This window comes from Falco biarmicus, chromosome 4, assembly GCF_023638135.1.
Source record: "Falco biarmicus isolate bFalBia1 chromosome 4, bFalBia1.pri, whole genome shotgun sequence".
In the NCBI taxonomy this organism is placed as follows: Eukaryota; Metazoa; Chordata; class Aves; order Falconiformes; family Falconidae; genus Falco; species Falco biarmicus.
In genome coordinates, this window is record NC_079291.1 from 53,593,879 (window position 1) to 53,665,588 (window position 71,710).

Here is a 71,710-nt window from a genome sequence, read left to right on the forward strand (position 1 = left end):
GTACTGCCCTCATAAGGCATCCACAATTTTCATTTATTACTCTGGTGATAGCAAATACTTAACACATATATACACCAGCGCCTGTCATCTTCCTTACCTGTGGTCAGTCCCTGAGAAGTAAGCCTTTCTCTGGACTCTGATGGACTTGGTCTCTGCAGGTTGCTTACAAACCACAATAAAAAATTATTTGTATTTCTGTTTTTTTTTTTTAAAAATGTTTAACAATATGAAAATATATTATGCTTCTGGGAGTACACAGTATCCTGCAGTTCTGTGAATCATCTAGAATAGCAGGTCTATAGGAAAATAAGAAACTGTGTGGGAAGACTAGGTAGCTCTAACTTAATACATGAGCTTTGGCAATCAAAGCTGCCAATGCAAACTATCAGGACTCTGCCAGGGAGACAGATGGCACGATGACAGCAAATGGATGGGTCTCTAAAACTCAATTACCATTTCAGTTCAGACCCTTTTTCCATATGCCAAGTTGTGGAAGAGATTTGTTTATCTTGAGCTTTATGCATTTTGGCAGATGATTTGCCCAGGTGTGAAGCTATAGGGAAGGCTGTGATAGTGTCAGGCTGAACACAAGTTTTTCTGTTGTGTGTTGTTTTCCAGGTTGCCTTTCTTCTTCCTTGCAGGTGGTAGGTTTTTGAACCTTTATTTACATAAATACATCCATAGTCTAGTACTGTTGTTTCAGAACTCCAGAGGCAAAAAGTTTTAAGATCCGTTTACCACAATAAGAACAGAAATTGCTCTAAAACACTTTCCCGGACCAGCAGTTCTTCAACTCTTTTTCTTACACCTCCCTCTATCCCCATTCCACTCCCTTTGGCTCCTTGGCAGTGTGTTCCCATGCCCATGTTTTCCTTGGTTGGAGTACCTTATTCCCAATCCTCCATTAACTTTAGCATTCCAGGCTGGTTTTGTTATTGCCACTGATTGGCAATATGTGCAAAAATGTCAATATTATGTATTGACAACAAAATACATGCATCATCAAGGGATGTCTTTTCTCAGTGGTGAGGCACTGGCCCAGGCTGCCCAGAGCAGCTGTGGGTGCCCCATCCCTGGCAGTGCCCAAGGCCAGGCTGGACGGGGCTGGGAGCAACCTGGGCTGGCGGGAGGGGACCCTGCCTGTGGCGGGGGGGTGGGAACCAAACGATCTTTGAGGTCCCTTCCAACCCAGACCATTCTGTGATTCTGTGATTGATTCTGTGATTCTGTGGTTCTTCCACTCCAACAGCCTAATTTCTTTACAGGCCTTTGGTTGCTGCTTTCCTCCCTGGGGATTTCTGACCAGCCACAGCCACACCTCCACCTGCCAGAGGAAGCACAGGCACAGGGGTACAGCTTTCTCAGCTTGAGTGTCGCTGATGAGTGTCTCGGATTCACAGTCACAGGCTGTTTCCTTCCAGCTGTGGAACATTTTCCTCCCCCTGATTATTCGGCATACCTATATGTTTCCCTGCCCCTGCCTGCCCACGTCATCCAGATCAGCAAAACTGCTGTTAATTTAAGTAAGGCCAAATCCCCAGTATTTACAAGCTGTGCAACATGGCAGGTCATTAGAGAAAATGGGAACGCTGCGGAAGTTTACTTATTTATGTTTCATATCTTTGTTGCTATTGAAGCGAGTGAGAGGCTCATCCAAATGAGAGGAATTATTTACAAGTTAGAAAAAGTCAAATGGTAGGATATGACCACATATTTTCTTTCTGCAACTAAAATGATTCTGCTCCCGTGCCTGTGCAAGAAGAGTGTTTGCAGGCATCTCTTGTAGGCTGACAAAAATCTTCCCTCTTGATCACAGGCAAGACAGCAAACTTTTCCAGCTATTTGAAAGAGACGGCTGCTTTTAAAGGACCCCAAACATAATTTCTCTCATAGAATTTGGCAGTATCATTTACAAATGTTTTATTTTGGTTTCTTCTACCACAGCAGTGTCTTCTTGCTACTGCTGTAAAATTCTCTGAACTCATGGGATGAAAGTGATTGTATAAATGTGTCTAAATGTCTCTCTCTTTCTCACAAGGGTTATTATTAGTGGCATCATTATTTTTGACAACCAATATTCACTACTTTGACAGCAAAATGTTGCCAGACTCTTCTTAATTGTCTAGCAACGCATTTTATTGTAAAATAGCTTAGTTTTCTTCTGCCTGCTGGTCTGTGAGTCAAAGTGGGTAGACTGTACCTCCGAGGTGGTGGCCTGGTGGTTTGTGAGCTCACGCTCAGCTCCCGCAACGTGTGACAGTGGGAGAATGCTCAAGCGAGAGCTGGAGATGGGGAAAACCGACCCAGCAAGAGCAGCTGAGACCCGCATCTCTGAATTACCCCGGGGTACCACTGTGTGCCCACCCTTGCCTTGTCCCGAAGTGAAGCCACCAGGCTTAGAGGGAGCTGCTGGCACCTGCAACTAGCGCATTTTTCCTTTCTTCTCAGAGCCTCCCCTTCCACCGCTCTTCAGGTGCCTCCAGGTAGATGCAACGTATCGTGTAGTTCTTGTCCCTGCAGAGATTTTAGTAAGTGATCTGAAAGGCAAGGGACCTGGCTGGCCTTTTAAGCTGGTGGCTTCTGTAAGTTCATTTTCTGTAGCTCCTTTTTCTGCCTCTTCTGTGGTTGGTTGCCTTCTACTTTCAAGTTTCAACTGTATCACAGTGGATTCAAACTCAGCTGCTAAAGGAACAAAAAAGGTGACTTCCCAATCAGAATTTCAGTGTAAATTTAGCAAAACCCTCCCATTTTGATACCATTGAATTATTCAGGGTCTCGTATGAGCATACTTCATGGGCTGTCTTCGTTAAAGAAGGTATTATCCATCTGCATAGAAGATGGCTCATGTATTACTTTAAAAGCTGAATATTATTTGGGAAACAAAGAAATCACTATGTTTTTTAAAAGGACTACTCATCTGACTTGATACATCTTCAAAGCTTTCTGGGCAGACTGTCAGTGTCCTTCTTCCTCCACACATTTCACCATCTTTACTATATGTTAATGCGTCTCCTTTCTTCTGTGCTTTATTGAGCACTGGAGGAGTTAACATGGTCAGCTTTTACAACATCACCACTAGCAACTGACTTGACAGTTGAGTTATAAAAGTGGTTTTGTAACTGTGACCAGTAATTAAATAGAAAAATGAGAAACAACCACTTAATGTTTTCATGTTTTAAAGCCTTTCATCCAACATGCACGCATATGACATCTCCTGTCTTTTAGCTTTTACTTCTAGCACTATTCTCTGTTTTGCAGAGCTGCCCACACACGTGTGCTCCCCATCCCTCCTGTTTTGGTTACACTCCAGCCAGTCTGGCTGCTGGTGCTCTGTCCTTCTCCTGCCATCTCCCCTTCTGCAGCACGGCCACACCTCCCTGGGATCTGCCAGTGGAGCCCAGGGCTTGCTGCCTCGTGAGGAAGACGCACAAAGACACATGGTCCCTGCCACAGTGCATGTTCTCTATTCCAAGGAGGTTTTCTTGCCGCTTTTCTGTTTTTATGACAGCTGTGACTGCAAGGAACCATATATCCCAGTGTCTTTGCCCCAGATAATCCCTCCTGCCCAGTGAGAGGCATGCCCCATTAAACACTGCGTTACAGCCTCACATTAATGACAAGGGTTACGAAAGAGCACCATGGGTCATGGAGAACCACAGGGGTGGTCTGCAACCTTGCAAACAATTACTGATAAACACCCAGCTGGACTATTTTACACAGGTGAGGTTTAGTGCAAGGGCTTGGGTCATGTAAATGGAGTTAGCCATCTATAGCGTTTATTAGAAAAATTTATGGCAGCTGCTTTGTGTAAGCATCAGTGAAATAGGTGAGGAAATAGATTTCCTTAAGAAATCTATGGCTTTGGGTGTATCTCTTCCAGTCATTTCAAGGAGGATTATTATTTGAAAATGTAAGAAGATTTTTTTGCAAAACTGAACTGTCTAAAGTGTTGGTATCTAAGTCATCTGAACTGCTTAGTAAATCTCAACAAGACATCCCTATCTGAATTAAGCTTTCTTTTCTTTATCTGAATAACAATACTCCTATAGTAGCTTTTATATCCTCTGTCCTTCAGAGTGAAGAGAGACGTGGGTGAGCTTTTGCTATACAAAAGCAAGACCAAACAGTCTCCAGGGTATGTTCAGTAGACAATCAAGTCAGCCTATTATGAGAAATTACCCTCTGCAAATTGAGATACAGTAAATGATGACATATATGCTTCTGGTTTTGTCAGTTTAACGTAAAGAGGGTTAGATTCACCTCCCTGCATGGCTCTCTTCCTTCCATTGCCCTGAAACAGGAGTTCACACAAAAAACTAGTGAGGGTTTGTAACCTTTTGATACTTACCAACTGGATTATTTATGAACGTGTGAGTCGACTCTGGCTTGTAGAAGAGCCACGTGGTAGCTAGGCTGTGCTGCGGGCAAACCTCCCTGTATCCTGTGATGGACCTAAATATTTGCATTGATTAGATCCCAGTTTGGTGCCTTTATCACTTAATCGTTATGAACACTGCATGAATGATAAATTATTAGCACGTACATATAAAGCGTAAAAAGTGTACAGCACAGCACGGCAACTAGATGATATATATATATGTTAGCCATTGGAACGCACCCACTGGGCTGTTTTTCACATGGACTTGTTTCAGGAGCCCATCCTCATTCACAACTGTGTTTAATTTCAATTATGTGCTTTAGTCCTGTCAAAATGAGCAGGGTTTGAGGGTATGATTAAAGCTAAGAATGTGATTTTGGAGCATCCCTGACTCAGAGACAAAGCTTGGGAAAATTGTCACAAAATATAGGAGGCAAAAAAGCTTAGACTGTAGAGAAATGTAACTGTGGAAGTGTGCCTTCCCTTTTAGGAAAAAAAGAATAGAAATGTATCCAATTCTTTGAATGCAAGCAACACTATGGAGAACACTATCCTACACATTTAGAATGAGTTAAATCAATTGACAGCTATCCAGCCACAGAGAAAAATAATGGAATTGTAACTGCAAACAGCAAAATGGTTCTGCCTAATAGTTAAAAATCAGTAAGTGCCACTGTGTCTAATAAAATGTAGATCTCATTTTCTGTTTGTTATGTGCATCGTGAGATAACTGTTCAAGTTGAAAAGTATAAAAATTTGATTTAATTCACTGACATTTTGGATACAAGAGGGTCAGGTTGGTCTTGTAACAAATAACAGCTTGGGGCATATGGAAAGGAGTGTAATTGAAGATAAGGCTCTAGCAAGATGAGTGGAAAATGTAATAGAGTTCAAGGATACATTAAACAAACGTATCCTGGCCTCCACACTGTAATCACCTACGTGTGCCACAAGGCAAACAGCAAATGTAATTGACTCCCTGAAGGAAGATCATTACAGCTTTGGTGCTTGCTGCCTCATGCCATGATTTCTTCCATTTGCAACACTGAGAATTCAGACTTAGCAAGTCCTGGGACCCTGAAGCTGCTCTAATTTATATAGGGAATGCAGCAAGCTCTACAGAAACCCAGAGAAGCTTTCAGTGGCTTCTTTGAGGGCTAAACCAGTATCCGTGAGTGTCTACGCAGTGTCATAGATTAAAAATGACCAGCACTGACATGGATACGACAGAAGCCTCAGGGATGAAGGAGGGGGATGGTCCTTTAAGCACATGGGAGAGCTAACAAATTCAGGCTGTAGTATGCCAGAATCGATAGAAACAGCTTCATCATAGCCTGGCGTCTTGAAGTTCAAAGTGATCACATTTTTTTTTGCATGTGATATGACACTTTTCCCTTTTCCCCCAATTCCCGGGCAGTTTTAACCATATCTGCCTGGGCTGTAGAGACATCAGGGATATGGTAGGGGTGAAAGACCTTGCTAGACACTGAAGGAGCCACACTGTGAACTTAAATCTTATTTGGCCTCAGCCAGTTTATGGAGGAATTAGACCTTATCAATTCCTAGACATAAATCAGTTGTAGGCTTTCTTGAATCAGAGAACTATCTGTTCATATTGGGGGAGCCTCAGCGTATCACTGAGCATGTCTTTGAAGTAGCGGGAACATTTAGGGACCTTCAGAGCCTTTATTTCCCTGAAAGCCTCCTGGATGAAAAAAAAAAAAAAAAGACAGAGCCAGGACTGCCCTGAGCGTATAAGCAGTATGCCTGCATTCATCCTGAGCTTAGCTCTAATGAGAGAACTATTGACAATGAACCTGTTTGTCTGAATCCAAACTCCTGGTTAGTACTGAGTAGTTGAAATCATTAAAACAGACTTACTCTAGATAGCAAATCAATAATTCTTTTTTTTTTTTTTTTTTTTTTGCATTGAAGAGTGGCATACAATTAGGGACTTGAGTAACAAATGTGTTACTTCATAATGTTTTGTGCTTGGCATAGGAAAAAGGCAGAGGGTTCTAGATCTTAATCTCTAATTAATTAAGCTGGCTGCTAGGTCATGTTAAAACCATTGATCAGCTAAGAGCAGTAATGGATTCTTCATCTCTTGATGTCTTCAGATCAAGATTTGATATCTTTCAGGAAGTTCCACTTTGACTAACCAGTCACTCAGGATACTCAGCTCAGAGCAAGAGTATTTTGGATTAAATTCAAGGGCAAATTATAAGAAAGGCTGACCAGAAGACTTACTGGTTTCTTCTAGCCTCAAGGCTGTTACCAGAATGTCATCAGACATTTTTCAAAGATGTCAGTGTTTCATTTGAAAATATGTGAGAAACAGAAATCAGGTTCCATCCACAGAAAAAAGAAGTGGCAGTCCAAACTGGCAACAATAACTACTTGCCTGCACAGTACAGTTACATCCATGTGTAAGTACTGGGAGCCTCCCAAAGCTGCTGCCACCGGTATGTGTGACAAATGCAATCAGCTTCTCTGTTTGTACCGTATCACGGGCAGATCGGTACATATATCTCTGTGTCTGTCTGTAAAGATGTGTAGGCACCTGTCTTTTCGGCTACCCTGAAAATGCTGCTCTAAGCTTCAGCATTGGGGAAGGCGATAAAGCAGACATGCTCCCAGACTGGGCTGTTTTTAGAGAAAAACAATGGAGTGATCAATTCTGCTCCCAGTGCTCCACGTGAACGGTTAATCTAAGTGACCTTCTGGCCTTACACTCTGTTAGTTGGAGGAACTGCTCCAAAGTTGATGGAGTTGCTGTGAATTTACGTCAGCCAGGGAAAGCTTCCCGGCAGAAATGTTTTTCGTTGGTTTTAGCGCTAAGACACCGTGGCTACATACAAATTTCTTTGGTGGCATGGGCGGCCAGGCAGGCTCGCGTAGCTGCTGCTCTCCATCTCCCACTCCACGGACACTGAGTCACTGCCCACGCTGAGCCAGCACCAGGTTAACCGAGTCAGGAAAATCACCTGCAGACAAACCAACTATTTCTAACTGTCTGTTTTCAGCAAGATCAGCCTCGGTCACCCCCGAGGCACTGGAACTCTTGTGTGAGCATCGTAATGCAAAAAGTGCAAAGGCAGAAATGAGCGACCAGAACCAGGGAAGGTTTTGGGGTGGTTAAAGTCAACTTAAATGGGATTGCAGGTTGGAAAGTCCAAGTTAGCAGCAGACAGCTCGTCCCACCTCAGCACCATGGAGCTCTCCTTTATGCTGCTTGCAGAAATCCAGGCTGAGGAAGGGGACCAGATGATTAGCTTTCAGTGAGTTTGGCTCCACGTTGGTCAGGTAAGAGTCACAACCTGTTTGAGAGGAGTAACAGAAATTTGGCAAAACCCACCCACCCACCCAGGCTGCCGTGGCAAGGAGGGAGGAAAGCTGCCCCTCCTAGAGCTGCAGTGAGCCAGCAGAGTAGTAGCACAGCTGTGATGGATGCCACATACTCAGGCAAGTGTCCATTCCTCTTTCTGGATAAGCAAAACATTTAACTTTTCTGGACAGCATAAAAAAAGAGGGCAATGTGATGTAATGTTTTTATCAGCACAAATTTAGGGTTTTTAGTCCTGAACACAAAGCCATAAATGAATAACAGAGATCATCTCAGAGAGGTACCCAAGCTCACTCTTCACACTCTTCTGTAACATACTCTGGAATGCCACCAATTTCAGTTGCCTTTTTCTGCATTTATGCATTAATAATGTAAAAATAAATATGAGTGTTAGCATCCTGTGAATCACGTATTAAAAATTTGGCACAAATAATGCCAAGCTTGTTCCTTTCTAGAAAAACTCTTTTTAGTAACTCCAGGTTTCATTAACTTTTTTTCAAGCCTGCATGAATGAAAGCCTTGGCTTAAAGGAAAATTTCCGTTCTCCATTGTTTGGCTGATGGGAAGCCCATCAATGAAGGAAATCTTCACAAGCTACAAAGAAGAGCTATGGGGATAATTACCCACCACACTTCATAAACATCTTTTCTCAAACTCAGAAAATGTACAGAAATTGGTAGGTACTTTGGTAGGAGCAGAAGCAAAGACTTCTCCTGAGATGCAAAGAATGGAGCCTATGAATTACGGTATCACATTTTATTTGTGGCAAATTATTTGTTCTTGCCCAGAGCAGTGGGGGAACTTGCATTCTTCTTTCATGGTGCATTACAGTTGGGTCCAGAACACATATAAGTACTATAATGTTATATATATACATACATACTTATATATATAAAGTATGTATGTAGGTATCTAAAAAAAATTATATAGAGAGGGTTACTGGTAGTCTGAGGAAGAAAGAATCAGCCTCATTTACTGAACAGAAGGTTTCCATCAGATATGGGGGAAGGCTTTCTAACCATAAGGGATTTTTACAACACTAGAACAAGGTATCGGGAAGGTTGTGTAGATGTTATCACTGGAAGTTTGAAAGAAGAGGGATTAACTAGGGGTTGCTCTGTTCTCCCCCATCCATGCTGGCAGCTCCTTTCAGCTGTATGTGTGGAGGCTCAGCAGTTTTGAAGAGCCCTGCATCAGTCTGCATAATTAATTCTTTTTTTTTTTTTTTTTTCCGCTAAAAACTGCTATGCAGCCCTCCCAGCAGACCTACTCCAAGCAAGCCCTGCAATGATGTGGTGCTAGGTGACACCTGTTGGAGAACAACTTGGAGCAGGAGTGGCTTTAGACACGTGTAACTAGTGCAATTACATGGTACACTGTCCCGCTAGCTACGTTTTGATAAAGACATGCCCAGCTGCAGCTTAGGGCTGTTTTTTTATCCTTGCAATGTGACACACAACATTTCATTCCCCTCTCCCTGTAGGCTAATATGCCAGGTACGTTCCTTAGCAGGTAATAGAAAGGAGTGTATCTCCTCCTTTCATACGATGTCTCACTTCTGATAAAAAATGCCCTTACATTAGATGTCCTAATAAGAGCATTCTCCTCCCCTGCTCACTTATGCACAGTTATAGTAAAGACACACCTTGTTACTTGGCACTTGCAAAACATTTTGTAACTATTATATTAAAAAAGAAAGCTGTCAAGCAAATGACAAGGCATTCGCTGTGCAGTTACGGAACTGGAAAAGAATTGAAAATGAAATTATCAGTTCCAAGAGAGCCTTTTAGGATTCAGTGTTGCAGTGCAGATACAAAGAAAGTTTTTAATTATAAATCATATTTCCCATTGCAAGTAGTCCCACTGAAGGAAAGGAAAAATGCATAGGCATTTTTCAAGCCAAAGCAGAGTCCTCTATGTATCTGTTTTGCATATTTTGGTTCAGATTATAAACCCAGATTCTTATTCACCTTGAGAAATCAGTATGGTGATTAATGCAGGAAGCATGCCTTCTGTGACTTCTCAACAACTTTCCAGACACATTGAAACCAACATCAGCTTTCTGTAAAAAACTGGGTGCTTTGTGAAGATATATTTTATTGGAAAAGTAGCATCTAGAGAGCCAGCTTCTACCAACAAGTATGTATTATTAACAAAGGACTTGGAAAGCCTTCTGCTCACTGGAGTAAAACAAATGTACAATTTAATCTAAGCTTTGAATTTAATTAACAGCAAGAAAAAATCAAACTGTTGTTTTTTCACAAGCAATTATGCCTAAATGTGATATTGTAGGTGCATATGAATTTTTCATATAATCATTTGTGCACACAAATAAGGCATTTATGTAAGCAAAGGCTAATTGTCTGCACAAATCTTGTCAGCTCAGTTGGCTTTCCCTATGTGCAAGCAACACCCATTGCAAAATAAAGATTGCTTTAGAGCTTTTCTGGAAACACGGTCATAAACTTCTGTGTACAGAACTCTCATAGTTAAGACTTATTGGGTACTGTGCTTGGTGTGTTTATAGTACAGATAAGTGCTGTTCAGATCATTGTGGACTATGGCAATGTGCACAATCTCTGTTCACTCTATTCACTAGAGTAAGCCCAGAAATAAACTCGTATCGAGGCGTAATTGATCTCTGCGAGTGCTGGCTCCCATGCAATTACACTGTTGTGGCTGCATCAGAGCAGAGACTGTACTTGTACGAGTCCAATCTTGGATGTTTCTTGGGTAGATTAAGGTTCGGCCACATGCTTAGCACCTTTGCAGGAGTTCAGTTCCTTTGAACTATTCTCATCCATCTGTGGTGTTGGTCAGACACCTTGGCTTGACACAGGAGCATGCTGCCATGACACAGAGCAGCATCCCATGTTACCTGATGGGCACAAGTCCAGTGATGTGACAGGGAGAGGCTGCAAACCCTTCTGAAAGAGCATGATATGAATGGGGAGAATGAATATTGTTAGAAGGAAATGTATCATCCTGGATCCTACAGCCCTGGGGAGATGAGGCTGCTGCTGCTCCCTGTCTCCAGGTCCAACTAGCAGCAAGGCTGAACGTGTATTGCCAGCTGGCACATACAGGGAAGCACACACATACATTACATACGTACACAGCCACACACATTACAGGCACACTCAGAGCACTCACACCAACATGGACAGCACCAACGGCCTTATCCTGCTCCCCCTCTGGCTGGACAGTATGGAACTCCACTAGTGAGACTATGTATGGACATCTACAACGTAGGTCTGTTCAGCAGCTGCTCTCAGACACTCAGCCTGCCCAGTAGCTGGCCCCTCGATCCCTGTATCCCCAGTTACTGGCATCTGGATGTAAAAGCCCCGAGGCTGCAGTCCTGCTCCGGTTGGTGATACAGAGCATCAGGCACACACAAACTGGCCAGGAGTCCTCAGGTCCCATAAGTCACCCCCCTGTGCTCCTACCCCTAGAGATAGCCAGGTCCTCTGACACCCAGAGCTGGCCCTCAGAGACCCACTCACCCCTTTGCCCCCAGGCCACTTCACCCACTCGCCGCCTGCTCCGGCTTGATCTGGGGCTGAGGGGCTCGCACAAGGCGGTGCTACCTCAGTTTGGGTTCCACCAGCCCTGCTGCCCCTGTGCTCCTCTGGCTTGTGCAGATGGGACTTTGATGGGCTGATGGCCCCTGAGACAGGCCTGGGAGCAGTCTGGCAGGCTGTTATTTGGGCTCCCCCTCCTGCCATTGTCACTCTCATGCAGATAAGTTTTATCTCATAACCTAACAAATCCATAATGGATAGATGTAGGTGAGCACTTTGTTCTGTGCCTTACTATGACTAAGCAGTGGGACCAGCCCACTGATCTTAGTTCTGTGTGCTGACCTGTGTGCAGAACCCAGAATTTATTTCTGCCAAATACAGGGGATATTTTTTCTTGTTTGATAACATAATTTTCCACTCTAGTTTTCTGTTCTTATGGTTCGCAGACTAGATCACACACACAGTGGAGAAATTGGAGCTGTTAATTTTTATTAGAAATAGTCAGATTACTAGAATTTAAATAACTTGTTGACAGGTGACTCATGAAATACATAAAGAGGTAAAATGTATGTTCATTAATTGAATTCTACTGCTTATTTAGAAGATAATTAAGGGGAAGAATTTGCAACTCGTGTGAGTAGTCTTTTCTCCTGGAAGTGGTCATCTTGAAGCCAGCGAAACTGGATAAAAAAAGATACTTCTGTGTGAGATTAGTACCACTGCTGATAATACAACAGCCAGTCTATATGACACAAAATCCAACACTGGGATTTACACAATTCCTTCTCAGGGGCCACTAAAAGGTCCATGTCCCACATCCCAGGTCAGGGCTCCAACAACTTTATCTTTGCTTTCCAGGACTGAATTTATAAAACAAATTTATTTTGGTAAAGCTATTTTAGTTAATTCTTAGCCTCTCTTCCCTGCCTCCCCCTGCCCCCCCCCCCCCCTCCAATTGCATTACTCTTCCATACTGTGGATGGAATTAAACTTTATTCTTGGATTTTTGTCATAATTAGTGAAAAAGACAAATTCTGCTTAAGGTTGACACCTTATTAATGGATATCTTTTTGTGAAAAACTGCTTTTGCAATGAGCTTCAGTGATTTAACATAGTAGCCAGACCTCATATTGCTAATATATGATATATTGTAGAGGATCTTCAAATTGTTGGGATTTTAAATACCAAATTTATCTCATATTCTTCTGCTGTGACTAGCTGAACAAACAGAAGATCCAAAGTGGCCCCATCTGATGCTGCAACAGCACAATTTCAGCTGAAGGTTTGGGAAGGGGCATTATGATTAAAACCCCATTCAAAGTGCGCTGGTTGTTTGCATTATGCTTCTTCTGTGTCAGTATTAGCATAGCCCAGCCTGGTTTGAAATACTTGTAATTTTGAAGTTGTACGAAGAACTAAAAATTAATGTGGCTATGGTAAATCCAAAGGATAGGAAGGCCAGGGGAACTCATTATAAGTACCAAGGAAAATAGGCTGAGGAGGGAAATCAAGAGGACAGATCACTTTGGTTTTCTTTGTGTGGAGTGGGAATATGCAATAGCATGTAAGTTTAGATATAAGGAAAGTACCCTTGTGAGAAGGGGCAATTTAGCAATCACACTGAGAAAGAAGATGAAGCCAAGTAATTAATGACATCATGAAGAGAAAAGAACTCTGAGAAAAATGTGGAACAGAAACTTGAGAGACAGCAATATTTATGAAAGAAAAGAGGTGAGAATTACCAGTGCTGGAAGATGCAGATGATTACAGAGGCACTGAAATCCAAAAGGAAAGGAAACTCAGGAAGCAATGGTGCTAATGATATCTGGTAGATGAAGAAGAATAAGAAAAAGATTTCACTGCCGGTGAATGAAGATTTTGGTCTAAGTAGTTCTAATTCAGTGGGAAGAAGTCAAAATGGATCAAAAATGGAGTTGGAAAGAGTGAAAATTATGGAACAAAGAAAGCCAGGGCTGGACTGGGGGGCCTGGGCAGTGACTATAAAGGAAGGGAAGGCTCAGAGAAGTGTTTTTCAAAGAAAATCTAGGTAATACTTGGGGCAGAAAAAAAATACTCTAAACAAGGATTATTAGAAAAGACAGAAAGTGAGATGAGAATATAAATTATTGGATGAAAGGGGTAAGCCAATTTAAAAGCAGATGGCTATTTCTACTTCCCCCCCCCCCCCCCTTTACTACAAAAAAAGTGTATCATGTAAAAGTTTAAGTAAATTGTAGAAGTAAAAAAAGTAAAAGTAAATTGTTACTGGGGGGAGCAACACAATAAAATCTGCAACCAAAGGGTAAGATCTCTTCCTGGAGTACTCAAAGAACAGGTGACAGGCTGGGTATTTCTTACATAGCTAGAGTAGAAAGGGGTGGGTGTCATGTAGAGATCCAGATCAGAATAAAGGCACATGAAGCACCTTGAAAAATGATGAGAAGGAAGTTAGGCACTTGTGTACTGTAAATTTCACTTCAACTCCTCCCAAAATACTTGACAAATAATGGATTGCTTGTACACAGATTAATAGTTTCTACCAGGTATTTTTCGAGAAAACTGACTTTAATTTAGTTTTATCCTGGGAAAGTGTGACATGCCTCGTGGATAGGAGGCAAACAATACGTGCCCTTTATTTTTATTTCAGTAAGGCTTTTGATGCCACGTTGTAACATCTCTCTTAAGTACAGGAGGGAAATATTGCCCACGTAAAAGTATTATGAGGGGTCCAAAATTCCTTTGGAAAGCACAGCGTGGGGGCAAGATTTATCTGACTATGCACGGATGTTTAAATTACATCAGATGAATCAGGCTCTGAAAGTTCTCATTTCTCTCTGTTGACTACAAAAGTAATTTATATAAAGGTAAAGTGGTAATTACTGTTTTCTGATCGGTTTTCCAGAGTTAGGTAAGACATATCCCCCTCCAGGTTTGAATGATTTACTATCAACACAGAAGGATGCTCTGAGTAGGCTTTTGAGGGAAAATGTCTGATATCAGTAGTAATATGTTCATTGGGTTGGATGCTGGAATAATTATTATGCCTATGGGATTTGCAGACACGCCCAGCTGGAACGGCTAACGTGTTTTGCTTGGGAAAGAATTGGATTTTGAAAAGTTCTTGAAGGATTGAAAAAATGGTTTGAAACTGGATCCAAAATGTTGTAATCGGTGTACAGCCTGTACAGTGTGCAGTAGTCACCTGCTGTTGCTTGATTCCCCCCGATGAACATAGATGAAAGCCTGTTTTTTCCTGTACTACAAAAAAAAGCACATCATATAAAAGTTTAAGGACTTTAACCTTGGTTTTCACTGAAAAAGTAAATTGGGGGGGGGGGGGGGCAATGCAATAAAACCTGCAACCAAAGGGTGAGATCTCTTCGTGGAGAAAAAGGAAAAGACCAGGTGGTAGGTCTGAAGAGTTGAAGCAGAAATAGAGGAAAACCGAGTGCCGCGGGCCCAGCCCCCTCGCTATCACCGTGCTTTTGGGGAGCGCGGCTCCAGCCCCGCTCGGGCCCTCCCAGCCACGCTGGGCCCAGCTCCGGGCCCAGGGCTCAGGGGGGCACCGGCCGCTGCCGGCTGAGAGGCCGCCGGCCGCCACCCACTGCTCCCCTTGGCTCTGGGAGGGCCCCTCCGCCAGTCGGGGGGGTCCCCTGCGGGCGCGGGGGGAAGCGGGGCCGGGGTCGGAACGGGCGGCCGCCGCTCCGGGGAGCCGCGGCGATCGCCGCTGTCACCCCCACAGCGGGAGGGAGGGGCGGGGCCTGGGCGGCGGGGCGGGGCCTGGGAGGCCCGGAGGGGCGGGGCTGGGGGGCGGTGCGCTCCCCTCCCCCTTCCCTCGCCTGTTTGCCAATGGGCGGGTCCGAGTATCTCCGCTGCCCGCCCCTGTCGTTCGGGGCGAGTCCATTGCGTTCCGTGCGGGGGGAGTTTCGGACCCGGATGCTGGTTCCCGGTCCGGTTCGGAGCGAGGAAAAGAAGCGGAGGTAGCGCCCGTCCGTCAGGAGTGGGCACTATCGTGCGGCAGCGGGGAGGGGATGATCGGGCGGGGGGGAGTCGTTTTGTACTGGCGGCTCTCCCTTCCCACTTCTACCCCCCCCTGAGTCCCGGCGGGGGATGGTGTGTCCCACAGCGCGCGCCTTGCTCGCGCGGTTCGGCGGCTCGGCGGGGGGAGGGGACGGGAGACCCGGGCCCCGGCGTCTCTGCACAGTGAACGCGGGGGACAGCGGGGAGGGGGTGCCGGGGGGGGGCGCCGTGTCGGCGGCCGGGACCATGTCGGCGGACGAGGAGTTGAAAGTCCCGGAGGAGATGTTCAAAGATGTCAAGTTCTTCGTGGTGGGAGACATCGACCCCAAGGTACTGGGTCACCCTCCCCCTCGCCCCTTCCCTCAGCTCCTTCTCGCACCCCCCCCCCCCCCCCGGGGGGGCACTGTGGGATCGCCCAGCTCCCTGTACCCCCCTTCCCCCGACGTTTCCGTACGCGGGCTCGAGCCTCACGCAGCGCTTCGCGGCACGCGCCCTGCTGCCCCCGGGGCGGCGCGGGGGAGGGGGGAGAAGGAGCGCGCGCGGCGGGGGGGGGCGGGGTACCGGGCGGTACCGGCCCTGCCCGCGGACAGCGCGCCGCCACCCGCCATGGAGCCCGCGGCCCGGGCGCGCAGGCCCCGTAGAGCCGCCTGAGCGGAGGAGGGGCGGGCGAAGGGACTTCCTGTGAGCGCCCGGCCCGGGCGGGCAGCGGCTCTGCTCGCTGCTCCTCCGCCCCGGCCGCTCCGCGGGGCCGCGCTCGGTCCCCCGCCGGCCCGCCCTCGGCGCCGGCCCCTCCCGTCCCCGCCCCGGCGCTGTATCCGGCCGCGGGACGCTGACAGGCCGCCGGCGGCGCGGGGGAAGGCTGGCCTGGCGCTGCCCTCCTACCGCCGCCGGGCCCTGCCCTCCGGCCGCCGCGTGCGCCCCCCCGGGGCTGTGGTGCCCGGGCCGGGACCGCCCGGCCGCGTTGGGGGCGAGGGGGCGAGGGGGGCGGCAGGCGCTGACAGGCGGCTGCCCGGCCCTCCGGCCTAGGGCGCTGCCCTGGGGGCAAGGTTGGCCTGCGGTGGCCCAGGGCGGCCTCACCGGGTGTCGGGGCCGGCCCGGGGCAGCCCCCCCGGTGATGGATCCGGCCCAGGGCAGCCCCCTGGGTGCTGGGGCTGGCCCTTAATAAGGTCCAGTCACCTCTGGTGACAGTGGTTAAAAAGTTTCCGTGGTTTGTCCCATTAGACAAGCGTTTGAAGCCCACCGTATCTGGCTCCAGGACAGCACCTTTGCACAGATGCTGCGTGTTTCACGCTGAAATGAAAGTCTTTGCTGCTTTGGTAGTTGCTGCAGCTTCTTAGTTCAGCGTTGGGTTCCTTCACTCTCATGCCTTGGCATTTGCTGAGTCTTGTAGGCCTTTAAGTGAACTTGAGATGTAGGCACTGACCTGCTGCAATGGTATTTATTCATAGGAATAGGATTATATGCTAATAGAAGGACAGTCTAGGAATAATTCGAAAGAGCAGGAAAAGATTCCCAAGGTCTTAAGACATAAAATTTTTGACAGTGTGTTAGAGCTTGAGTAACAATTTTTGTATTTAAAAAAAAAAATAATCTATAGCAGCAATATTATTATGTGTATGAAGATGAGTGCAAAAAACCTAATTGTGCTCTTATGTATCATCTATCATAAATAATGTCCCAAAAGGCATGTAGTTAGTTCTGTGTTGACACAACAAGACAATCGGTGGTATTCCCATAGAGTGAGTAAACAAGCATTCTCTTAAGCTAGTTTTCTTACTTAGGTTTTGTTCTTAGCAGTCAGTGTCATTGTCTTAAGGCTTTGATTTGCTCTAGTTTTATCAGTACACTAAACTCTCCTCTGTTTGTGGATGGCTTCTCTGGGTTGCAGGCAGACATGGAAGGTGGCTCTGGCGGAGTTGGTAAGGTCAGGCACAGCACTGCGCAGAACAGGCTACACTCCTTCCAAGATCAGGCCATGCTGGAGGCTGTTGAGCCACTTCCTCATCATGAGCGATGCCCGAATTGAGAAGTCCTGCAGATCTGAGTTGTTGAGGCGGCCGGCTGGCCTGTTCAAACGCTCTTCCTTCTGGTGCTCTGGTTTCTGAAATGGCTTGCTGGCATGGCACAGTGTTACATGGAGGCCAGGGGCTCGCCTCTGTGCTGGTGAGCCCATGGGAGCACAAGGCACCGGGGAGGGCTGAGTCCAGCCTGGGTTGGGGGTTGCAGAGCCAGGTTGGAGCGGGGAGGTGTGTTGTGCTGAGCTCTTGGCCAGCTTGTGGTGGCTGCCTTTGTCCTCTCTTCTGCAGGTGCCCTCTGTGGTACCCTGGGAACAACCTGAACCAGAGCAGTATTTATCGGCTGTGTTTTGAAACAAGACAGAAAGCAGAATTTCTAAATTGAACTCCACAAATAGCTTTTAAAAACAGTTCTTTTAGTGAAGTGTTCCATTACTAATACAAAAATTACAAATATATTTTGTGCTTTTTACTTCTTCATGTACAAACGGATGCTAGCTTGATTTTGAAAAGAAGTTTCCTCCTTCATCTGTTGGGGAGGAGCACACTTTGATCAGCTTAAATTTCCAAATGGTTTCATGGAAAACCAGTTATCTTAATAAATATTAAAACAGGCCTAGCACAAGTGAGCACTCTAATCAAAACAAATCCGAGAATGAAAAAAAGTAATATATTCAGGTGATTAACTGCATACCCAGTACCTATAAATATGCAGCATAAACTAGAAAGGAAACAAAGGTCTGGAATTGTGCCTAGATGTTCTTTGGCAAATGAGGGAGAATTAGGCTGCTGGCTCTCAACTTTAAAGCCATTCCATTGGGATGTGCACTTGGCTGCTCACACCTTAGAGGGGGTGATGAGTAGATGTCAGCTATTATTTTTTTGATAAATGCTTTTCTTGCTTTCCCAAAAGATGTAAGCTGAAACAGTCATGCTTTGGTAACACCAGTTAAAATCAGTATTTCATACAAAAAGAGATAAAAAGTAATGCAGTGCAGCATAAGGACTTTGAGCAGGATATTTGGTTTCTGGTTATCTCTTGTTTTATTATTATTTTTTTTATGCCTATTGTCTTCTTAGTTTTGAGCTCTTCCTCTTGTTTCTTCCAACACAGATTTGAGAGGCAGAGAACAAAGATAAAATTTATTTGCCCCAAACCCAAAATTTCATTTATAAGTCATACAAGCTACCACTTGAAGTGCAGGATTTTTACAATGATCATATTGGGGCTTTTCAGCATTTTATTTTCTATTATATAGAAATATAGAAATTTTCTATTATATACCATATTTCTATATGGTATATAACCATATACCATAACAGGTATATGGTTAATACTAGTATAGGTGAAGTCCTTTAATTGTGCCAATACAACTTTTGAGTCTAGGCTCTACTTAAACTGAAGGAAGTCCTGTGATCTGGGAGGCCTTTTGATGTTGGTGTGAGCTAAATTAGGAGGCCTTTATTCACACCACTTTAAGTAATCATTTGAAGTTATCATCTATCATATTCATAATGTTTAAACTTACTACCTGAACCTTTTGTATAAGCAGACTCTGCACAGTTTAATGTGTCATTGTTTTGATATAAAGAAATTCATACTTCTGGCTCATTAGTTGTAACTTCTTTCCCAAACTGTCAGATTTGTGTGCTCACTTTTTATTATATTCACTCCTGTTTTTAGGCTTCTCTTAAACCAGTTGAATGGGGCTTGTAACTCAGGGGAGCTGCGCAAGATGAGGAGCTTGTGTGGTGGGGGCTGGTCTTAAACATCTATTGTTTTCAAAAGTGCTTTATTTTGATTTAGCTTTTCCCATTGGAATTATAGCATCCTGTGTTACCCTGTGGTTAGCTGGATTTCATGCAGGAAGGTATCCTGTGATTTAGGAGATTGTGTGTAAAATGGAAACATTCTCTCCTGTTCTTGTGTGGTGGCAAGAACGGCAAGCTTGTGATCAATTTTCTTGGTTATTTTTGAGTAATTCTGTTGCAATTTGATAATGTCACATATTCATCCACTGCAGAAAAAAGTTGATTTATTATTTTAAATGCAATTGTAAAGTTGAGTGCTTCATTGAGGAAATACCAAAATTGTGTCCTCGCTGAGTGGTGATTTTTCCAGCCTTGTTTTTCTGCTTAGCATAGATGCTTTATAATAGCCCAACACCACCTTTTGAGAGTCTCCTTTTCAGTGCCTTCTCTGTCCTGTTTAGCGTACAGGGTAAGTAGGAATTGCTGAAGGACCAATTACTTAATATTTTGTTTGATGAATATGGTGCCTTGCTCTCTGCTGTTCATAACGGCATCCTGTTATGAAGGGAATGTCCCCAGCAGGTTTTGGAGAATGAGCATCAGTTTGGTTCTGCAAAATCATTATGAAGAGAAATGCTATTTATTTCTGAATAATAAAAGAAAAAAGGAGAGGATAATTTTGATTGGCATTTTGACATTTGAACTCTAGACCTTGATGTTTTAAAACATTTTTCTCTTCCTCCCCTCTACACCCCACTACCTTCTCTGCTACTTTTATTCAAATAAAAGTGAGTCCCATTTTTGGGGGACGTGGCTGGATTCAGCACACGTTTCTACAGTTGAGCTGAGAGAATGCTGAGCTCTTCAACCAACATCTTCTATATGGGCCTTGCAAAAGCAGGAGTAAGATATGCTTTGTGAGTTATGAGGTGTTTTGCGTTTTCTGAGGACAGAGCGATGGAGTGAGACATTTCAATTCCAGCTCTCTAAGGCTGTAACTTAGGGGGCATGTGTCCTCCTACTTCTATTTTTTTCTTTTTCTTATTTCTCTAAATCACTTGGCCTTCCATCACTTCTTTTCCCAACATGTCAACCCTTTGTTAGAACGTTTTCTCTTCTCAAGGCATTGCTTACAACTTTTTTTTTGCTTGCAGATCCTTCTCATACCAAGGGGGTATTAGGGATGTTCTTTCCGCAGTTCTGTCTGTCTGCACTGTTTTGGAGCAGCTGGGTGGCTTCTTCAAACTTACTTATATGCTCTGGGATGAGGCATGTTGATTTGAACTAGAAATAACGGAAACAAATGTGTTTGGTAAAGGTGGAGTTCTTATTTTAGCTGTTAAATGAGCATTTACAGGACATGCACAATCCACCCCCACCCCCCCAAGTAAATAACTAGCAAAATCTGGAAGAATTCCTATGAAGACTGCTATGTACCATTATGGTGCTACCTTTTCTAAGGTAACCATTGGATCACCTTTTCTTAAAACTTCAAATTTGTATTTTAAAGTATATTGAAATGCTTCCAAAGCCACCATATGCAAAAACAAACAGTGAGAAGAAAGGCTTTCTTGCCCTGCCTGAGATATAATTGTTTTGAGTTGTTTTTTGAGGAATATGTGTTTTGGAAGAATGTTGACGTTTTCCAGATTTCTGCCCAGCCTGAATTATTTTGGAAAGTAAATCCTTAACTTAAATGATTAAAATATGGCAGAGGCATAAACCATTGGCAGCCAGGTTTTAAACGGGATGCGTTTGGCAACTTCAAAAATAGTGCTAGCCACTTACAGGAGGGCAGCTAAGACAGAAGGTGATATTCATTCCTCTCATGTTAGTGTGTTTTTTCATTAATGTTTTTCTCAAATAAAAGGTGCTAAAAAGGCTTCTCCGTGTTCTCTTTTGGGTTTAGGTTATTCAACTTCTGAAAGCTGGGAAAGCAAAGGAAGTCTCTTACAATGCACTGGCTTCACATATTATTTCAGAAGATGGGGACAATCCAGAAGTTGGAGAATCTCGTGAAGTTTTTGATCTCCCTGTGGTAAAGGTGAATGACTCATCCATGATGGTGTCAAAGTACTGACATATCTATTTCATTATTATTAACAGAAAATGTCCATGATTGGATGATGACCAAATGAAACATACCTTTAAAAATTTTTTGTTACACAAACTTTTATCCTGACCGGTAGACTTTTACTACAATTCTGTTCTCTCCTTTCTAATGTTGCTCTGTATCTGTCAGTGCTTTGCTGGTTTTTGTTGGTTTGTTTGTTTTCTGTTTGGGTTTTTTTTTCCCAGATTCTTCCTTTAGTCATCTGTGAGATGGTGTCCTACTAGCTGTACTTCAGAAATGTTTCTGATGGGAAGGTTATTAGAAGCTTCTGGCAATGGAAGACCTGAATTTAGAATGCAGACTGCAGTGACTTTAAAAAAAAAATAATTGGCAAAGTGCAAAATGGTTTTGTTGATAATGCGTATGTGTACTATACCAATTTTAAACAATAGGAACTTGTAGAAAAATAGATTTTTATTCTCTTGATTTTAGTTTTTCAAGTTGTTTTTTTTTTCTTCCTTTTTTCTTACCCATACTGGAATTACCTGCATTTTTATAGAATCTGAATGGTTTGTGTTGGAAAGGACCTTAAAGATCATCTAGTTCCCACCCCACTGCCATGGGCAGGGACACCTGCCACCAGCCCAGGTTGCTCCAAGCCCCGTCCAGCCTGGCCTTGGGCACTGCCAGGGATGGGGCACCCACAGCTGCTCTGGGCAACCCACAGCTTTTTTGAGGCAATCCAGTGCCTCATCACCCTCACAGAAAAGAATTTCTTTCTTATATCTAATCTAAATCTCCCCTCTTTCAGTCTAAAGCCATCACCCCTTGTCCTATCACTGCATGCCCTTGTAAAAAGTCCCTCTCCAGCTTTCTTGTTGGCCCCTTTAGGTACTGGAAGACTGCTATTTTGTAACTATCTGGCACCACTGGGTTATATTTCCAGTGAAAGATTCTGGGCTTCATCTTTGAAAATTTGAGCTTGTGACTCTGCAAGTCATGGGAATTATTAGAAGAAGAAACACCAGTATTTCACTGCCAATACCTTTGGGTAGATGATTTTGGGTTATCTTTTCCATATGGTTGTAGGTGGCAGTAGTAAATTTTTATAGCTTATGTCATGAAAGTTCACCTGACAGTGTATAAGTATGAATTCATTCAAAAAAATAAAAGGTGCTTAGCTAGAGACCTTATGGTTATGGTTGGTGAGCTGATTAATTTTTAGTTCCTTTGTCTGAAGTGTTCTGTGGCATAATTTTAATCTTATAAACAAGAAAACTGCTGCCGTTCTCGTATGAAGGAAGGACATCAGCATCATAACAGTGCTTTGTGCTTTCTAATGCCATTTACTTAAATAATTTCATTTTACTTATAATTGCTACTAGCTCTGCTTTTTCATTTGCAAATGAGAACAAGTCTTTCAGTAGTTTCACTTAGTTTGACTTGAACACATTGCAGCATGATCTGTAATCAAGAAGATCTGACTAAGCATTAAGCAAACACAAGTTGGAGGTAAAGGTAGCTTGTAGAGAATAAGGAAGAGAAAATCTTAAGGGAGGAAAATCTCCCCTTCCTGACTGAGGAGTTACAAATTAAATGTTTTTCTTTTTTTTTGTACCATCTTCTAAGGGAAAGAGAATAGCAAGAATTGGGACACCATAAACTGTTACCACAATATATTTTTTTGTCTGTTTTTTGAGGAAAAGTAATTTCATACTGAACGTGATGTTACTGTTACCCCCTTCTTCCTTCTGTGCTGTATTGGGACCACTGTCCTACATCTCCTCCATTCTCCTCCACCTCCCTGTCTCCCTTTGAGCCCTTCTGTCCCAGAATACTGTCAGTTACGGGAGATCACCTGTGTGCTTAGCAGCCAGCATTGCTGCATGTTTAGAAACTTCTTTCTATGTAAGGTTATGGTTCCTGACTCCTTGGTGGTGATTGTAAGGTAGGGTTTTTTTGTGTGGGGTTTGGTTTTGTTTTGTTTAGAGCAGGGAGAATGGGAAAAAGGGAGAGAATGATAATACAGTAAGTGGTTTTCCTGGCACAATAGCAGGACAAGAGAAAGGGACCTAGCTACCATATTGCTGCACAACCTTTGAGCAGTCTTCGTATTAACTTTTAGAAACAAAGCAGAACAGCCTTTTTTTGTAAAGGCCTAAATACAATGCCTGTGAACCACTTAAGACTTTTGAAGCTGGAAGATACATCTTAAAACTAGCTGCAATATGAACTTAGAAGGTAATTCATATTTTGGACATGCAGACTGAGGTTTTTAATGTTTTGTGGTTTTTATTTTTCAGCCTTCCTGGGTGATCTTGTCTGTTCGCTGTGGAGCTCTTCTGCCGTATCCTTTAAGTTCAAATTTGAATCAATTCTACAGGAAACATGTTAAAATAGATACCATGGAGGGATTAAAGAATGTTTCAAGTATGTACAGCTTCATTTTTAAAAAATGATAGGATACCTAAATGCCTGCCAAAATTGCACGTGCCTGGAGCTTCTTTGTCTTGCATCACTTTTCCTGTCCTTCTGGCTACTTCAGATGCTTAATAGGCACTGGCAAGAACACTGTCATCAAATGGACTCAAAACAATTTAGGTGGAAGATGGAAGTTGATAATTAACTGTGAGGATCCAGGAAAAATGCTGAAGTGCAGTAAGGGGGCAAATGCTGGTTCGTGGTAGAATGGCCTATTCTGCCTTTTCTAGAAGTAGAATTAAGTAAGGTATAAACACACAGTCACTCAAACAGCACTGTATTACAAGTAACACCTTATAAACAGGTAGTTTTAGTATTCCCTTTTTTGGGGCAGTCTTTGGTGTAGATCCTTCTTGGTCACGTTTGGCTAGATCTATGTTTCTTGAGTTGTTTGGAGCATATATTCTTGCATATGGATGGCATATTCCTTCCTCTTCTTGTCAGTTATTACTGTTTCATTTTTATTTATGTTCCATTCACTTTTTTCTGTGCATCGTAGGAACGGTGACAGTGGCTATTATCATACATAAAGATTCATACATCTTTTTCTCAGACCATGATAAAGGGTCTATATATGGAAAAGCTGAAGCAGAGCAATACATTTCAGTAAAGATAAGCGGATGATTGCAATAAATAGTGCCAGGACTAGAGAGGTATGCTGTCAGGCGTGAGATCTCATTTTGGAATGAGGTTAGCAGGTGGTAGTGTCTATAATGGAAAACAAGAGGTGGTAGATGCAAAAATCCAGGTGTTTGTATTAGGGAGTAGGGTCTTAATGTGCTTCAGTGATTCAGAGTTCATGTTTTACACCTTTATTTCAAGGTATGTGCTTTTGCATCTCGCAGTGTCTCTACTGTTTTGGAAATAGCCTGCATATTCTCTACTTCTCCAAGAAAATTCAGCTCAGGGAGTGAACTGTAGGAAAAGAAAGCATTGAATTTGTCAGATAAAATGATACAGTGAGGTCTTTACAGCTGTTTTGAACATGATAATCAATGTGTCAGATAGGATTCAGCAGTTAGTGTGAAAAGCTTGCTGTAGTTGTGGATAGTCTTCTGACTGAAGCAGAAGAAAGTTTTCCATGAATAACTTGGCTTCAAATTGAAAAAAATGGACCAAAATTACACGGCAAAATCCAAATTAGCAGAGCTACTCCTGTATTAAAAAAAAATAATAAAAATTATTGTGATGTGATCTAGGCTGGTGGATTTTGTCTTTTGCATCTGGAAATAATGTGTTTATCATCCTTTCATCATCGGGATGGGAGTGTACCATTGCTTATTTTACACATCTGTAAGCCTTCTCCCTGTTCCTGAAGACTGGCTGAAAAAGTAATAAAATAGTTTGGAATTAGCTACATTTTCCAGTTTAAGTAATCTAGCATTGCTTTATTAGTGTTCTTCTTTCCCATGGAGAAGTAGCATTATTAGAAAATTGGTCTTTTAAACCCCCCTGGTTTCAGACAGAAGGGTACTCTTAAAAGCTGACGTTATTAAATACCCAGAAGAGAAATCAACAGATAAAACCACTGAGTGATGCAGTCCATAACTAAATTGTAGCAATAAATGTGTGAATGTAGCTCTCAATGGCTATTGCTCAGGAAGTCTTTATTGTGGCTGTACAGGAATGGGCAAATGAAAAGACCAGGTCTCAGTGGTATCGTATTCCTGAGTTGCATGGATGAAGGAAGTTTAGTACACCTGTCAGCAATAAATGTGTCTCGGACCTTTGACTTCATTCTTTCTAGCACTTCATGTCCTTAGAACCTGGTGGTTTTAGATTTTATTCTGAGCCTTATAGTGCTCACTAAAATGGGTTGTTAAGTCTTAACTTTGTTCTGTTTCAGTCTCTTTACGACTTCTAGCGCAGCGGCATCCGGCCTCTCCTTAGGGTTTTAGGTACTACCATAATGAAAAAAATATAGTAGTTAATAGGAATAGCTTACTTTTTCCATTTGATTGGTTTTGGACCCTGTTTAGGTAGAGGTTTGAGATTCTATGGTTTTGTCTTTTGTTTATGTTTTAATTTGGAGATGCAATGCTCAAAGTGGTCATTGAATTTCTGAAGAAACAAGTCCTCAAAACATCTTTTGTCAGATACATGGATCTAATAAAAGCCTTAAAAATTTTATGTTGGTTTACCAATTCTGGTACTTACTTGATGAGTATTTGCCTGTCAATTGTTGAAGTTTAATGTAGAAAGATTTAATACAATAGAAAAGCATAAGGTTTTTTGCCTGTTTCTTATAAATACATTTTGGCATTCTACTATGAAAGTTGTTTTCACCGGGGGGACTTCAGAAGGCAGAGTGTTCTCCTGTTCCCTGCTAACTAATGTTTGCAAAACCTGACTAACCTGCAGTTGAAGGGAAATAACAGAAAAATTGATCTAGAAGCAGCTTTCGTGAAGAAGGAAAGACAGTTTCGTATGTGAAAACCTCAGTTACAGTGCCATAAAGAAGGCTGGTGATTTCTTTCTTAATTCTGTTCATAGCAGCAAAAGCAAGAATGAGAAAGGTATATTTTTCCACGATCTTGTACAAATGAAAGAGGGTCAGAGCACTTCAGAAGTCTTGTTGCTGGGAGGAGAAAAAAAAAAAGAGTGTTTTTTTGCTATTCCCTCTTTCTGTTTTCCAGACCCGCTTGGGACATTATTGTTGTGCTGCTTGTAACTGTTGTGTCTGTTTCACTCCTGCTCTTTAGAGAGTGCAAGCTGCAGTCAGACGGAGGGTCTTAACAGTTAAATACTGAGCTGTTGCTGCTTTATGTGCTAGGAGCAGATGTTAAGGCAGCGAGTAGACAACTGTACACTTTTGAAGGATCTAGTACTGAATCTCTACCTTAGAATTTAGGATGATATCAGACTTGAAATTCTTGGAGTATTCTGGATAATGGCAGTAATACAGTCTTAGGTTTTAAAAGTTCTCTGGGCATTGTTGTCAGCCTGCTGTGTGTTATATCTTCTGTGTCTCAAAATTTAAGTATTGCTGGTATGTCTGTCAACAGCAGGGGAAAAATAATCTTGTTTCATTTCAAAAATCGCAGTGTGTACTTGTAACACAATGCACATCTGTTTCTGTAGTCATTTTTTCCAACAAGATGCGCTGTGCATGCATCTTAAACACAAAATCATTATGAAAGTGTGGAAAAGGGAGGGAAGTTACAGAAATCAAGTGGTCCATCGGTCTTTTTCAGGTCGCTTCTGTCAAAACCATTCTCTCTCCTGTTTCACAAGGCCCCTCCCATAGTAGAGGTTTCATAGTCTCCCCAGTCAATTTACAGTGCCTCACTGTTGTGTTGCTAGAGTTTAACCCCATTACCGTGCTGCAGTCTAACCCTGTTTTGATTTATCTGAGCCAACTCTGAATGGGGAGAACAATCATAGAGTAGAATCACAGCATAGTTTAGGGTGGAAAAGACCTTTAAGATCATTGAGTCCAACTGTTAATGTAACACTGCCAAGTTCACCACTAAACCATGTCCTGAAGTGCCGCATCTACATGTCTTTTAAATACCTCCAGGGATGGTGACTCCAACACTTCCCTGGGCAGCCCGTTCCAATGCTTAACAACCCTTCTGGTGAAAATTTTTTCCTAATATCCAATCTAAACCTCCCCAGGTGCAACTTGAGGCCTTTTCCTCTTGTCCTGTCACTTGCTGATTGAGAGAAGACACTGACATGCACCTCGATGCAGCCTCCTTTCAGGTAGTTGTAGAGAGTGATAAGGTCCCCTCTGAGCCTCCTTATCTCCATGCTAAACAACCCCCCGAGTTCCATCAGCCGAGTTCCCTCAGCCGTTCTTCATAAGACTTGTGCCCCAGCCCCTTCCCCAGCCCCCTGCCTGTCTGGACACGCTCCAGCCCCTCAGCATCTTTCTTGTAGCGAGGGGCCCAAACCTGAACACAGGGTTTAAGGTGCGGCCTCACTGGTGCTGAGCACAGGGGAACAATCAAACCCCTAGTCCTGCTGGCCACACTGGTTTGGATATGAGCCAGGATGCTGTTTGCCTTCTTGGCCACCTGGGCACACTGCTGGCTTTTGTTCAGCTAGCTGTCAGCCAGCACCCCCAGGTCTTTTTCTGCCAGGCAGCTTTTCAGCTGTCCTTCCCCAAGCCTGCAGCTGCGTGGGGTTTTTGTGACCCAGGTGCAGGACCCGGCACTGAGCCTTCTTGAACCTCATACACAGCTAGCCTCAGCCCATCTTTCCAGCCTGTCCAGATCCCTCTGCAGAGCCTCCTGCCCTCAGGCGGATCAACACTCCTCCCCAACTTGATGTCATCTGCAAACTTACTAAGGGTGCACTCAATCCTCTTGTCCAGATCATTGATAAATCTTACTAGAGCCTGAGTTCATCCTCCACAGTTAAATTTAGTGTTAATATTGTCGAACAGGTGTAACTGTGGTTGTATATAGCTTACACACTAACCGTCTAAGCAAGGGCTTCAGTGCTATTTTTTTTTTTTTTTTGAACCACAAGGTTTCTTTTCCTGAAGTATCTCTACAGCCAAAATAGTAGTGACCATTATTGACACAGATAAAAAATGCAAAAATATTTAAATCTCTTAATACATTTGCTAAGAGATTATTTTCTTATTTTGAACCATTACTTTAGCAGAGGCAGTTGAGGAGCTGAGCTAATATACTGCTTATGGTATTGTTCCAATTCGCAAAAAGAAATGCATTGTAAGGATGAGCTCCAATAAAGGATGAAAGTGCCGAAAGCGAGACTGAGCAGTTAAGTGCCTATATCTAAAAAGGAAACAAAATAAAATCCACTTGTGGCTGCCTTTTCAACCGCAGCTTCTCTCAGGTATTTACAGCTGTGTCCCTCTTCACACTCAGGCTCCTCCAGCTACAATTTTATCCTCTTTTATCCCAAGCCCAGCTGGGATCCAGAAATCACCCAAGCTGCTCTTCTTAGGTTGTCTGCTCCAGTACTGGCAGCCTCTTTCTCCTCCGTTCATCTTTATTTCTTAGCATGTTCATTTGCCTTCACCAACACTTCCACTGCATGGAGTGGCAGTCTCTGGGGCTTAAACACATTTGCTCAGCTTACCAGTTCCTGACTCTTTGCTCCAAAGTCATAGTGCTCAGGGCCCTAGCAAAGCTTTCAGTCCTTAGCTTTTTGCTTTCTCAAAATCCCCTTACCTGCAGCTCTTGTGTCCCTTTTCTCCAGGTCCTTCAAACTAGCTAGTTACAGACTTCCCTCCCCAGGAAGCCTACAGTTGTGTTTCTTTCCTGCTTTTACACCTCGGTTGTGAATGTGTCACCTTGTCCTGCTGTGCTGGGTGTCTTTTTGCTGTCTGAATCCTGGGTGCCAATGGAAAAGTTCTGGACCATGCAAAAGAAAAAGAAGAAACTACTTCTCTCTTCATTTGGCAGCCTTTCAAGGATTTGATAATGCGTCATCTTAGTTTCTTAAAACACATCAATTCTGGTCTTTCAAGTTTCCTCTTGTAAGTCATGTTTACTAGGTCTGTAAAAATTCTCACTGTTCTTTTTCACATATTGTTTCATGTATCTGAAAACAAATATGCATTGCTTCCAGAGGTCTTGCTGAATTTTGAAAGTAGGGTGGAAAATTTCATGTTAGTTTCAGGTAATGTTTCTGCTGTTACATCCCAGTGTGGGATGTTTCTGTCTCACAGTAGCTCCTAGACTTCTCCCCTCCTCCCTGTATCAGGTACCTAGCTGACTTCCAGTGCAGAGTTACATACCTCGGTAGGAAAAAATCAAATGGAAGATTTGGTAGTTGCTTATACTGACTTGCCTACTACTCTTTGCAGTTAATTTCTCTAATACTTTGGTTTGTTGTTTTTCTTGATACATGAGCTTGTCTCTTGGTATTTTTGTTGTTCAGTGCCTTGTGTGGAGGTAATAGTCATGCTGTGTGCTAGGGAACAGTTTCTACTTTTCCAGCCTTTGGGAAATTACAAAGGGCAGGTTAGGTTGCAAAAGATCTCTTCAACCAAAAATTCCCCCATTTGGTTACCAAACTTAGCCATTTCTGAAACCTTTGGCTTCTGTATTGCTTTCTAACCCATTTTCTTTTCATTTTTTTAAGGCTGTGCTTTTATTTCTTTCTGGTTTAAAACAAACTCATCCACCAAATTGCTGTCCTTTTTAAAAAGCATGCAAGACAGGCACTTTTAAGTTTTTCAAAGCTGTCTGCTATTAGCTTTTATTTCACACTTTTCTTGGTCTGTCTTGTTTTATTGAATTTCTTGTGCATCATAATAATTCTATATGGTCTGTTACTGACTCTAAGTAAAAATTTCTTCTTCATATTCTTCTGTATTTTTAAGCATGGAACATAAGCTCTTGATAATGGAAGGAAGCTCTTGCTAATGACTTGACTCCTACAAGCTGAGCATCCTGAGATGGGCTGAGGGAGGTGTTCTGGGAAGAGGCAAGTTTATGTTGTTACCAGAATTGGTCATAATATTGGAGTTGTCCTGATCCAGTTTCCACCACATTATTATTTGTTTTTTATCCATACAACTTCAGTTTGAAACAGACATTGTGCTTTTAAAGATAAGAGTTTTTGAATGGTCAATTACTTGATAATTGTGGTACATTGACCTTGGCTGAACGCCAGGTGCCCACTAAGCTGCTTTATCACTCCCCACCTCAGAAGAATGAGGGGGAGGAAATAAGATGGAAAAAAGAAATTGTGGGTCACAATAAAGGCAGTTTAATGAAGCAGTAGCAAAAGTCACATGCGTGCAAGTGAAGGAAAACAAAAGATGTTATTCTTTACTTCCCATCAGCAGGTGATATTCAGGCTGTTCCCGGGAAGCAGGGCTTCAGTACGCGTGGCTGCTCCAGAAGACGAATGTTGTAAAAAATGAATGCCCCCCCCCTTCCTCCTCCTTTCTCTTAGCTTTTCTATCTGAGCAGACATCATACGGTATGGAATATCCCTTTGGTCAGTTTGGGTCAGCTGTCCTGGCTGTGTCCCCTCCCAGGATCTTGCCCACCCGCAGCCTACTGGTGTGTGTGGGGGGGAAGGTTGGAGAGACAGCCCTGATGCTGCGCGAGCGCTGCTCAGCAGCAGCCAAAACTGTTGTGTGATCACCACCCTTCTAGCCAGCAGTACAAGCACAGCGCTGTGAGGGCTGCTGCGGGGCTCAGCCAGACCCAGTACAAAAATAGCTGAGGAGTGCTGTGCACACTGTTTAATTTCCTTCTGATGTCCCTCAGGAAACTGTCATTTAAATTGTTTTGCATCCTTGACACCTGCTTTCCAGTGTAAATGGCTTTTCACCAGAATCGTGTCAGATCTTTTTTGGAGTCACTGCCTGTCTCTCTCAGGTAAGAAGTGTACCATGTTTCGGTCTACTGCAATGTACAGTATCTGTGTGATGCTTTGTTTTTTTGAGGAGATCCCAGTTTTTCTGTTGTACTCTTGACTTTTTTCCCCGTATGTTAGGTGAATTATTGCCAAAGACAGTTTTTCACTGAAAATGAGGGCATGGACATTTCAGACTGTGAACATTCAATCAGTAATTTATCTAGTATTAAGCCTTATAATGATTCTAAAATGAAGAGTACACTAGACTGTAAGTCTTTGCTCCTATTCTTCTGTTTCTGCATTAAGACAATATTCAGTCAACATGTTTTACCTGCTTATGCACTGAAACCTTAACGAGGGTGCCAGCAAGTAAAGTAAGGAAAGGTGGGCTTCAGTGGCCTGTGTCCATAGCCAGCTCCATGGGTCTGTGACCAGGGTGTGTGCGCAGACGGACAGGATCAGGGCCTAGGTGCTGATGGAATATACGCATATATGTGCTTTAGACTTTCAAACAGATTGCTTCTGTAATACTGTCACTTACTCCCAGTGCTGATGGCTTAAATACATGTGCTTTCTTGGCAAGGGAGGGGGACATTACTGTGACATAAATGGTTAGAAATAAACACTTCATGAGTTTACGCAGGCTGTTAATTTGGTCTACTTGTTAAAATTCTGTTTAATGAATTTAAACAGGTTGTCTGAGATAAATAATTCTTGTTTGCTGGATTACTAACTTTTTTCTCCTGTGGAAGGTGATGTATTAGTGTTGAGTTTTACAGAAGTGAAGAAGGTTTTTCTCTGTGCAGGTTAAAAATGATTGTTCAATGTCTTTTTTTGTTGTGTCTCTTTGCCACTCTTTTTTTTCTTTGTAACTTTCATGCTAATTTGGTATTTAAAACTGATAGGTAATACAGCAGTCAGACTTGTAAATAGCATGTCATGGATTGTACTAAAATTCTTCAAGCAGAAGGCAGCTGGTTGCATAGAACTAAAGGGCTTATTACCTTCCTTTTAGGTTTTATCTGAAGACCGAAGTACGCTGTGGGCTTTGATTACTTTTTATGGAGGGAATTGCCAGCTGAGCCTCAATAATAAGTGTACTCATTTGATTGTGCCTGAGCCAAAGGGGGTAAGAGTTTATTACATGTACAATTCTCCTTGTTGTAGCTCTCATTTGCTTTTGAATAATCAAAAATTTTCCGTCTCCCTGAAGTTAGGATTCTTAGAACTGTTCATTAGTCCTGAACAGCTAAATTCAACACAATTATGCATTGCAGCTATTCAGTCTGTATTTATTTTCTGCATCGCTTTAAGCCTGATTAATTCAAAAGATGTCCAGGTATTTGTATTTCTGATTGAATAAAGCATGTTATTCTTTATTCTGCTTGTCTTAACCTAATTTTGACATGTCCTAATAGCTAGTGGTTGTGGTTTGTAAATCTGTAGATACAGAATCAGTGAAGAAAAACAAAGGACAAAATTGAAAAATAGATAAAATGCTCTTCGATGTTTTGAGGGCGAAAGAGCTAAAGAGTGCAGAAGGAGGAACAGGGATTGGTTTTTTTGTTTGTTTGTTTGTTTTTTAAAGAACAGAGAAGTCTCAAAATCGCTCAGCTCATTCCTCTTAGATGATAGGATAAACAGTACACAGTGTTGCTGTCCAATTGCTGATAAAGTAGTCATAGTTCAGATCACTCCCATCATAGCATCATAGACTATCTCAAGTTGGAAGGGAACCATAAGGATCATCTCATCCAACTCCCCGCGCCTGGCAGAACTCCCTAAAGCTAAACCATATGACTTGAGACGCCCCTTGAACTCTTGTGCATACGCCCCTTGAACTCTGACGGACTTGGTGCCCTGAGCACTTCCCTGGGGAGCCCGTTCCAGTGACCAGCCACCCTCTTGGTGAAGAAGCTTTTCCTAATGTCTCATCTGAACTTCCCCTGATGCAGCTTCATTCCATTTCTTCAAATCCTATCGCTGGTTGCCAGAGAGAGGATCAGCAGCAGCTCCCCCTTCACTACCCCCCTTGAGGAAGCTGTAGAGTGTGAGGAGGTCACCCCTCAGCCTTCTCTTCTCCAAGCTGAACAAACCAAGTGATCTCAGCTGCTCCTTACAAGCCAAGACCTTTCACCATCTTGGTTGGCCTCCTCTGGGCACACTAATAGTTTGATCTCCTCCTCCTATAAACTGAGTTGCCCAGAACTGCGCACAGTACTCGAGGTGCAGCCACACCAGTGCAGTGTAAAGCGCAGCAATCACCTTCCTCGGGTGGCTAGCTATGCTGTGCTTGATTCACCCCTTTTGGCTTGGTTGTCCCTTTTGGCTGCCAGGGCACGCTGTTGAATCGTATCCGACTGACTGTCCACCCAAACCCCCATATCCCTTTCCAACAGGGCTGCTCTTCGGTCTCTCGTCCTCCAGTTTGTATGTGTAACTAGGGTTACACTGTCCCAGGTGCAGAATGTGGCACTTGCTGTTGTTAAATTTAATACGGTTGGTGATTGTCCAGCTCTCTATAGTCTGTCCCCATCTTTCTGTAAAGCCTCTCTACTCTCAAGGGTATCAAATAGTGTCATCGCTTGACTTCCTACTCCCATGTAGGAAGTCGAATGTTGCTGTCTTCATGCAGATGGAGAAACTGAATCAGGCCAGGTAACTGGCTAAAGGCAGCATTAAGCACATCAGAATACCCTTCTTTACTGTAATGCTGGTAATGTTTCGGTTGTAATAGTTCACTGGAACTTCAGGAAGTGTTCAGGTACTCCTCCTGAAAAAGAAATACATTTATAATTGATGTAGCGTGTTTGTTCAGAGACTGAAAATAACTGAAAACAAATAGAAGCTCACTTAAAAATGATTGCTTGGATGCTTTTAGTTAACGTGGTGGACAGAGCAAGCTTTTGGTTTTGTTTTTTGTGTTTTATTTTTTGTCCTTTAATAACATGAGCACATTTCCATTACCATTTTTTAAAGTTTCAAATCAGTGTGAGGGGTCACACAGTTTAGTTAGAATGTGAGTAACTCTTAAGATCAGGTTCTATGCGCTACCTCCTTAGATAAATCTGTAAAACTTTGTCAAGTTTCTGATGTTGCTTTATACAAATAGAGTATATTATTGTCCCACCAATAATGCTTTTCATATTTTGGAGTTAGTGTAAACTCTCTAATACTGAGGGGAAAACGTGGCTAGTAGGATGACAATAAACTGTTTATTGTATTTATTTTATGTATTGTGTGTGCAATACATAGGAAAGTACTTTACAATAAAACATGGGCTGGCATTGGAAGAGAAGGTATGGACATTGGAAATGCTTGCTTTTTCTTCCCTGTTACATTTAAAACTCTTAGGAATCTTTGCAGAGATTTTTTTTGGAAGGGGATGTGGGTTTTTTGGTTTTGGCTGGTTTTTTTTTTTTTTAAAGTGCATGATCTTTATTCTATGGCAGAGTTAAAAGGTTTACCAAACAGCATCCTAGTTGTCTCCTCCATCACAGCAAAATGTAGTGTTTGGACAAAGAGCTTTGCTACCTAAAATGGTGTTTTTAAGAGGCAGTAATACATGTTTAAGAAGTGTTGCCTTAAATTGTAAGCTTTTTAGACTCAAGGATGTTGTCTTGAGCTTGCCAGTCAAGAAACTGAACCCCCCCCACATTAGCATTTCATATCTGTGCAATAAAATAAGTATCTTGTTTAAATTTACATAATCTTTGAATGGGAACAGTTTTATAGGATGATTACTTTAAAATGCTTCTAGTCCTGTTGCTCTGACATACTACTACAAGGGAATCTGCAGCCGTTTGTAATGAGAACAGTTTTGACACTAGGAAAATTGAAATGCTTGCTTTGACTAGACACAAGATGATAAAACAAGATTCTTAATAATTCTCACCACAAAGAAAGAATGAAAACTCATATCTGCAAATAAACTTGGTTTCATCTGTAATCTCTTTATTGTGTATGAATGACAGTTTCATCGTAGGAAATAACTCTAGAGAATCATTAAATTAAATTAATTTCCTGTGAATGTGCTGGTTGTTAATTTTTATTGTTTGACATACAAAGAAAATCCCAGTTCAATCACTTTAAAATATGAGATCCTGAAATTAGTTTCAAATCTTCTGAAGAAAGTTTTCTTTTTTTTTTTTTCCCCACTGTCTCGATATTTGTGAGGGGCTTCCATCAAAAGGATGCTTGTATCAATAGAGCACTGACTGTGTCTTATTTCTATTTCATAAGAAAGGAAACAGTAAAGTTTTACTATTTGTATATATCTTGAAATGATGAAATTATAAGGAAGGAGAGGGGGATAAAGTTTTATACTTCGTTGTCATTGTAAGCTCTCACTGAAATAGATTTAGCCAATATTTGGACAGAAGTGTCATTTTCCAGTTGAGGGCAACATTACAGTTTGCAGCTTCTGAGAAGGCATATGGGAAATACCCCAGCAGTGTCTGATTTCAGTTCCTGCTGAGATGCATTTTTTGTCAGCGATCACCTTGTAAATACTTGTCTCTATTGTGAAATTCTGAGTTTTTCCCTAAGTGATTTTTCACGGTGGTGTTTTGGGTTTTTTGTTGTTTGGGTTTTTTTGTGGTTATTTATCCATATTTTTTTTTAGTGGAGAAAATCTAAGTATGCACTGTATTTAGACTCACAGTAATGTCCACCTAAAAATCAGCTGCTTCTTAGTATTGACTGTGGTGTTCCTAATTGCTGGAGTTCTGAAGGCTTTTTCAGAACCAAACGTCATGATTTTGAAACCTTTGGTGATTTGGTTTGAGAAGAATTCGAGCAGTGGTGTTTTTGCAAGTGAAGACTTAATCTTCTGCAGTTGTGCCTTTTGAGTCCTTTATATTGTAAATATGGAGGTTTTTGTTACAATCTCTTGGAACTTGTGGTTTCACACAGTAGTGTGGAATATCCTGTTGGTTCTGGGAGAGATCACTTTTTCTTATTGGACAGCCTCTTTTGGTCTGCCTCTCCATGCTCTAGCCCTGCCCTCAAAAACGTTATTTGGGATTTTTTGTCTTGAAATAAAACTTATTCTTCCCCCCCCTCCCCTCCTGTTTCTCTCCAGGAAAAATATGAATGTGCTTGTAAACGGGACAGCATTAAAATTGTGACACCAGACTGGGTACTAGATTCTATAGCTGATAAGACTAGAAAAGAAGAGACTCCTTATCATCCTCGTTTAATTATATACGAGGAGGAAGAAGAGGAGGAGGAGGAAGAGGAGGAAGAAGCAGAAAACGAAGAACAAGATTCTCAAAATGAAGCTAGTACTGATGAAAAATTATCAAGCCCTGCATCTTCTCGAGAAGGATCACCTTTGGGTGATCAAGTTTTTTCACCGAAATCTACTACTGCTGATAAGGCAAAAGGGGAACTGATGTTTGATGATTCTTCAGATTCCTCTCCAGAAAAGCAAGAAAGGAATTTGAATTGGACACCAGCTGAAGTCCCCCAGGCATCTACAGCAAAGCGTAGGTTGCCTCAAGGGAAAGACTCTGGGTTAATTAATTTATGTGCCAATGTCCCACCAGTGCCAGGTAATATTTTGCCTCCAGATATGAGAGGCAATCTAATGGCTTCAGTACAAGGTGCCCAAAGTTCTGATCGACAGGAAATGATGGCTACGTGGAGTCCAGCCGTGCGGACATTAAGGAATATTACTAATAGTGCTGATATTCAGCAGATTAATAGACCATCAAATGTAGCACATGTAAGTGTTGGATTTTTAATTTATATGATATTGGACTTTTTCTTAGGAACTATCACATCCAGGAACTTCAGTTTCCTGTTACTGTTCTTTAAATGTATAGAGGATTAAAAGTTCCCCATATTACGTAGAAGTTGTGGCCAAATTAGTAACCTCCCCATAATAAGTAACTTCATTCCTAGCAGGTTCACGGAAGTAAGAACGCATTTGGAAAAAATGTGTGGAAGTGTAGAGCTGTGTTCAACTATAGTGTGCTTTAGAGTTTCAGTACTGATTTCTCGGTAAGACCAAAAAGAAAAAATAGTTCTTCAATTTAGTATTACTTGGCTAGCTCAGAAAACCTGATTTCATACCGTTCAAGCTTTTCATTCAGTGCAAGGGATTATTTGTCCTATAAACACATATAACTGTGAAATTGATCGTTCTCACAGCAGGTTCAGCTCTATACTGTGTTCTGCTGGGCATCATTAAGTTGTTATATGGTATAGTCAGGATTATGATGCGGTAGTTCTAATTTATAAGTTCTTATGCTGCTCGTATAGTTGAAATACTTGCAGCTTTTGTATTGAATTTATTTTTGGAAGAAAACAAAAAGTGAGTGAGCATGCACTGAAATAACTTGCAGCATTGAAATTCTTAGATGTTCATGGGAAGGGAACATGAGAAAAGTAGGTTCTGGTAAATGTTAGACATCTCTTTACTTAAGTAATTGCACTGGTGCATTTATTTGGATGCTCATCTGATGGTAAAACTTTCAAAGGTGCCTGAATAATCTAGAAGCTTACAGCTAGTACTTAAACACAAAAGGTGGAGTCACTCAGAAATATTCTTTGTTTCCATATGGGTTCTGAATATGAAATGGAAATACAGGCTTCATTTTAAAACTGAATCTTAGATTCCTCTTCTCAGTGCCTTGAATTGTTTTAAGGACTGAGACTTTTGGGTCAGGACTGAGGAGAACCATCAGCATCCTGGGCAGTTGGCCAGTGCCTGGAAAATTGGCTGATGCTTTCATGTCTGAACACCACATCTTCTACAACCCAGTCATTGTACTATCAAATACTCTTTAGTGGCACCTCTGTGGAAGTATTTTTCTGTAAGTAATAGAGCCCCAGGGCAGTTGATGGTATTGTGCTTTGGCTAGACTTTGTTCTCCCAAAGTCTGTTAGACTAGGGACATGACTATGGTCTGCAAGGAGTGTTCTTAAGTACCACATCAGGCTGCTGTATGTTGCCATTCTAGCTCCAGCATGAGGAGGAAAGCTTTGCGTCTTAAGAGCTGTGAATCTGCTTCCTAGAGGGAGGAATACCAATTCTACCTTTTTCCTTCTAACTTCCTTCTGGCTAGTCTTAATTGTGCTTTGTATCCTGCTTGGGTACCAGTCTTGGGTGGATTCCATGCCTTGGTGCACAGTCTTGGGAAGTTCATGTTTAATTCAAACCTCAGATTTCTGCTGAATGGCAAGATCTGTAATAAGGAATTTTACAGATAGAAAGTTACTTTCTGAATATAGTCTTGGATACTTTTGAAAGTTTTATTCCTTTATTTTGAAATATGTGTCCTGAAGCTTCTGTAATTTTGACTTTTGGGGCTTCTTGTGCAGAGCAGTATGAAGATCTCATACTGAGCATCAGAAACACTCTTTTTGTGTGTTATTTTTAGTTATTGAAGTTATACTGTGGTGCTGTCTAGACATTAGCGATGGGTAATGCATTCATAAATGTGGTTGTACATGTATGCTGTACCAACATCAAAATTCTGGGATGTTTTGAAGTGCATTGTAAAAAATACTTGAGCCACCTCTGATGAAGAGTAGATGGACAGCTCATTGAGAGGATACAGTTAATTGGCTTAGTGTTTTAGTGATGTGCTTTGATTCCTCTCTCTCGCCCACATGCATCACTGAAGTTCACACTGTATGTGATGAAATGGTGTGGGTGAAGGAAACAAGCTTTGCAGAATTCACTAAAGCTGACTTCATGTTTAAAAGACTTTGAGTGGCGAGCCTAGTTTCCTATTGCTCCTTCTAATTTTTAATAGGTAGTTGATATTAAAATGTTCTAATAAATATGTAGAGCTCATGCTGATTATTAGGAGATTGCCTAATTTTCCCTTTTCTGATGCTTTAAAAACACACTTGCTAACTTGTGCCTCCTTAGCGTGAAATGATTCTTCCCTTAACAGTGAGTTACATACCTAAAAATGAATTAAACTCCACGTTACTTCAGCATTCTGTATAAACCTAAAATCTATTATTATTAAGTATGGGTTGGCTAGGTTCCCATGTTTCAAACAGCACTAATTAGTAGAGACTTTATTAGCAGTTTTTAAGTTAATTAAGGCTATGGAACTAAATTTAATGTAACAGGCCATCAGAATTGTAAAATACATATTTACAGTTGATTGAGTTGATCAATGTCATTATTACTATAGTGTTAATAGTCATAATGCTATTGGAGATATCATCAGTAATACAAGGGTGGGTTTTAATCTTAAATTTTGCTAAAACATGCATTGCCTTATATTAGGAGCCATCTGTAGCTCCATGCACTTCTACGTGTCAGTCCACTTCTCATTTTGCTAGTAATTTAAAGATTTTTGTTTAGCTCACAATATATTTAAGCATAGGGTTCTCTTCTTTTGAAAACTGTATTTGCCCAGTAGTTCTTTAATATTTTAAAAACTGAATGACAACAAAAAGGTCACAAAACTAATCTTTGTTTTCTAGATATTACAATCACTTTCAGCACCTACAAAAAGTTTAGAACAACAAGTAAATCATAGCCAACAGGGACATCCAAATGTGGTGCTGTTTAGTCAAGTGAAACTAACACCAGAGACACATTTATTACAGCAGTCACATCAAGCACAGCAGCAACAGCACCATCCTCTTTTACACCTTCAACCTCAACAACTTATGCAGCTACAACAGCAGCAGCAGCAACAGCCCCAGATTTCCCAGCAGTCTTTCCAACAGCAACAGCCTCATCAGTTTTCGCAACAGCAACAGCAAGTTCATCAGCAGCACCAGTTCACACAGCAGCAGCTTCAGTTTCCCCAGCAGCAGTTACATGCTCAACAGCAGCTACATCGACCTCAGCAACAGCTCCAGTTCCAACAGCAGCATGCTTTGCAACAGCAACTTCATCAGTTGCAGCAGCAGCAGCTACAGCAGCAACAGTTGCAGCAGCTACAGCAACAGAATCTGCAACAACAGCTGCAACATCAGCAGCTGCAACATCAGCAGCAGCAAATGCAGCAGCAGCACTTGCAGCGATTACACCAACAGCATCAGCAACAACAAATGCAGAATCAGGCAACACAGCACTTAACTCAGACATCTCAAACACTACAGCATCAAGTTGCAGCCCAGCAGCCACAACACCACCAGCAGCAACAGCAACAACTGCAACAGCAGCCACTTTTTGGACACGATCCAGCAGCGGAGAGTTAGTAATTATTGCCTTCTGATTCTGGAAAAAAGTGGCTAATGACATGATATAATGTGGTTTAGAATATAAAAAAAGTAATGCTCTGTTTACTTTGTATGTAAGTATGGGATTGTAAGACTTAGAAATGCCATTCATGGCGCAGGACCTCTTCTACTAATTTTTAGACAAACAGATTTCAATTATAACCAAGGATGATCCAGAAATCTGAAAAGCATGAGAGCACTGAGAACATTCTCTTTTCAAATATATACTTTATGCCCCTAGCATATAAATTATACTGTGAGAACAGTGATAGTCTGTGCATACCATAAGGGGTTTTTTAACTTTGGAAGAGGGGAATGGGGAAGCTTTCAAACAGCATAGCAACTGGAAAGACAGCTTAAATAATGGAAGTACTAGTAAATTAATGAGGATTCAGTATCAGATAGAAAGCTGTCATACCTTTGAATTCTGTCCGTGCTAGTAGAACTGAAAGCTTTTGATTGTTTTGACTATTAATTGCTGTTCTGTATAAAATAGTTGTTTGTTTTCCTTTTGGTGCCCCTTTAGCCCCCCTTCCCCAGGATAAAAACCACCCAGAACAAAACCATCCTGGGCTGAACTGTGCCTTTAGGTGTGGGCTGTCAGCTTTGAAATTTTGGATCCTACTTTTTCCAAGAAAGATTTACTTGAAAATTGAATGACGTTTATAATGTGGTAATAGAAAAGGTTAGTGTAGCAAATATGTTCCGAGATGAACTCTTCAGACTTGTAAGTATTTAATTTTTTGTTCTTTTATGTGCCAAACTATTCCAGTTCCAGAAGACTATTTCCTACTGGGCTGTGTCTTTGCAATTGCTGATTACCCAGAACAGATGTCTGACAAACAGCTGTTAGCAACCTGGAAACGGGTAAGATTCTGCTGTATTTTTAAACAACTATGATAATGTAATGTCATAGTAACTAAATTCTAGAAGAAATCTTTGGAAGTATTTCAGCACTATTTGCTTTTCTTTAGGCATCCTTTTGTGTAATGTGTGTTACAACCTAAAAAAACATGATTCAGCTGCAGCTGACCAGAAAAAGTAATAAAAATGCTTTAGATCTGCAGCCTGGTTCAATTAGGTCTTTAGTGAGAACATTAGCTAAATAAGTTATAGCCTTAACTATTTCCCAACTATTATGCTTTTAATCAGGCAGCTGTAGTACAGCAAATGTAATATAGCATTGCTATCTATCTTTAACTTGATTGTATAAAAAGACTCTTTTTTTGCATATAATTTTGGCATTTAATAGCCTGTGAGGTATCCACCTGAGTGAATAAGATGGAAGAATAGAGTGTTTCTGTTTTTTGCCAACTTCTATTTTTCAGAAAAATCTGATTGTATCCTTTCCTAAATGAGAGGACTTTGATGTTCTTCAGAAACTTCTGATGGATTTTATAGTTGAATTTTCCCTACAATTTTGCATAATCAAGTAAGCTGTTGACATTTTTAACAGCACTTGTGTTTATTGCTGAGATAGAATTGAGTAGTTCATGAAGAATTGTTTAATAGTTATACTGCAACAATAAAAAACGTGAGAAGGGTTATTTTTGTTTATATATATTTATTTGGTTTTTTAATTGATTCTAAAATATAGATTATTTTTTTGGTAGCTCAGTGAGAAGGTGCATATTTAATTTTGTTTTCTCTTTTTTCTTTTTTTTTTTTTTTTTTTTTAAATTCTTTTCCAAAATGTTCTTAAGGTAGATAACAAGCCTTTTTTTGGGGGGGTAACTCTTCAGTGAAATGATGCTGATGGTGGCAGTGTCCTAAAGAGTAGACTTTCATTTCAGACTGTTTATTTCTTAGGGTAATTTAAAAATCGTTGCATATATTAGAAGTTGTGGGTTTGTTGTCTTTATCAGATCATTCAAGCACATGGTGGGACAGTGGACCCTACCCTAACAAGCAGATGTACACATCTTCTCTGTGAAAGCCAAGTCAGTAACATGTATGCTCAGGTATGCAAACCAGTATCGTCTATTCATGCATGCTTTCATTACTGGAAAGGTAGGGCTTTTCAGTATGTACTTAATGGTTAGATTGCAAGTATAAAATTACAGTCTTTCATTACGTGCTTTTTTATGATTTGTGGTTTATGGTATAACAAATTTTCATAATGCATGTCATGGATTTATTCCGGAGAGCACTGAGAAAGATGCTGTGAGAAGGAGGATACTGAAAAGAAAGAGAATTACTAAAATTGAAGCTTTGTGTTGTAGAAAAAGTTTAAAATAAAATGAAGATGTATTTTGCTTTTTAAAAGCTGTTTTTATGCCTGTATTCATAGGCTTTAAGAGAAAGGAAGAGATGCATTACAGCACATTGGCTCAACTCAATCTTGAAGAAGAAGAAAATGGTACCACCTCATCGAGCCCTTCATTTTCCAGTGGCATTTCCACCAGGAGGAAAGCCATGCTCTCAACATGTAAGATGAAAAAGCTTACTTCTAAGGAATGCTTGCTTTCTTACAAGAGCAACATTAAAATGTAGCTAGAAAGTGGTTACTCGAAGCATAATAGGCATTTCTTTCGTCTTGGAAGAAAAGCTGCTGTTAATCTTAAGGTCCTGTGTTGATGTGGTGCAGGCTGCTGGGTGATTATGAGTGCTTTGCAAGTCTTACTGAGTTCTGAGTGCTGAGGAGTAACACCTTGTTTGGGAATGAGCCTCTTGTAATGTTTGCATCTCAGTTTCTATGAGTTGTACATAGCAAGACGGCAGGAATCCAAGCTGTGTCGTTTTTTTACTAACAGCACATCTAACAGTCTCTGCTTCCTTTACCATAACCCAATGTTTTGAGGGGATTTTTTGAGGGGTTTCTTTTTCTCGGTCAATACCCAGCAAATATAAAAAAAGGAAGCTCGTATTGTTAATCAGAGAATAGGAGGTTGCAGTTACAAGCAGCCCATGCAGTGAGGAGCACTGGGCAAGCTGAATTTTGTGGGGTGGAAAGGGAAACGTGCAGAGTTGAATCAGATGCATCTTGAAGTAACACTGTGCAATATGAAACAAGATGCCAAAGTATGTTACACATCGCGTTTCTTTTTGCTGAATACAGACATACAGGATGATGGCCTTGCTGCTAGCCTGTTCTAAAAGACATAAAAAGAAATACAGGTTTGGGAAAATTAGAATACAACAATATGCCTGTGAGCACAGGGGTTGGTAGTAAATGTAATATGTAACGTAATAAATGTAGCTTATTATCAACAACAGAATTGCTGTTGCTTTTTCCTAAATAAAAAGAGAGAGTGGCAACCTGGCAAAACTAAGGATAAGAATGGAAGAAGTGGAATTACAGTTCACCACCAATAATCGGCTGGCATGGTTTATTTGGCTTCATGGCAGAGTAGAGCAGAGCATTAAAAAGATTTTTAAAAGCAGAGAAGGGCAAAGTAAGTGTGAGCATTTCTGTGTCTCCCTGAATATAAACATCAGCAGGAGAAAGAGGTGAGATGTACGAGAAGAAAATTAGGTGTGAGCTATTTCATAATAGTCTTTGTAAATGAGAAAAAGCTGACCATCAGAATGAAGATGATTCTTCCTGCAGAATGAAGATGATTCTTCCTGCAGAACTAGTGCTAGAAACCTCACTTTTTTATGTATAAACGAATTAGTTTTAGATTGTACTTCATGTATCCCACAAGCCATGTTTTAATTAAGTGCCTATATGCCATAGTTACGGTACTCTGTATTTCATTGTAATGTAAAACGATTAGTAATGGTAAAAGATTTTCAACAGGAGCATTTTGTAAGTAACTATTGATGTTCCGTTATTTGTAACTGCCTCTTTCTATCTGTAGATAATCTCTGTGACAGGATTTGTTGATAGTGACAGAGATGACCTGAAACTGATGGCCTACCTAGCAGGTGCCAAATACACAGGCTATCTCTGTCGCAGCAATACCGTTCTCATCTGTAAAGAGTAAGTGGTTTATTTCTGCAGTATTCACGTTCTTGTAGCCTATTGCCAGTTAGTGTTTTCCTTACCGTGAGGTGCTAGTTTCACCTCGTTATGAGAATGTTAATTTTAATAAATTCTGCAATTAGATAGCAGAACTTAGTGATGTTGTTCCTTGAACTAAGTTAGTGCATACTGTTACGCAATGAATTTGGCCTTCTGGACCCAGGCAAAAAAAAAATTTACTATTTTAAAATATTTTGTAAGCGATGCTGACTGTTAGTTACATAATCTATAAGTAAAATACCTTTCTTTTTAATAATTGTTAAAGTTTGACATGGGATCCAGGTCTAATTGGATTCCGTTTGGGGCAGAAATTCTACCCTAACTGACTTGTTCTGGCACCTAGAACAAAAGTATTTTTTCAGAGTATCTACTCTGTCACAGTTACAACAGATAGTAGGCCAACAAAGAAATACTGGTATTTTAGGTTTATTATTAGAAATTGCAATTTTACCTATTTTATCAGAATGTAATTTTATTTTTCTTCATTTCTGAACAATAAGACCCAGTGGCTTGAAGTATGAGAAAGCTAAAGAGTGGAGAATACCATGTGTAAATGCGCAATGGCTCTGTGACATACTGCTAGGAAATTTTGAAGCTTTACGGCAGATACAGCACAGTCGGTATACGGTATTCAGTCTTCAGGATCCGCTTTCTCCTAGTCAACATCTAGTTCTAAACCTTCTGGGTAAGTTTCAGTCACAAAACCCTGTGTTCTCTAGCATGCATATATGCACCTGCTTAATAAAAGCATGTGTTTTTCTGTTATAAATAACACTGCAATGGTTTAATTTTTGTTTTGTTCTTAAATTCCTAGATGCTTGGAGAGTCCCATTAAAGGTATCACCAGAACTTCTAATGGTATGTGGAATTATTGTATATATACAGCTGGTTTTGTAAAATTGCTCTTTAGTGTTTTTAGTGTGAGCAACATGACAGGGGGGCTTACACAGACCCATACCGAACCTCCTGGCTGTACTTCCTACTAATGTTTTATTATATTTCTGTATCTATTTTATTTTGAGAAATCTGAGGAATAAGGTTTTGCAGAACTAAGAAACTGGAGTGCAATGTACAAAATTAAGTTACTTTTGAGACATTTTGGGCTAGTTATTCCTTAATTTTTACATCAGACCTTTAGAAAGGGCGTAGTATTTGAGTCAGTACCTATCTGAAAATCAGGCCACATAAGGGTTTTTAAGGCAGAACACCCAAAATCAGTAAGAATTTTGATAGACTATTGGCTAAATTTTGAATAGGATAGACAATGTAAATTAAGGGTAGAACTACTTTATAAAATCTCTTTGAAATATTCTAAGAACTAAAACCATGGGCATATAATCCATATATTTTGTAATTTAAAAATATTTCATGCTTTAGAAAGTGTAGGTGATAGTCTTGGAAATAACAGCAGTGTAAGTGAACAAAGAAGAATGTACCTTAAAAAAGATAGAAAACATTCAATTTTTGTAATGTATTTTATGAAACATGCAAAACAGGAGCCAGATGTAAGAAGTGAGGGGGAAAATGCAACATCTTCTGAACTGTTTCTTTGTTCTGAACATGCAGAAAACTGTTTCAGTTTTTGTATTGTAATGTACAAAAAAAATATTTGTATCTCCTGTTTTCAGATTTATACTTGGTAACTGTTTTCACAGCGTCTGTCTTGACGTAGGTAAATCCCAGTTTAAGCTACTAAGCTTTCAGTTCATTTGTATAACAGGTGACTGTCAGGTAACATTTTACATTGCACAAAAATGTTTTGCCACACCTTTTGTGTTCTGGATCACTTATCTCAGTCGTTTTGTATACTCTTCAGAATAGAGGAGCTTAGTAACTGTCATAACTTAGTTTGTACTAATACTTTAAAATGGGATCTGAGCACTATTTTTAATACCTTTCAGCTTTAGAAATAGCCACTTCTGTATCCCTGGCCAGAAGTTTGAAATTTCCTTCTTCTTGTAGACCCGTGTGGAGTTGTTTGTGGACCTGTAGGAAACTAGCTTTAGAAAATTAAATGCTTTTAAAAATATGTGTACTTCATGTTTTCCTGGAGAAGGATGGATTCTACTAGTGGCAAAATAAAAAAATCCTTGAGGAGAATCAGTATGCACTATTATTACTTTAAATATTTTTTTAACCAACTCAGTTTTGGACTTGTTACCACCACCCTTTGCATCCATACTGCAGTTGAGCTCATCTTCAAATTGGGCATGTGCTGCCTTCGTGTGATTTCACCAGAGCAGGTGGTGGTCCATGTCCTGTGTTCTGTAGGAAATGGGAGGGAACTTAGGGATCAGAAGCCTAATTTAGCACCTCCCTTTCTGTATTTACTCTGTGGGGACCCTTCGTGGCCATGTGATGTGAGAATCTTGTAACTTAGATCAAAAGAGACTTCTGGGCATGATCTTGTCCAGCTCCCTGCAGGATGCCCACATATGAAGAATATGATTTGGTAGTAGAAAATGCAGGGCGTGTAGGAGTTTCAGACCAGTACTTCACTGCTTTCACAGTAGGCTTTTCTGTTTGTCTGGGGATTTAAAGTATGGGGTCCTCTTAAGGACAGCTGGCTGTCAGATGGTGTTGATACAGTCTACCTTTTCCGTTTGCATAGTTGAAATGTCTATCAAAAAGCAAGTGTGTGCACTTTTCTTTCCAGATGCTCCTACTAGTGACTGTCTAGCATAAAAACGCATGTTCCTGAGCATAGGGAGCAAACCCCTTGGCCTGTTCCTCCCAAAGGGCCACCCTCGCCGCAAGGCTGGAATAATGCTGCCTGTCTTTCTGGTCATTTGCCTGTAGCATTCCTCATTAAATTGCAGGTGTAGATTTGAAGGTTAAAAAGGAATAGAAGTCACACACTCCTGCGACTTGAGAGCTGTGGTTTCAACTTTCCCAGGCCAAGGAGAACCTAAAAGCTCCATTTCTGTACCCCCGGGCAAATGCTGTCATGGCTGGGGAGGCAGGAGAGTCTGACCAGGGAGTACCTGAGCATACACTGGAGCTTCTGTTTATGTAGTTGGGGAACCTGAATGTTTAGAATGCAGGTGCCAGTATTTTCTGTTGATATTTAAACACCGAGAAGAGTAGTAGTCTTCATGTATTTAATAAATGGACAGGTTTTTCAGTCATTTAATTCTTTGGGTTTTCTATTGATGATTTATCATCTTTAAAGGAAAAAAAAAAGTCCCACACTGTTTTATTTGGTGTACACTTAAATGGTTACATACTTTGTGGAGAAGCTTTAGTTACTGCTCAAGCTTTGCTCAAGTCAGTTGTGTAAGCAACAGGTGCATCAGTACATGTTCAGTAACATGTCTTTTTGGTTTGTGTTTGATTCTCTTTAATATGTTCTCAGAATACTGTTGTATAGTTTTTCTCTTTCAGAATAGAAGTTGGTTTCCCTGCTCAATTCAAATATAAACATGTAGATGGTTTAATTTCAGGGTGTGAGATTGCCTTTGAAACCAAAGCAAAATGAATCCAGTCTTCAGCCATCTTCTAAAAGAGCAAGGTAAGAATAGCAAGCAATCGGTGCTAGTAGTCCTTAATTTACTTTTCCACATAAGTGTCAGCTGGTCATCAGTCTGGTTCCATCCTGAGCCCTGCTAATTGAAATAACTATCAATGTTTTTTGCATGTTACCAGCTACTCAACTGGCAAGAATAAAATAATAACTAGAGTGAAGTAGTAAGAGAATTGGGAGAGAAGAGAAATGGGAGAATATGTCCTCTTCTCAACACAGTAATTTTTTTCTTCAGAAGATTGATCCTGCCTAATTCTTGTTCATCTGAGTGCTTCCATTGGTAGAAGTAGCAAGAGTGTGCTTGTCTAGTTTTAACATAATAATACTCTGGCCCCAAACTTCACATCCTGCTGTATTTCATGTATTTCCTAGGATTGAAGACCTACCACCACCTACTAAAAAACTCACCCCAGAACTGACGCCAGTGGTGCTCTTCACAGGATTTGAGCCTATGCAAGTTCAGCAGTACATTAAGGTGACTTTCATCCTTTTGTCTTGTGAACTACACTGAAACACCTGATAACTTTTTTTCTTCATGTTGAATTTTTGCTAGCTAAGGCTTGATTAGTAGACATCTAGTGGATACAAATGTATACTTACTGGGGCTGGGGCTAGAGTGTAGATTTACATGAAGTGAGCTTTATGTGGTAACTGTTCTGCTTTAGTTAACTTTATACTTCTGTGCTACTTGGTTTTTCTTTCTATGTGGTTGTTTTGAAAATTAAGAAACCTTCTACATTTGGTTTTAAATCAGCAAACGGCATGACCAAGTTTAGGTCAGAAAAGTAGTGATGGTTGTAGTGGATAAGAGCCAAGATTCCTCTAGTGTAGTTGTTATGTGTAATGCGAAACGCTTCAAAGAAAACTGACGGCAAAGCTTATGACAGATGTGAGATAATAAGTTCCCATAGAGATTTTGTTTTGTTCCCAAATAAAATTGCCCCAAAACTTCACTCTTAATTTTTAACCTTCTTTTAATGGCGTAAAAATCCAAAAATTCTTCGAACCATAATAATGACTAAATGTTTTTTCCAACATAACTTTTCATTTATGTTATTTTTCACTTTTTGGCTGAGGTTTGAAGCAGAGGGTTTTTTAACTGCTGACCTCAGTAGTGCATGGAAAGATGCTGCTACTGATGCCTGCTTCAGTAGTGAAAAGTGAAGCCTAGTTTGAGTCCACATTTCTTAGAAATATGCATCGCTTTGGTGTGCTCAAAAATATCTAATACCTTTATTATACCTATAGTTGTTTCTAAAGTAGTTGGGCTTTGGAGGTTTTTTTCCCCCTGCAGTGTTTGCATTTGAAACTTCATAGTAAATATTTTGGAGCATAAGATATTTTTTAGTAGATCCCATACAATTCCAGCCTCAATTCCTCATTTTCTGTCGAGTTGGCACTGTGTTAATTATATGGAGAATCTGTTTTGGTAACAGCTATGGCTCACAAATACAAAAAATGAACTTCAGCCTCGAGGCTTGTGAAGTTCCATCTAAACTTGGCAACTAAGATACCATCAAGACCTTTCAAATTTAGGTTTCTAGCTACTTCTCACCTTCTTGAGATGGAGGGGTAGTCTTTTTTTTTTTTTCCTGTATGCCCAAAAGTTTCTTTGAACATCAGAAAGGAAATCTTGCAAGGTCTGCATTCATAGATACACAGTGTTTGAGGTGAATGTGTGTTAACTATGGAAATAACAGCCTTTGCCTTTCGTAGGTGTATAAGTGTACTATGTGTTTATACATGCCCTGAAGGAAATAAATTACTAGAGAGGTTTGGTGTCATTGCATAATACTTTTGTGTATTGTCTTTATGCAAACCATCAAAGTAAGCCAGCACTGTAAAGAAAAGCTTAAAACATTGTCCCTCTCTATCCTACTTGTTCGTTATTATCAGAGCAGTAGAGTGCAGAGGGATGCCAGAGATTTTCAGGGTTCTAATATACCCAGTAGGCCTTCTTGCTTGGGTGACTCCTGATGACTGATGTAATAAAATCACCCTAGTATCTTAAATATTTATACTTAAAGATATTGGTGTTTTGTTAATTTATTTGTATGAAATACTTGCCATAGAAAATCAGAAATTCATGACGCATAGATACTAATAAAGCTGTCCAAATATTTTTTTCTTCTTTAAAGTTTTATGAGAGGAAACACTCTTATCTCTAAACATCTGTGGTAGTTTGATATGCCTCACCTGTTGATCAGTTGTGTTACTAATCCCTTCGGATAATGACTCGGATCTTAACTGACAAGATAGCAGCTGTGATGAGTTAGTTTGGGGTTGTAGTTTAAACCAGGAGAAAGGGATTACTCAGTATCATCAAAAATACATGTGGAGCTAGTGTATGAAAAGAATACATGTTTTTCACGAGGTGCTTTTCTCTTCAAAGAAAAGACTAGCAAAATTAAGAAATTGAGTTTACTGTAGCTACAGTGTATACCACACCTTCCACACAAAAGAATTACTACATTTTCTGCTTATTCAAATTTAATAGAATGTTTCACTTAAAGGTTTTAATTTGTATCTTAACAGTTATTTTCTTTCTTAAAAAACCACAACCCAAACCTGAAAAACTGCAGAAGCAGAATGTAGCTTTCAGTCTTGCCAGATGAAATATATGTCTGGAAATGCCTTTGTGGTGGCTGTAAATTCCGTCATGGTGGCTGTAAATTCTGTCAAGATTAATCAGCTTTATTAGTAAAGAAATGACTGTAATACAGAAATCTCCTATGTTTACTGTTTTATTAGGAACTTAGTTTTATTTTATGGTGATGTTACGGTTCTTCATTATTTTCATCCAATTTTTAAAGGACTATTCCATTCTGATGTGTGTTTTCTACAACTTTCAGAAACTGTATATCCTTGGAGGTGAAGTAGCAGAATCTGCCCAGAAATGTACCCACCTAATTGCCAGTAAAGTGACGCGAACTGTCAAATTCCTGACAGCAATTTCTGTAGTCAAGCACATCGTAACTCCGGAGTGGTTAGAAGAGTGTTTCAAATGCCAGAAGTTTGTCGGTAAGTTAAGCTAGTACCAATTTATATAGTAAAAAAACCCCTTCAGGTTCATGACAAGCATATTTAAATATACTTTGTTGTGTTGACTTCTGACTTCAGCGTTTCTTGTCAGTTTTCTAAACAGTTCAGTTTTTGAAAGCGGAGTTATTAATTCTTCTGCAAGTTTGTCACAGCTCTTGAAGAATTATGCACAGAGTTTTTAAACAATTACATTAGCAGCTAGTATGTATTCCACTTCAGTTAGAGGATTATGTTAGTACGGTTAAATAAAGCTGTCATAAGACTAAATTATGGGGAAGTTTTGTGTGGGGTTTTTTTGTTTTTGGTTTTTTTTTTAATTCTCTTTCAAGAGAACATTTGGTTTCATTTAGTTTTCATTTGATTTAATACAGTTTCTTTTCCTGAAATGAAGTAAAAATGTATTTTAAAAGTTTGCTTTAGAGTGATTAAGTAGTTGGATGTTGTTAAGCATTGTATTTCTTTCTTGTGTAGCCATTTGTAGATTTTTACTTATGGTTGCATTATTTTATCTAAGTCTTCTTAAAGGCTGTTTATTTCTTTTATGATTGTTTTATGCTTTTTATATGACTTGTTTGTAAGGCGCCATTATATAATGTTGCTGCCTAACCGTCATAGAGACTTAAATCTGCAAATAATTAACCAATAACCCAGCAAACATTTTTATAAATCTCAAGAAGGCAACTTCCTTGGTTCAGCATCAGTGAACTGAGAAATCAATCCATTTGAAAGCTATTAGAAGATAAAGAAAGTCTGGGGATTTAGAAGGATGGTGGTTTTGATCTAGTACGTGAAGTACTTCACTTGTCTACTGAAATTTAGTTGATTTGTAGCTAGTGGTCTGCCTTCACTTTCATACCTAGTACAATGATGGAAAATATGGCAATTGTTTAGAAAAACTGTCTTACTGGATTTCTTACAGAAGACTCTTTAACACCATCTCTTGCAGATTGTTGGAATTGTCCTTTGAAAGACCAATTTGTTCTCCATGTAGAATATTTTCTTCTTTGACTTGGGTGTTTTGAATTAAGTCTGTTTTAGCAATATGTTTGACATAGCTTTTAGTGGAACGATAAAGTTAAAACTGAAACTCTATCCCTAATAAAAAATGAACAATCAGTTGAATAAGTGGACGTGGGAGACAGATGAAAAGCTTGCTCTGTTAAAGCTGCATGAGGAATTGAAGACACTTTCTGGGCTTCCATAGGTTGTCACAGGGGTTTGAACTTCAGCTTAATCCTTCTGCTCCTTTACCTGCAGAGAATTAACAAATAAAAATTTGCAAGTTCCTCCACTAAGTTAGAAAAAGGGACTTTATAAGACAGTGGCTATCGTTAGGTATACAAGTATGAAATACACATGTAGTTTTATTCTTCAAGTAATTGTGGGTCATCGCTGTAAGAAGCCTAAAAAAAGGGGGTATTATAATCATGTTAAAACTGGTAGGTTTAGAGTCACCCTACCACCACCATTTTCTGATCAGATTACATCCTGGGTTAGGTGGATGTTTTTGTCTGCTGCGTGTTACGTTGTCAATCTTTCTTTTTCAGATGAGCAGAACTTTGTGCTCAGAGATGCTGAAGCTGAGGTACTTTTCTGCTTCAGTTTAGAGGAGTCTCTGAAGAGAGCACAAGTAGCTCCACTGTTCAAGGTATGCAGTTTAAAATGACATTTAAGTACTTGAAGCTTTTCTGCCTCATTTTTTTCAGAACTGGGACCACAGGTTTCTAGCTGAGGGCAATGACCAGTATATAGTGTGAAGCATTTGTTAAAAATTTTATTTTTTACTGGATGCCTGTTTCCTGTCTAAGCATCATTGGGGTGGATCTAAGCCCTCTGAGGGAGGGAGTGGATTTCTGTAGATGTGAACAAAACATGCTCAGTATACTTGACTGTGTGTGTTCCCTTACAAAATTTAGAACATAGCTCTGTTGCTTGCAAAAAGCCATGTACGGAAGGGATATGGGTTTTTTGTTTTTCTTTTCTTCTCCTTTCTTTGTTACACTAGCTTGGTAGTCAGAACACATGCCCGTAAGATTGGAAGTCTGAGGGTGAGTTTGCCCTTCAGCCTCAGGGATTTCCAGTTTGATTCTCCTTGAAGACTGTGCTTACCACCAGGCTGTTTGCTAGGATGGTGCAAGATGTTTTTTACGCCTCCGGTTAAAATCACATTATATTGCAGAGAGGTATCTGAAGATCCAAGTTGCTTGAGATTCTTAAGCCTAACTGAATTTGAGACTGTTTATTGAGGCAAACCACCTAAAAAGGGTATTTTTACAACCTGTAATGAATAAGAATTGATGTCTCAAATTTATTAAGTCTAAATACTACATTTCACTCCATTTTGCAGTCTAAAAGCAGGTGGGTTTTTTATTTCTAGCTGATAAACAAAGATAATCTACTTTGTGATCTGATCACCTGTATCAGGTTCGGTCAAGTAGTAGGATAATTTTTATCAGGAAGTAATAAACTGTCTCTTAATTAAAAGCTGAAAGTTCTTTTGCAACACTTCGAGACATCCCTGTACTTGAAGCAGCAAGGAGCATTGTTGCTTTTATATGTCTTGCCAACCTGCAGTTACCTTTTTTATTTTTTGGAGTGGTTTTATTTTATTTTTGTTTTGTTTGGGTTTTTGTTTTAATGCTAGCTTAACCAGTGGGCATTTGAAGGTTTCCTGGTTGTTATTTTACAGGTGTTGAATAGGCACACCTAAGATATTCAAAGTTACCTAAATTGTGGGTTTTTCCCTCCAGAGAAGACATCAGTGGTAATTATGGACAACTCACAAGCTGGTAAATTTGTTGCCATAAGCTGTGATACCTAATACCATCTTACAAAGCCTGCCCCATGGTTGAATATGCGGAGAAGAGTTATGTGATAATAAAACTTAACGCGTTGCAGAAATCAGTTAACTAACGTTTTTTCTTATATTCTTTTTTTTGTCTTGTAGGGAAAATATTTTTACATTACACCTGGAATTTGTCCTAGTCTTTCCACCATGAAAGCTATTGTGGAATGCGCTGGAGGAAAAGTATTATCTAAACAACCTTCTTTTCGAAAACTCATGGAGCATAAGCAGAATAAAGTGTGTAGAGTGTTGCTTTTTAAAATTTACTGGTAATATCTTACTGTGTTGTTCTGAGCTTACAATTCGTTTCTTTCATTTAGAGTTTGCCAGAGATAATCTTGATTTCCTGTGAAAATGACCTTCATTTATGTCGAGAATATTTTGCAAGAGGCATAGGTATGTATAAACTATCAATGTAATTTGTATAGTGTAGTGGTTATTCTGATAAATTTTTTTACTTATGATTTTACAAGTACAGACATCTTTTGAAGCTTTCAAATAACGATAGAGAAATATATGGTCTGTTCTGCAAACCATGGAGAAATCTGAGCCAGCTGATTGCTAGGTATTTCTGATAGAGGTATTTTATAGCCAGGTCACCATAAATCTCTGGAAGGGTAGGCTTGAACTTGGGGCTTCAGTCCTGCATGAGGCAGGATTACTGTCTCAGTATTCATCAAGTTACTTAAAGATTTGGGGTTTTACACTGAAGTAAAACCAGCTAAGGTGAAAAGTTAACAAAGGTATGCACGAGGAAGCCGAGTATTTGCGATGTGAAGTGTGTGATGGCTAATAATAGGGCCCTGATAGCGGTGGGGCAATACTCCCATATGCCTTTGTGTGAAGAGCAGGAGGGTACAGAATGGCCCCTCCTGACGTGCATACAGAATGAGAAGGAATGTCTTCGTAGGGTGTAAACTGTGTGCATGTTTTCGATATTTCCAGATGTCCACAATGCTGAGTTTGTCCTGACTGGAGTACTTACTCAAACACTGGATTATGAATCATATCCTTTTTGTGTGAAGGCTGTCTGCTGCTAAGGGAAGTGTGGTTTGCTAGAAGTTTTTCTTAACTAGGAACTGATATTTAGGTTTTTTGGGATGTGTAATGTTTACTTGATAGGAGGCTAGTTTAACACGTAGAAACCTAGCTTAAATTCAGAGTGGAATTACTTTTTGATAGGAAATACTTCGGGGAGGTGGGAGTCAGGGTTGTCAAAAAGTAATAGTAGTAGAGTATTAAGCAACAGGAAAAAAAGCACTTGTCACTAAGGATAATACTTCTCAGGATTTACTTGCAGGTGAGGAAAATCCCTTTTTGCTGAAGAAGATTATAAACCTTGTTTGATAAATGAAGTGAAGGGACCAGTAAGGGTTCTGTGTCTTTATGCATGTTTTTTATATAATTTCTATTTTGCAGTCACTTCTTGAAGTTCTTCTTTCTTAACAAGCATACATATAAATTTACTTGATGGATAGTAAAATGCCTTACTGCTTCGGAATCCTTGGAGCATTAAATCTAGCTGTTCAGCCATTGTACAAAGCAACTAAAACTTCCTGTGGATGCTGTTTTCCAGCTGTTTTCCTAGGGATGATGAGCAGTGTAAAGCAGGAAAGCATAAATAAACTGCATCTTTTTTAGGATGTGTAATTTTATTATGCTGAAACATAATTTACTATGTTTTGTATTATACTACCATTTTAAAAGAGCCCACTTCAGGTATCATGATTAGCCCGTTTTTAAACATTTTAACGTAAATGACGGTACTTCAGCCAAACGTGTAATTTGGATGTAAAAATAAAAGGGCTTGCTATCTATTAAATTATGGATGTTGAAGATGAAAATGTTTTGTACTTTATTTTTATTTCTTATACTCTATTTTCTTTTATATTGATATTTTGCCCACATTTTAAATAAATGTACTTTTAAATGTTTTACTCTATATTTTAGTGGTGGTTCATTTTTTTGAATACTGTGCAACAATCGCACTCTGGTAAGAGTAAATTACTCAAATCTTTTTCCAAGCAATGTAAAATTATTTTAAGCTTATTTTACCAGGTATGTTTTAATATATGAAATCCCAGTGCTTTAAAGGGAAATCATTGTAAATGTATATACATGTTTTTACTGAAACAAAGAAGCAGCTCGAAGGAAGGAGAAACTATAATCCTGCATTATTACGCTGTTGTGATAACTTTTGTTTGTATAGTGAGTTTTACTAAATAAATATTAAAAAACAATTTCCCAATTCTATATTCAGTTGTATTTCCTAGTACACACACAGTTCTAATAATGTGACTTTACCATTTTTTGTCAGTTTAGATTCTAGTAGATGAAAAGGCTGTCCTGAAAGCATTTATTCTCTGATCAGCAAGCCATTGAACTTTGGTGGGGGAGTGCAGATACTCATTTGTCTGTACGGCTTCAAATACATTATACTACCTGGTGAACCAATCACAGAACAATTCAAAATGCAAGATGAAAGAATACTTTAAACAGTAGCTTATCACACTTTGTATCCCCAAGGATTTTGTATTTTTATGCAGTACCATTTCACAGGGAAGCTTTTACAAAACTGAGGTAAGCTGCTATTCTTAGCTTATGGGATCATTTAGGTTGGAAAAGACCATTGAGCTCATCAAGTCCAACCGTTGACCCAGGACTGCCAAGCCAGTCACTAAACCATGTCCCTAAGCACCGGATCAAAGTATTTTTTAAACACCTCCAGGGATGGTGATTCACCACCTCCTTGAGCAGCCTGTTCCAACACGTGACCACCCTTGCAGTGAAAATTTTTTTCCTAAATACCTAATCTAAACCTCTCCTGGCGTAACTTGATGCGGTTTCTTCCTGTCCCATTCTACAGAGAAATTATGAATATCTCTCTTGTGCTACGGCTTAAAATCTGAATCCACCTGATACTTGACCACTGCATCAGTTGCCTTTCTTCCCATGCCTCAGTTCCACAAAGTGCTTAAGCAAGTAACAAATTGAAGCTGTAAGAACACAGTGGTAGTAAAATTTCAAGATAAAAGAAGTCCCGTGGAGGTCAGCACTGTGCCTGTTGCCTGTTACTGCTGGCTCTGGGTTCCTCGGCTATCCTGATTTACTCCTGTTTGATGCTGCAGTTGTAAATGATGAGAGGCTAGGTGTTGGTAACGAGAATGGTAAAATTCCTATCAGCGTGATTTTTGGTAAGATGACAAAATGTAGTAAATGAGAATGTTATACTTTGACTCAAGATGGTGTTAGGTGGATCGGAGGTTAAAAAAGTGTGGTATGGGGCGGGAGGAAATGGTGCTTTTTCCCAAATGCTATTTACTTGTAACAGCAAAGTTAGGTGCTTTTTCTTAGCTGCTATTCAGCTCTCCGTAATAGTTTGCTCTTCATTATGAGGTAGATTAGGAAAAAGATTTTAATGTGGAAACTTAAGGTCAGAAGTTGATGGCATGATTTTATGCTTTAACTTTCAAAAACAAAGAAGGAAGAACTGCCGTGGGAGTTAACTGCTGGCTGATGAGTAGTTGTGCAAATGACTTAAATTGTTCAAACGTGTAGACCTGGAAAGTCTGTTCTCCCTTTACTGTCAATGGAGGGAGAGGATCTCTGAAATCTGACTTAAAGACTCTTGCAGAGAGCGCATCTCTTAACACTTTAGCAAACTAGTTTAGTTGTATGTATCTTTTATAACCCAGAAAATAGATGAGATGAAGCCCACCCTAAAGAACTTCATAGTGCATTGCATAGGTATCGTTTTCTTAATGGAGAGAAAAGTACACTTTTTTTCTCCTTTAAATACACTTCAGAAGGTGTAATATTGAAATAATCTATATCTGTGTTAATCTCTGTACGGCTTGAGACTTTATTATACTAGTTAGCAGGTTGCAGGTAGTTTTTGGATGCCTTTTCCTTTGAAACAAATATCAGCTGTTGTAGCTTTTGGACTTGTGAAAATGTTGTGATACGCAAAACCTCTTAACTTGAATAAATATTTTCTAACTCTCATGCATTCAGCATATCTTCTGCATGCCTTACAAACAATGAATTGCTGTGTTAAATGTAAACACTGGTTTGAAAGAGAGGATAGACACAGGTAAGGAGTCGGCGGCATCATTTAACTGTGCATGAAATCGAACACGAGGCATATGAATGTGCAGGACTGGGTTCTAGGAGGTAACAAGACCTGCTAAAATAGTTTTCTGCAAAATGAAACTCGGCACTGAGGGAGGAGAGGCAGAGAGAAACCAGGTTTGCATGTGTTAGCAGGTTCTGCCTCAGCAACGTAAACTGCTAGACTCGACCGTGCGTTTTTGCCCCGATAAGAGTTCTCACCTTTTGCAGGATTAACTTCTTCCATGCTGAAGCAGCGCGGCGGATATACAGTGTGTTTGCCCAAAGCTGCTGGAGTTAAGAGACATGTGAATGCAATAGCATCTGAAAGGTAAATTTCCTTATGAAAACTATCCAAAATGCTGTCAGATACTGCATAGAGGAGCTTGAAGAAAACCTAATGCAATCATGGAACAAATGAACCCCGTGGGAGCTGGGAGTGCTACTGCATCTGTTTCATCATCAGTGGAGACAGTGTGTTTATTTAGCCAACATACAAGTATGACTGATTTGATTAACCTTTCAATTAGAGTCAAAAACAGAACCTGCCAAGAAATAGTCTTTCAAGAACCACAGGAGCCGTCCAGAGCCAACTGGCCTGCACAGATGTTGCTGTGTGTGTGATTAGTGATAGGGAAAGGGTTTGATGAAGTGTTCTGATACTAGGTTGCTGTTACAAACACACTTTTCCTTTAGTGTAAGGTTATAATACTTAAGTGTCTGTTCCATCCTGACTCCTATAGTCAGGAAAAATATAAGTGCCTTTCATGTGTAGTTGCTTGCAGAAGCGTGAGGTCTGTAATGTAAGCTTGTGTTCTTCCTAGAAATTCTCTCCTGATACAGCAGTTATTTAAAGATAAATGTAGAATGTGTCTGTAAGAGCAAAGACGTCCCGTCAGGTAGGGATCTGCTGGAAGTCAGGGAGACATGGTCTCCGCTAATCACCCTGCAGCTTTCTTTGCCATGAGTTGTAAAGTACAATTGTAGACCAGAACTGTAGAAGTACAGCTGGAAGACACCTCCGGAGGACCAGGCAAATTTTCAGTATCTTGAACGATGGCGATGCCACAATCTCTGTGGGCATTCTGTGTCTGTATTTTGCTACCCTCAAGGTAATAAGTAAACTGTCCTCATATCTAATCAGAATGTCCATTTTCCCCACAAGTGGCTGTTGACTTAATTTCATCCATGTGCACCTACAGGCAGAGTCTGGCTCTTGTCTTCATTCTGTGCTCCTAGCAGGAGCTGTAAGAGGCAACAAGACCTTCTGTTCCTAAGGCTGAGCACACTCAGCTCAGCCTCTCCTTGCACGTTGTGGGCCTACACCCCTCATCACCTTCATGGGCTTCTGCTGGACTTGCTCTAGTAGGTCATCGTCTTACCCTCTGGGGGAGCCCAAAACTGTGAAAAGAGAGAAAAAAGGCACTGGATACCTTGGCCTTTTTCACACCTTTCATCACTAGGTCTCTTGCCACACTGAGCAGCAGACTTCCCTTGTCCTTTCTTTTCTTTTTTGCTGCTGATGTGTTTACAGAATCTTTTCACGCTGCTTTTCACGACTCTTGCTGGTTTCAACTCGGGTAGAGCTTCTCCTGAATAGAAAATCAACTACAAGATTCAAGTTGTATAAAACATCTGAGCAGAGCAGGTAAGCACCGGAGTGGATGTGTTTGGGAAGGTTGTGCAACTTCAGTCTTTGCAGAGCTCTGCTATTAAAAGTTCATCAAACATTTTCTAAGCGCCGTTTAATTTGTCCTACCTCAAGACAAAAGGTTAGATGAGAAGACAGCTTTGTTGATGTATATATACTTTATGTTTAAATACTGTGATGCTTTACAGGGTGCTAGGAGTTTGCATAGACGAATGTATGTTAGGCAAGAGCTGCCCTTTTGATGGATGGAAATTAAGATTGAGAGGAATTTGCACTGGGAATGGTGAAGCAGGGAATAAAACCCAGGGTAGCTAAATTCAAAGTTCACATCTTGACAGCCAGTCAAAGGCTTCTCCCTTTCTCTTCTGCCTGTCCTATGCTGCTCGCAGCAAGAATAAAGAAACACTAAAGCAGCGGAGCCAAGGAGCGGCAACAGGAGAAAGCGTGCACCGAGGAGTGAAACAAGGAAAGAGAGAGGCTGAACCCTTGGAACAAACTTGAACAAATTATTTCAGGGTTTAACGGGGGTAAGTTTTCCTAGAATTTCTATGGAATAGCAGAAATGAATGCAAAAATATTAATAAGGAAGTTGCAGATGTGTTCCGTTTGAGCTGCATGGCTGTGAGAGGAGAGGCACTCACCAGAGAGGCTGTCTCCAAAATGATTTTGTTTGATAAAATTCATTCTGCAGGAAGCACTGCCAGCTACAGGTGCTCACTTGTTGATTTCTTAGTCTTCAGAAAGTCTGCTGGTGTTGAAGGAAAATGCTTTCTAGTTGTTGGGGTTCCTAAACATCTTGAGCCTGGCTGCTGCTGTGGCTTGCACGGCCCGTAGGCCAGCAGTTCTGGCACAAGCAGCGCCTACCCAGGCCATTTCATTCTGATGCTGGTGCTGCCATCCCCATGGGCTTGCTGCCCATCCACGTTCTTTGGGAGCGGGATCTGTGTGGCTCTTTGGGAGCGGGATCTGTGTACCGGCTGTTCGGTGCAGAGCAGGCAGTGCTAGCGCTAGGTGGTGCGTTAGGAAGTGCCACCATTTTCTTAAAAAAGCAATCCACTGTCTCTTTGAAATACAACAGGCTCCTCGTGAGGGAAAGGCGTAGCTTGAGAAGCTTCCTCTGGGATACAGGAGCTTTCCCTGGAGGAAGCCAAGAGGAAGGTGACTGAGCCCTCAGGAGATGCTTGGAGCTCTGCTAAGGGAATTTTAACCTGCGGAGTATGTACGCAGACAATTGTGAAGAGTGAGTGATGCTTGGAAAAATATTCCTACCCTTTATCAATAGGGTACATTTCTTTGGTCCTCAAGCCATGTTTTGTCAGGAGAGCAGGCTGTGTCTGCCAGGGAGGAAGCCTGGTGTCCAGGGGCATCCCAGATCCGACACAGCTTGGAATGGGCCTGCCTAGGACATTTCCTCACAGCAAGCTACCAAAAAGAAAAAAAATAATTAATCTTTTAAGTTCAAGAGGCCAAATTTTATTAGCATGTCAACTAGATGGCTTTTAAATGAAGCAGCTACATCAAAGAGAAAGGAGGTGAAACAAGATATCTCCTTCCCTGTTCTCTGTGGCTTTGTAGGACTGATCTTCACTTTATTTCATTCGGCTTGGGGTGTTTGGGGATGTGGGAAATCACACGGTCCTTTCTGGTGAACAGGAGGTTTCTCTTTCCAGATACTGAAAATACTTTGCTAAGCAATGATACCTCCTCACCCTTTTCATGGCTTTTGGAATGTGACATTTACATTTGATGAACTCACAGCTTTTTATTGACAGCAATTATATCATACAGTCCCTTCCTGCAGTACAAAGAGACTTTGTGAGAGAAGAGAGAGAAATGGCTTTGTCAGAAAAGCTGTGTCTTTGAGCTACATTTGGGAAATCAGAGTTGATCCCTGGGGCCCAAACACTTGGGGCCCACCAGCCTTCCAGAGGCCAGGCTGGAGCAGGAGCTCAGTGATACGCCAGCCAAGAGCCCAGGCGAGGTCGGTCAGCCTTCCCAGAAGGAACCCTCTGAAGAAAAATACGTGAGTATTTCCAACCTGCTTAGAATTTCCTATGTTCTGTTAAAGCAATAAAACACTTTCAAAGGAGAAAAAAAAAAAGGGGGGGGGGGTGAAGAGAAGTGCGCAATACTTCACGTGGCGATGTGGTGGCTTCCAGCCCCACGTGGAGAGAGGCAGGCTGGAGCCACTAGGCCAGCTTGGAGAAAGATGGGAATTGCAGAGGAGTCAGGAGGGGTAAAAAGTTATGGAGCCCTGGCTGGGCTGTGTGCTCCAAGGCCACCCCAGAAGGGAAGTAACCCAGCCTGGTTCTGCCTGCAGTGAAGTTTTGCTCTCCTGCCTGGCTAAAGTGCATCCACAGAGCCCTTCTGTGGCAACTCGCTCCAGCGTTCAAACCTGGATAATCCTACTATTATTCTATGGAATAATCCTACGGACGAGTGCGTTTTTGTGCTCTCAGCCCAGCCAGGGGGGAGCTGGCAGGAGAGACCCTGACTGAAACGCACTGGGAGGGACAGAAGGAATCAGAGCACAGCCGTATCCTTCCTCTTCCAGCATCCTTTAGCTGAGGGGCTTGATGGTTACAGCTCGCACCACTTCAGGGGAGAACTCAGAGGAACGGTGGTCCAAGGCATACTTAAATCGGCTTTTTAGCGGAGTTTTGAATACAGCAAACCCATCTTTCTGACTCTGCCTGGACTGGGTGAGAATGAGACTCACATCTCCCCAGCAAAACCAGCATCTTTGTTTCTCATGTGGTGCATTGGTCGGTCCAGTGCTTCTTACCGTCTAATTTCACAGTGCTTTTCCCTCTGGCTCCTTCTTCTCCCTCTTTGTCCAGAGAAGGCTGCAATGACCATGTATTTAACTTTCCAGACTCGCTAGCTCTTGCTGGGCTGAAGACTGCTTTACTTGGCCTCCCAAATGCCACCATCTTTCTGACAGACCACCCAGTGCGGTATATAAATGATCCAGGATATTAAAAATGCTACTGAGGGCATTAAAAGTAATCTATTTTGTGTCTTCAGCCTCTGACCAGCCTCTCGCCCCCCCAGGATGCTGTCTGCGGGGTGAATAGCAGCACTGATTTCCTCCTGTGCTCTTCAACGTGTCTGTCCTCATGTGAATGTGGGGTCACGGCTCGGCTCTGGAGAGGATATCAAGCACTTTGCTCACTAGCAAGTTCCCCAGAGTTCCTTTGCAATGAACATCCCAACATGTCTGTTCTATAAAGCCTTTCCCTCTCGGTCAGCAGTGACTGATACAGCTTCATTTCCTCTCTTACCAGCCCAAGAAGGTTTTTTTATGTGAACTGCATTTCTGCTTCTGTGGAACAGATGATACAACAAAGGCTAGTTATTAAAAGTAGTATCTATCTTGATCTTGGAAGTTAGGTAGGAGAAAACGGCATTGGTGAACTGCTCTGATTTGCTGTGCCCTAAGGTAGCAACATACCTGAAATGCAAAGGGATCAAACGCAAGCTCTGTCCAACAGCCATTCATCTGCATTTGGGGTGAAAGGCTGATCTTGACAAACTGTTGGCAGCACCGTTACAGCTGTGATGACCCAGAAGTACTAGAAAAAGCCTTACAAGGAGAGGAAATATCTCTTCCTAAAAGAGCTGATACACGGATGATCAAAGCGGCCAAGCTCTGGATCATGTGTGCACCTGGAGGAAGGCTTTTGTCATTGAAAACTCCTCGGTTTTATCTGGTGATATCATCTGATTAAGTAAAGGATGTTGTCCCCCCCAGTGCGGTTGCTGCCCTGTGTCAGTGAGCTGCACTGAACCCCTGGGAGCATCAGTCACTCGTGAGCAATGCAATGGCAAGAGAACAAAACTTGCCCATGGGCTGGAGCTGCGGTGCTTCTCTCTGATCATTTCAAATGCTAAACTATTTACAGAGCCATTAAAAACCTATTTCCAAATGGATGTGAGACCTCGGGACTTTCCAAGAACCAATGTATGAGGGCTAAATGAAATATTGAGCTCAATAGCTGGGCCAACAAGGACAAGGGAACACAAGAAATGTGATGGTACATGCTGAGATGGCTCTAAAAATCTGAGCCGCTGGTTGTCAGCCTGAAGCTGGAGCAGGTGAGCATCCTGTGGAGGCATAGTAAGTACTACTGTGCTTGCATTGAAAGAGATACGGGGGCAATATCAAGTGAGACTGGAAACTTGATGCTAGTGCCTCTGAGCAATGAAGGAAAATGTCCCCTGCCCCCCAAAAAAGGTGTGTGGGTGGGATTTTGCGAAGCTAGGAGCCTCTGGGAGCTGACAAATTAGTAAATGATTCCATTTAAATTGAACTATATTGCAAGAAACTGTCTATTTTGATGAAACCAGCTTGGGACTTTTTGACTAGGAAGGCAAAATGAATTAACAAAGTATCAAACAGTAAAGTAATTGGAATGAAATTAATAGAGAAAACAAAGTAGAAACAAAACATTTTATAATTATAATTATATATATTTGATTATAAAACTATAATCAAATGTGCTCAATGTAGGGAAACTGAATCGGGAATTCATATATCCAGTTTTGCAGCAGCAGCATCACTTTGTAAGTGCTGAAATGCTGCAGAAGTCTTGCAGTTTATCCAGAGTCTGAACTTCTCAATTTTATTTTTTCCTCAAGCACCACACTAAGCATAACTGCAAACTTACCAGCTACTCCTTGTAGCACGTGCCTCTAACAAAAACGCTAGCACATTGTGCAGCACTTCAGGGTAGTTCAGTCATTTATATAGGTGACATAACTGACATTACTAATTGTTTAACCTTCAATTGCACAGAGCTCTAGAAACTCATCACCCTCCCGCCACACAGAAGCTGCAAGCAGCCGTGCTAGCCCTTAGTGAGCAAAGGTGAAGTCTCTGGCCTGAGCATCCTCTGCGTGAGTGGGTGTCATGGACCGACCCCAGCCACAGGTAAGTACCACACAGCTGCTCCCTCAATCCCTGCCCCCTCCCCCGCCAGTGGCATGGGGAGGAGAATCAGAAGAAGATAAAACTTCTGGGTTGAGATAAGAACAATTTAATAATTGAAATAAAATAAAATAATAATAACAGTTGTAATGAAAAGGAGAGAGAAACTGAGAGGAATAAAACCCAAGGGAAAAAAACCAAACCAAGTGATGTTACAATTCCTCACCACCTGCTGACCGATGCCCAGACAGTGATCAGCAGCCCCCAGCCAGTTCCCCCCCCCAGTTTACATACCAAGCATGACGTTCTATGGTATGGAATATCCCTTTGGCTAGTTCAGGTCAGCTGTCCTGGCTCTGCTTCATCCCAGTATCTTGTGCCCCTGCTCACTGGCAGAGCATGGGACACTGAAAAGTCCTTGACTTAGGGCAAGCGCTACTGAGCAACAACTAAACCATCGGTGTGTTATCAGCATTGTTCTCATCCTAAATCCAAAACACAGCACTAAGAAGAAAATTAACTTTTTCTCAGCTGAAACCAGAGCAGTGTGCTAAGAAAAAAGAGGGGCAGAAGTATAAGGAGAGGTGTGTCCTTCAAAGGACTGCAGGAAAATTACAGCTTTGGTAGCACCATCCTATAAACTTAAAAAGTGCAGCATGAGAAAATACAAAGGCAGAAAATGAGCTCTTTTTCTACCTATAAATAATTTAATTCCTTTCCTTCCCTTCTGAAAAACACCCATACCAAACCCAACTTACAGTGGGCTATGTTTCATAGTGGAAAAAACCATGATTCCTGGGCTTCTCTGCTTATTGAATTTGGAAATGATGAAGAAGGTCAAAGGACCTGTTGCACTCAGTGCTGCTTTGCTTTGCTTCTTTCAACAGAAGGTCTGGTTTGCTTTGCTGTGGTGAGTCTGGCTCCCTGGATTTTTAGCAAAGCGATGTACACTTTGTGTCATTGGAAGGGAATTTAATACATCAGCAAAGACTGAATTGCTCTCCCTGGGTTTTGCCCTTTAGCTGCTGGATCCAGTGATGAAAGCCCAAGTAACTTCAGTCCCTGGGGAATGAAAACACGTTTAACATGAAGCATGGAAGCAGCCGCACTGACCTCTCTTGCGATTATCACCAAACTTAAACCTGCACTGAAAGCAGTGCAGCTGGGTTTAACCAAGTACCAGGTGGACAGCCTACTGACAGCAGCACGGACACCGCCACGGCCATCTAGTCCCACCCTCCTGCATCAACACCACTCATTACTCCCTGGTAGTTTTATCCATTGTGGCAAATTTTCTTCCAAAGTACATGTTTGGTGGCTGCAAACACGCAGAGCTAGACCTCTGGTTTTGTTGCTGACTTCTTGCAATTCTATGCTCTGCCAGTTTGCAGTGTGAATCCCAATTTCGGCATGGATGAAAACTTGTAATAATAACTCAGCAGCACTAAAGAAGAAGAATAATCTTTGCCTCACTTCTTCCACCCTCAAAATGCACAGAATATGTGACTGACTTTACATGACAGTGAATCTGTGTGACAGCGCTAGTTATTGTGTCTGCATAGACGAAAACACTGACAGCCTTTACAGCGTGATCTGTTGCTGGGCGCTGTTCTTTAAGTTCTGGTTGGGTTTTGTCACCTGTCCTCTTTCATGCCGTAGGACAAGACATAATCCTGGTGTCTGAAAAGTTCTGCACTGTCATCCGTCACCTGCAGCCCCAGGCTCTTGGAGTGATAAACGACCAGTTAGCACGTGTGGCAGAGGTTTCTGCTGTAGCTGGTACTTGCTGCTCCTCAACATGCTGCTCCTCTGACACAAATAGGTACTTCTGAGCCCTTCTCCAAACAGGTGAGACTAGACAGTGGCAAGAGAGTGTCACCAGTTACATGTGGCAGGCACACCAGCGTGCTGCTTTCTAAGCAAAACTGGCTGCAGTTTCAGGGTCCTGTGACTTCTGATGGGAAAAAGAGGATCGTTTGTGCTCTGTGGTTATGGCAAGGGCAAGACAGTTCCCTTCTAGAAGGAGGAGGAGAGTCGCGGCACGTCTGTCTGCCATCTGCCACCTACACCCCATCTCTCCCTCCAGCTGTGCTCTTCTTGATTGACTCTGTGATCTTCATGCAGAAATGTGGCCACACTCAGAGTTAAAGGCAGCACTGAAGACAAGAAGGTTTTTCTTTAGGTCAGCATGGAACAAAGTGCTTGGAGGGACCAGATTGTGTAGTGGGGTCTTGCTCTGGCGTGGCTGTAACAAGCCTGCTAATGCTGGTTTATTCTATTTGTTGATTTTCTTGGGTTCTGCAGCCTGGGGGAACACTGGTTCCTGGTGTTTGCCTCCTGCTTTGTGATGAGAGTAAATCAAAAGCTGGCGAGAAGCAAGCCATTACAGACAGGTTTATTAGCCAAGATTTATTGTTTATATACGCACCGTCACAACAACTTGTACGTGATGTTTGCTGGACACAAATGTCCCTCCTGTAAGAATATATTTATTTATATTGAATGCTTACATTTAACTCTAAATAGGCTGTTGAGACATTCATATGCTGAGTCTCCCAAAGACGCATCCTTGTCTCATGTTTGAGTTCACCTGCCGTACAGCTTTTGAGCACAAAAACATGACCTTAGTGATGGCCAAATTCATTGTAAAGTTCCTCTGGACCCTCTTGTTTGCTCTGTTGGTCTGGCAACATCACTGTCCTGGCTTCAGCCACAGCCAGGACAGCTGGCCTGAACTGACAGAAGGGATATTCCATACCGTATAACATCATGCAGAGTATATGAGCTGGGGGAAGAAGAACGAAGGGGGCAACGTTCAGCATTATGGAGTTTGTCTTCCCAGGTAACTGTTACACATGATGGAGCCCGGCTTTCCTGGGGATGGCCGGACACCTGCCTGAGATGGAAAGTAGTGAATGAATTCCTTCTTTTGCTTTGATTTCATGCACAGCTTCTGCTTTACCTATCAAACTACCTTTATCTCAGCCCATGAGGTTTCTCACTTTTACTCTTCCGATCCTCTTCCCCATCCCACTGTGGGGGAGTGAGTGAGTGGCTGCATGGGGCTGAGTAGAATCGTAGAATGGCTTGGGTTGGCAGGGACCTTTAAAGATCATCTAGTACAACCTCCCTGCCATGGACAGGGGTATCTTCCACTAGATGGGGTTGCTCAAAGCCCTGTCCAGCCTGGCCTTGAACACTTCCAGGGGTGGGAGATCTACAACTTCTCTGGGCAGCCAGTTCCAGTACCTCATCACCCTCAGCATAAAAAAATCTCTTTTTGTGTTCCTGCCCTCTGACCATCTTCATGGCCCTCCTCTGGACCTGCTGTAACACGTCCATGTCTTTCGTGTGCTGAGGACCCCAGAGCTGGATGCAGCACTCCAGGTGGGGTCTCAAGAGCAGAGCAGAAGGGGAGAATCACCTCCTTTAACTGCTGGCCATGCTTCTTGTGGTGCAGCCCAGCGCATGGCTCACTTTCTGGACTGCAATCACCCATTGCTGGCTCATGTTCCATTTTTCACCCACCAGTGTCCCCAGGTCCTTCTCCACAGGGCTGCTCTCCATCCGTTTATCCCCCCACTTGTACTGATACTGGGGATTGCCCCAACCCAGGGGCAGGACCTTGCTCTTGGCCACTCCAGGAGGTGGAGCTGTAGGTGACACTAAAAGTACCACCCAACGCGCAGTGAGTTGTGGTAATGCCAGTTCCTACAATCTTAGTATCTACTCAGTCTGCCAGGCCAAAAGGAAAGCTTTGAGAAGCTGACCATGCGCTGAGCTGCCACTGCTGTGGTGGTGAGCTGTGCGTAACACAGAGAAAGCAGGATGCATGGGAGTAATTGGGTTCTTCAAAAAATCCTGTTTTATCCTGGGTATGAAATGTGTAATCAAATCATGTTTACTGCTTGGCACTAGACTGCTAATTTGCTTTGATTTAGAATTAAAAAAGATAATTGCAGATGTATGCATCTGCGTAGGTTGCTGTGAAAAGGCTTTCCTCTCCATTTAATAAGTTGCCCATTAATATGGACTGTGTTAATTTGACTTTCCTTTTTCACTATGATTGATTTTAGTCCTTCTGTTAGAGGAAGAAATTGAGACAGGGAACGTCATGTGCTCAGGCCAGAGGTGTGGAGTGACAGTCAGGAGCTGAGGAGCATCCTTCTCTCACGGGGTCTGTGGGATTCCCCTTGCCCTAGGAAAATCCTGAGAAAAGCAGGGACAGACACTCACGCCTTACAGCTCTGCTTTTAACGTTCTTGGTGGCAGTTTAACAAAGCCACTTGAACATATTTACCCCTGTTTTAATGTTAGTAGAAGTGGAAAGAGCTGGAAGTTGCAGGTAAGCATGGGATCAGCATAAACCAGAAAATAATTCCTGTTTATCTGAATGCTTTTCTTTGGGCTCTGTTTCTATCTTCAGCTGGCCCCAGGGATGAAGACTGCTCTCATCTGCTTGTGCCCTGAGGCTGTTTGTTGCTGACCCTTTGCAACCTCTCACTCGATCAGAAGCTGCCCAGGCTGGGCTGCGGCTGCACGCCTGGAGAACAGCTCATCTGCGTGTTTTACTGATTATTTTACTTAAGGATGACTCCGTAGATCACCTTGCCGTGCCCTGCATCCAGCCAAGGCTCCCTCCCGGGCACTGGCACCTACCTGTTAGATACCTGTGATTTTTGAGTCCAATTAATCAGATCAGCTTTTAAAGGTGAAGGAGTTAAGATAATATGAGATCGTGTGTCTGCTGTGGGGTGGCTTCACACTAGGCTGGTTAGCCTACTTGGTATCCATGTGTGCAGGAGAACAGGAACTGCAGACATGAAAGTGCAGCAAAGATGACAACGTGACAGCTGCTCTGGGCAGCTCCTTCTTCCCCACTCATAAATCGACACCAGAGACACGTCAGATGGGCCGGTGCAGCGGTGCTGGCATGGGAGGGCACTGGCCATGCATCGGTGCAATTGCCCAGAGCGGAGCCCAGTCGGTGCTGCTTCTGTGTGCACTGAAAGCCAAGGGGATATTGTAAAGGACACCCCTGGGGTTTGCTGTGACCTTTGTTCATCCTTTCCTTCCCCTGCCAACATGAATCTTCAGTTGTCCATACAGGCAGCGGCACTGCTGCCATCTTCTCACATGGGCTTAATCACACGCAGAGGCACGCATTAAAATTCAGAGATCTTCTTCCTTCTGATCGTGCTTGCAAAGAAACAGGAGTACATTTCTCTGCTCTTCAGAGATGGAAACTTTCTCTAGAGATAGTTCTTGTAATTTTTTTTCCACTCATGGAAAGAGTAGTGATTAACTATTGCAACTTTCCTCAAGTGGCTTAAAATGACTAGCTGTTCAGAAACACTGTTTAAAACCCCTGAAAGTCCTAGGGCATTCCAGGAGAAATCTCATCATCCCAGTGTGATATCTCGAATCCTGCTGGTCAGGGACATCAACCAGAATGGTGAGATCCAGCTCCTCTGCAGAAAGAGGAGAAGGAGGGTGCTGCCTGCCAGGGTCCTTCAGCCTGTTTGCCATGACACCAGGCTCCTCCTGATCCCTCTGGTTCAGAGCTCTCTTTTGTGGGTTTAGGATTTCTAGACATGGTTTTAGCAGTCTGAGTTGTGGGGTGAGGGATTGTCCGAGTTCAGATTTTGGTGTGACTGCTCCATTTTTAGCTATTACCTCTCCCTGTAAATGACGTTTTATCTAAGCTGGCCTCGTAGCATCATTTTATCCAAAGGCGGTGTCACCCGAGCAGATGCCTTGTGCCGGGTGGTTTGGCTACTCCTGCCCCAGGAGCTGCAAGAGGGCAACCTGGGCACTGGGAAGCAACCTGGGCAACCTGGGCCATGGCACGGGCAGGGCTGTGGTTGCTAGCCCCAGGGACATCTGCTGCAATCCTGACGGGGACACAGGCAGCAGCGTCCAGGGTAGTCTCAGCAGGTGGAAAGCCAGATGCAGGTGGGCTGGGTAGATTTTAGAGTGTGAAGGTTTTCCTTTATCTGCTTTTCTGTTCAGCTGGAAACATCAGAAAACACCAGAAGCACCATTGAGTGGCGTCTCCCCTCTTCAGGTGATGGCTCTGAGCTCAGCCTGTATTAAACAGAAGTTTTGTTGGACAGAGGTAAAAGATGTCCAAATACAACAGTGTCCTCTGAGCCTGGAAGAGAAATCCTGGAAGACTGACCTCTTCATTTATAGGGAACCTGCATTCAAAGGGGCAAAGTACGGACCTCCTGGTGGCCTGGTCAGCCAGGAGTGGCTTGGCCCTGGAGCAATCACCTGCTAGACCAGGTCCGCATGTCCCTGGTGTGGACAGAGCTGGTGCCACCAGGCAGGGCTCACCTTTCCCTGCGCTGTCCCTCACCACAGCCTGATGCCAGCCCAGAGGTAAGACCAGCTGCGGCCAGCAAGGGACGTCACCAAGTCACCAAGCAGCAAAACTTGTTCACCATCAATATGGATTAGGTCATGAGCTGAGAGACTCCTTCGCCATGCGTTCAATACCCGAGTTACAGCAATATTTCCCCCTTGAAACTCTCTCACATTCACCAGCAAAGCAGTATTTCCTAAGCACTTACAAGAGGTAGCCATTTTCCTCAGTGAGTACGTTTTGCACAGGAGATACAGCATGTGAAGCAGAATTTCTGTATGATGAGAAGATATTTTGCATACATTCCTTTAGAAACCTGTTGCTGCACCTCTGGGGATTTGGAATACTGTATCTAATAATACACTTTAATGAAAATAAATAGTGCTCCTAATTATGTCTTGTCCACAGTTTATGCCCTACAACTTACTAGTGTGATGCAGCTACGATAAAAACATTAAGAAAACACACCCGTATGTAATTTTACCTGTACAAATGTACTGCTGCAGCACTTAAAAAATTGCTTAGTCTTTTATGAAGATACTGCAGGTCATGTTAAAGTTTCTTTAAAGCGTTTTTGTAAGTTCAAACAATTCAGCTTCAGGAAGAAGTTTTGTAACTGTGAGGGTTCTGAGAGCCACAAGGACAGAGTCTCCTAACTAAATATAAACATGATATGAAAATGGGAGAGAAGAAAATTAAGGGAGCTGCAATTTATAGCTTATGCTATAAATAAGGCTTATTCTAACAACAAGATCAGCTTTCACAAGAATGAGCATCTTTGAAGTGACAATGAAGGAGTCTTTCCAGGGGGGTGGGAATGGCTGGCACTTGTCTTTTCAGAAAGCTGTGGATTCATCCTGTTCATGCCTGTCTTTGCAGAGCATCACTTTACATCTGGACTCTCTAGGTGAGCCCCCGCCCTGTACCTCCGAGGCACAGCAGTACCTGGGTCACTGCAATTGTTTGCTTCTGTTTGGGTTTCAGAGTGAGTTTCGGTTCCTCAAAACTTCTGGTTGTCTGAATCCAGACCCTTCTGGCTTCTGTGTAAATAAATCAAAAGGCTCATTGTACTCATTAAACCTAGAAAGGAAAATGAAAAAGATCATCTGCCAGTTATCTTGTCCCTTATTATTTCTTTTGTTGGTAGAGAGGAGGGACTCTTCAGTTTTCAGAATCACCCAGAATTACTTGTTTAGTACCCTGCATACCCAC

At 41.6% G+C, this 71,710-nt stretch overlaps 1 protein-coding gene across 3 annotated transcripts; it reads left to right on the top strand.

Moving 5' to 3' along the window:
• The first annotated feature begins 15,150 nt into the window (after positions 1-15,150).
• Positions 15,151-55,382, top strand: PAXIP1 (PAX interacting protein 1). 3 transcript variants are annotated; one of them, XM_056336217.1, is made up of 21 exons: positions 15,152-15,598; positions 20,945-21,079; positions 23,392-23,435; positions 30,819-30,882; positions 31,878-31,991; positions 35,946-36,590; positions 39,317-40,037; positions 40,836-40,930; positions 41,929-42,024; positions 42,354-42,491; positions 43,867-43,988; positions 44,531-44,715; positions 44,845-44,888; positions 47,474-47,541; positions 47,926-48,028; positions 50,406-50,574; positions 52,143-52,243; positions 53,543-53,677; positions 53,761-53,836; positions 54,386-54,445; positions 54,895-55,382. In XM_056336217.1, the coding sequence occupies exons 1-21, from the start codon at positions 15,359-15,361 to the stop codon at positions 54,909-54,911; spliced, it is 3,372 nt and encodes a 1,123-aa protein (XP_056192192.1). In that variant the 5' UTR covers positions 15,152-15,358; the 3' UTR covers positions 54,912-55,382. The 3 variants fall into 3 exon arrangements, with proteins under 3 accessions (XP_056192193.1, XP_056192192.1, XP_056192191.1); XM_056336218.1 differs by having other exon boundaries at positions 15,151-15,598; positions 39,443-40,037; positions 54,386-55,382; XM_056336216.1 differs by having other exon boundaries at positions 54,386-55,382.
• Positions 55,383-71,710: the final 16,328 nt, after the last annotated feature.

What these genes read in the sequence shown, in the direction of transcription:
- PAXIP1 (XM_056336216.1), top strand. Translation starts at nt 15,359, where the DNA reads ATGGTGTGTCCCACAGCGCGCGCCTTGCTCGCGCGGTTCGGCGGCTCG. An exon ending in TGGGAGACATCGACCCCAAG is followed by an intron (nt 15,599 to 20,944) that starts GTACTGGGTCAC and finishes TTTTGGGTTTAG; the next exon opens with GTTATTCAACTTCTGAAAGC. An exon ending in TCACTGCCTGTCTCTCTCAG is followed by an intron (nt 30,883 to 31,877) that starts GTAAGAAGTGTA and finishes CCTTCCTTTTAG; the next exon opens with GTTTTATCTGAAGACCGAAG.